This window comes from Hordeum vulgare, chromosome 5H (assembly GCF_904849725.1).
Source record: "Hordeum vulgare subsp. vulgare chromosome 5H, MorexV3_pseudomolecules_assembly, whole genome shotgun sequence".
NCBI lineage: Eukaryota > Viridiplantae > Streptophyta > Magnoliopsida > Poales > Poaceae > Hordeum > Hordeum vulgare.
In genome coordinates, this window is record NC_058522.1 from 534,198,582 (window position 1) to 534,270,670 (window position 72,089).

At 44.0% G+C, this 72,089-nt stretch overlaps 3 protein-coding genes across 3 annotated transcripts; all 3 read right to left on the reverse strand.

The window, feature by feature from the left end:
• Positions 1–23,815: 23,815 nt before the first annotated feature.
• LOC123452404 lies at positions 23,816–28,078 on the reverse strand. The gene is made up of 12 exons (XM_045129052.1): positions 27,798–28,078; positions 27,567–27,672; positions 27,389–27,461; positions 27,206–27,289; positions 26,661–26,780; positions 26,123–26,572; positions 25,494–25,900; positions 25,292–25,391; positions 25,137–25,196; positions 24,932–25,018; positions 24,674–24,811; positions 23,816–24,338 (listed from the first exon to the last, which is right to left on the reverse strand). The coding sequence occupies exons 2-12, from the start codon at positions 27,650–27,652 to the stop codon at positions 24,018–24,020; spliced, it is 1,926 nt and encodes a 641-aa protein (XP_044984987.1). The 5' UTR covers positions 27,653–27,672; positions 27,798–28,078; the 3' UTR covers positions 23,816–24,017.
• Positions 28,079–41,043: 12,965 nt separating this feature from the next.
• Positions 41,044–45,055, reverse strand: LOC123452405 (probable hexosyltransferase MUCI70). Its single transcript, XM_045129053.1, has 6 exons — positions 44,569–45,055; positions 43,562–43,764; positions 43,097–43,273; positions 42,861–43,016; positions 42,343–42,619; positions 41,044–41,686 (listed from the first exon to the last, which is right to left on the reverse strand). The coding sequence occupies exons 1-6, from the start codon at positions 44,900–44,902 to the stop codon at positions 41,448–41,450; spliced, it is 1,386 nt and encodes a 461-aa protein (XP_044984988.1). The 5' UTR covers positions 44,903–45,055; the 3' UTR covers positions 41,044–41,447.
• Positions 45,056–45,443: 388 nt separating this feature from the next.
• LOC123452406 (30S ribosomal protein S9, chloroplastic) lies at positions 45,444–47,524 on the reverse strand. Its single transcript, XM_045129054.1, has 2 exons — positions 47,051–47,524; positions 45,444–45,877 (listed from the first exon to the last, which is right to left on the reverse strand). Exons 1-2 carry the CDS (start codon positions 47,438–47,440, stop codon positions 45,590–45,592), a joined length of 678 nt encoding a protein of 225 aa, XP_044984989.1. The 5' UTR covers positions 47,441–47,524; the 3' UTR covers positions 45,444–45,589.
• Positions 47,525–72,089: the final 24,565 nt, after the last annotated feature.

Sequence of the window (72,089 nt, forward strand, 5' to 3'; positions counted from 1 at the left end):
TGTTTTTTACATTTCTTGAGCAAGAAATAAAATAGATAAAACAAAAAAAACAATGAAAAGAGGAGAAACTCAAGAAAAACAAAAATAAAAACAAAGAAATTGAAAAATCAAAGAAAACAACAGAAAATAATGGAAACGGATAAAACCAAGAGAGGAAAAAAGAACAAAAGGAAGAAAATATTAATCATGTAATTGGAACAATGTTAAACATCCATACAAAATATGTTCCTGCCATACATGAGAAATGTACAAATGTGTTTGAAAACATAGACATGTGTTAAAGAATAAAAGAGAAACCAGAAAAAAGACAGGAAAAACCGAAAGAACAGAAGAAAGAAGCATAACAAAAAAATAATGAAACGAAGAAAGAAAGATATCAATGAAAGAAAAAAAACAGTGAAAAACCGAGAAAGTAATAGAGAAATAGAAGAAAAAGGAAGAAAAGCGAAAACCCGGTGAGGAAACAAAGAAGCCAAAGGAAACAAAGCAAAGAAAATTGCAGTGAATACAACCAGCGAACGAGCATTTAAAATATGTGAATTGTTTCAGAATTATATTCGAAAAAAATTAAATGCTTGAAAACATTTAAGAAACACGTCTATTTGAAAAAATATTAGCACTTTTTAAATAATTATTTTTTAAAATGTTTGAACATTTTAAAATATATACGAGTGCCTTTATAATGACATGTATACCTTTTAGAAATAAGTAAATATTTATTTTGGAATAAAAATAAAAAGTAACATAAAAGAAACGGAAAAGGAGGGGAAAATTGTCGGGCACTTGCATAAACGTGGATGAGCACGATTAATATGCGTTGGTCAGGCAATATGAGGGTGTTAATTTGCATGGATATGTCCACGGACCCACATGTGTGTGAGTAGTTATGCGAGAGAATCCACGTGCATAGATCTATGAACGAGCGGCTCGAGGCATGCTTCTTACCAACATTATAAGAGCCTCTTTGGATTGAAGGATCTTTGTTGGGGATTTTGGAGGATTTGAATCTTAAGGAATTGTCCCTATTGAAATCATATGGATCATAGAATGGGGTCTTAATTTTATATGAAATCCGTTCCTATGCCCCTCGTCCACAGGATTCTAACATAATCTCAAACACAATTTTTTTGTTTAAAAAAGTCTAATGCATCTTTACTCTATCTTAGTACTTTGTCTTCTCAATCATCTAAACTTTCTATGCTTCTTTATTGTGCACCGTTCAAAGGCACTCATTTATAGGGTTACTATATTTTAAAAGCAGGTAGGATTTCATGATAAGATCTTACTCCTACGTTGTTACCATTCTGACATTCTCATGTTTTCATATTTTTGTAATACAAAGAAGCCTTAAATGGCCAAACCCAATTGTTGGGTTATTGGGCCATTCACACCTTATTCTCTCTCGCGCGTTGCAACCAACTAATTGGAAAATGAAAGATTTACCGTGTTCCTTTCCTTTATGTTTCGCTCCACGCATCATGTTATTTTTGATAAGTTAAGCTGTAAAATACTCTACCATAGTGCATTGTAATCGGTTGGATAGATCCGAGAATGTGTAGAAGATAAAGTTTCTGAATATAAAGTTTCTAAACTTGTATGCACTAGTCTGCAACAATGGGATGAGGAGTAGGAATATTGGGCACAGTGGGAGGTGTATACTGAAAGGTAAAAAAAGAGATGTCCTCCGTGGAAAAGGCCGTGGAGGATGGACGCAAGAAGAAGGGACGAGACTCATCAAAGGTCAAATCCCGAGAAATACGTATCCGGCTACCAGAAGGATCCCAACATCCATGGCCCTTATGATCATCCATGTATCTGAGAAAGACACACTCAATAGAATGAGTGGTCAGTTTGGTGCATTCACGAGGGGCAAGAAAAACATAGCAGACACAACCAAACAAACAAAATGCCGAATAAACTGGAGAACGACCAGTAGGACGCTCAAGAGGAATATGATAACCCGTAAGTATAGGGGATCGCAACAGTTTTCGAGGATAGAGTATTCAACCCAAATTTATTGATTCAACTCAAGGGGAGCCAAAGAATATTCTCGAGTATTAGCAGCTGAGTTGTCAATTCAACCACACCTGAAAGACTTAATATGTGCAGCAAAGTATTTAGTAGCAAAGTAGTATGGAAGTAACGGTAACGGTGGCAAACGTAACAGTAGCAGTTTTGTAGTGATTGTAACAATAGCAATGAAAAAGTAACTTAGCAAAGATCAATATGTGGAAAGCTCATAGGCAATGGATCAGTGATGGATAATTGTCGGATGGCATTCATCATGCAACAACCATAACATAGGGTAATAAGAACTAGCTCCAATTCATCAATGTAATATAGGCATGTATTCCATACATAGTCATACATGCTTATGGAAAAGAACTTGCATGGCATATTTTGTCCTACCTTCCCGTGGCAGCGGGGTCCTAATGGAAACTAAGGGATATTAAGGCCTCCTTTTAATAGAGAATCGGACCAAAACATTGGCACTAAGTGAATACATGAGCCCCTCAAACTACGGTAATCACCGGAAAGAATCCCAATTATTGTCACCCTGGGGATGCGGATCATAACTCGTAATAGGTGTCTACAACTTGCAAGATAGGATCAAGAACACATATATATTCATGAAAACATAATAGGTTCACATCTGAAATCATGGCACTCGGGCCCTATTGACAAGCATTAAGCACATCAAAGTCATAGCAACATCAATCTCACAACATAGTGGATACTAGGGATCAAACCCTAACAAGCTAACTCGATTACATGATAAATCTCATCCAACCCATCACCGTCAAGCAAGCCTACGATGGAATTACTCATGAATGGCAGAGAGCATCATGAAATTGGTGATGAAGGATGGTTGGTGATGACGACGGCGTCGATTTCCCCTCTTTGGAGCCCAAATCAGACTCCAGATCTGCCCTCCTGAGGAAGAACAAGAGGAGGCGGCGGCGACGGCTGCGTATCGTAAAACGCGATGAACTCACCTTCTTGATTGTTTTCTCCCTGAATAGGAATATATAGAAGTGGAAACAAGGTCGGAGGAGCCACAGGGGACTCATAAGACAGTGGGCGCGTCCCGGGGCCGAGCCCTGCAGGCTTGTGGCCAGGTGGTGGCCCCTCTCCAGTTGATTCTTTCGCCAATATTTTTTTAATTCAAAAAATATTCTCCGTAAATTTTCAGGTCAATCCAAGAACTTTTATTTCTACACAAAATAACACCAAGGCAATTCTGCTGAAAACAGCCTTAGGCCGAGTTAGTTTCATTCAAATTACGCAAATTATAGTCTAAAACAAGGGCAAAATAGTTTGGAAAAGTAGATACATTGGAGACGTATCAGAATACTACTCTATAGAGTAGTAGATGGCTGAATGTTGATGAGATAAGAGGAACTGGGTATTCTCGGGTATTCTCGACTTCGATTCGTGTTCTGTTCAGGATCGTTGCATGGGTGCTCTGCTTGGTGATGGCCCTCGATGCTCTGATGGTGTCTGGAAGCTTGATTGGCTTCGTTTTCCCATTGCTAACACCACCACTAGTCTACCATCACGTGTTGCTGCATCAACCAACTCTTTTCAGCAGTGCCTTCTGGGAGCAATAGTGGCCCAGGGATGGTGTCAATTGTTTCCTACAGAACAATTACAATACTAGCTAAATCAACCAAATATTCCATCCAATCACTGCAAATCCATGAAACACCTGTGAAAGGACGTGGATGTCGCCTAGAGGGGGGAGTGTATAGGCGCTTTAAAATAATTAAGGTTTAGGCTTGAACAAATGCGGAATAAAACTAACGTTTAATATGTCAAGCACAAAACCTACAAACAACTAGGCTCACCTATGTGCACCAACAACTTATGCTAAGCAAGATAAACAACTACGTGATAGCAAGATATACTACAATAAACAATATGTCTATCACAAAGTAAAGTGCATAAGTAAAGGGTTCGGGTAAGAGATAACCGAGGCACGGGGAGACGATGATGTATCCCGAAGTTCACACCCTTGCGGATGCTAATCTCCGTTGGAGCGGTGTGGAGGCACAATGCTCCCCAAGATGCCACTAAGGCCACCGTAATCTCCTCACGCCCTCGCACAATGCAAGATGCCGTGATTCCACTAAGGGACCCTTGAGAGCGGTCACCGAACCCGTACAAATGGCAAACCTTGGGGGCGGTCACCGAACCCGTACACGAGGCAACCCTTGGGGGTGGTTACAGGTACCCGTACAAATTGCTCGGGGCAATCTCCACAACCTAATTGGAGACCCCGACGCTTGCCCGGAGCTTCACACCACAATGATTGAGCTCCGAGACACCACCAAGCTTCTAGGACGCCAAAGCATGCACGAAGAACAATATCTAGGGTACTAAGTACCAAAGGTAATAAGCTTCTCAAACTTCACTTCCACGTATCACCGTGGAGAACTCAAACCGATGCAACCAATGCAATGGCAAGAACACACGAAGTGGTCAAGTCCCTCACACTCAAATCCCTCCACAACAACGAAAGCTGTGGAGAAATATGAGAGGAAGAACAAGGAGCACACAAAGAACTCCAAGATCTAGATCCAAGGGGTTCCCCTCACATAGAGGAGAAAGTGATTGGTGGAGATGTGGATCTAGATCTCCTCTCTCTTTTCCCTCAAGAACAAGCAAGAATCATTGGAGGGATTGAGAGTTAGCAAGCTCTAAGAATGTCAACAATGGAGGTAGAACAAGAGCTCAACGGATGGATAAGACCAAGGGGGAAGAAGACCCCCTTTATATAGTGGGGGAAGGAATCAGACCGTTACCCCCACTTACAGCCCGAGCCCAGCGGTACTACCGCTGACCCTCCGACGGAACTACCGCTGGCTGTAGCGGTACTACCGCTGAGCCCATGGTAGCGCAAAGATACTACCAGGCCAACCACCGCCAAGAAAGTCTTCGCAAAAATGTCCGACGCAGTACAACCGCAAAGATGACGGTACTAAAATCTTGGAGCGGTACTACCGCTGACCAGGGGCGGTACTACCGCCAGCACAGCGGTACTACCGCTAGGGCCAGCGGTACTACCGCCAGCTCTAGAGGTACTACCGTTAGGGCCAGCTGTACTACCGCTCGCCACTGAAACAACCATAACTTTCGCATACGAGCTCCGAATCGAGCAAACCCAAGCTTGTTGGATTCAGGACGACAAGGGCTCTCCAAACAGCAAATGCCAATGATCTAGAGATGTGAGACCTCTATGAATGAAGAACCGGCAAAAACTCCAACATCGAAAACATCATAGTAGTTGCATATGGACTCCGTTTTCGATGAACTCGAGCTTGTCATGAAGATGACCATAAGCTCTAAAACTCACAAAGAGAAACACCAAGTAAGAACCAAGAAGTATGATGCAAGGATGCAAATGGTTTGAGCTCTCAACGAACGATACGATCAAGCTAATCACTTGAGAGCCCCCCTTGACAGTACAACAGTCTATCCTAAACAGAAAACCTATCAAGGGCAAACCTATACCTTGCACCTCGACCTCTTGAGCTAGATGATGATGATCTTGGCTTCCTCAAGATGGACCACCTTTCTTGATCGCGTTGTCTTGATGAAGACTAGTTGATTGCTCCCCCATACTCACTATGAGTGAGCCACTCTTCAGCATACCTTCACAAGTCCATTGCCACCACAATGGACGACAAGCTTCAAGCACGATATATTCGTGTTGATCCTCTTGAACTTGCACACCGCAATATTGATGATGATCACCACTTGACGTCATCCTTCATGGGTTGTATGAGATCTTCCTTTTGACGCAAGTCCATGGAAACACACCTAACCCACACATAAAACTCTCACGAAGACCATGGGTTAGTACACAAACACGTAATGGACAATGCTTACCATACCATGGGATCACTTGATCCCTCTCGGTACATCTTGTACGCTTTGTGTGTTGATCATCTTGATTTACTCTTTGTCTGAGATCTTGATCAACCTCGTGTCTCTATGACCATTCTTTGGATAATACCTTGAATACCACCTTGGTCATCATATAAACTCCTTGAACCCAACAGATGGACTTCAAGAAGTGCCTATGGACAAATCCTATAAATATAACTTAAGGCAACCATTAGTCCATAGGAATTGTCATCAATTACCAAAACCACATATGGAGATATATGCTCTAACAACCTGGCTCAAAAATCCCCAATCCCCAAATCTAGTGATGAACCATAACCCTAAGTAATCTCGGAGGAGAGAGGACACTTACAAAGTACTCCATCAGCATCAAGCTGGCCCCCATGATATCGCCGTTGGAGCTCTCTTCCCCGTCATGACGAGCTCGAGGGAGGGGGAGAATAGAGGGAGGGAGAGAGTGGGAGGAAGTGAGGGGAGTGAGAGAGAGTGAGCCATCTCGGGGTCTTTTGACTCGGTCGGACCGCGCACGCCCTAACGGTCGTAAGCACGCATGCTGTCAGGGTCATCCGACGTGAACCTCACGGGCGGGGCGTGCTACTTCTCAAGCTTGCGTTGGTTTTTCTCTTGAAGAGGAAAGGGTGATGCATCAAAGTAGGAATAAGTATTTCCCTCAGTTTGAGAACCAAGGTATCAATCCAGTAGGAGTATCAAGATGAGGCACCAATGAACCTGCGCAAAAACAAACAAACTTGCACCCAATGCGATAAAGGGGTTGTCAATCCCTTCACGATTACTTGCAAGGTGAGATTTCAAGGTGCTAAAAGGTAAAAAAGGAATAAAAGTGCAGCAAGGTATTTTTGGTAGATCTGAATATATGATGTGTAAAATAGACCCGGGGGTCATAGTGTTCACTAGAGGCTTCTCTCATGATAGCAAGTATTACGGTGGGTGAACGAATTAGTGTCGAGCAATTGATAGAATCGCGCAAAGTCATGACGATATCTAAGGCAATGATCATACATATAGGCATCACGTCCAAGACAAGTAGACCAATATTGTCTGCATCTACTACTATTACTCCACACATCGACCGTTATCCAGCATGCATCTAGTGTATTAAGTTCATAACAAACGGAGTAACGCCTTAAGCAAGATGACATGATGTAGAGGGATAAATTCATGCAATATGACATAAACCCCATCTTTTAACCCTTGATGGCGACAACACGATGCGTGCCTTGCTACCCCTTCTGTCACTAGGTGAGGACACCGCACGGTATGAACCCAAAACCAAGCACTTCTCGCATTGCCAGAATTACAGATCAAGTTGGCCAAACGAAACCCATAACTCGAAGAGAATTACAAGGATACGAAATCATGCATATAAGAAATCAGAGGAGACTCAAATAATATTCATAGATAATCTCATCATAAATCCACAATTCATCAGATCTCGAGAAACACACTGCAAAAGAAAGTTACATTGGATAGATCTTCATGAAGATCACGGAGAACTTTGTATCGAAGATCCAAGAGAGATAAGAAGCCATCTAGCTACTAGCTATGGACCCGTAGGTCTGTGGTGAACTACTCACACATCATCGGAGAGGCAATGGTGTTGATGAAGAAGCCCTCAGTGTCCGAATACCCCTCTGGCAGGGCACTAGAACGGTCCCGAGATGGGATCTTGCAGAGACAGAAGCTTGCGGCGGCGGAAAAGTATTTTCGTGGCTCTCTCTGGTGGTTTCGGGATTTTAGGGAATTTATAGGCGAAAGAGTTAGGGCAAAGGAGCCACGGGGGGGCCCACGAGCCTGCTAGGAGCGCCCCCCTAGGGCGCGCCTAGGGGGCTCGTGACCTCCACCAAGACCTCCTGCCTTGGTTCTTAAGTCCTCTGTGTATGTTCTGTTATGGAAAAAATCATCCCGGAGGTTTTATTCCGTTTGGACTCCGTTTAATATTCTTTTTTGAAAAAGGTCAAAAACACAGAAAAAAAACAGAAACTGGCACTAGGCACTGAGTTAATAGGTTAGTCCCAAAAATGATATAAAATGGCATATGAATGCATATAAAACATCCCAAGTTGATAATATAATAGCATGGAACCATAAAAAATTATAGATACGTTGGAGACGTATCAAGCATTCCCAAGCTTAACTCCTGCTCGTCCTCGAGTAGGGAAGTGATAAAGACCGAATTTTTGATGTGGAATGCTACCTAACATATTTGTTCTTTGTAACTTCTTTATTGTGGCAAGAATGTTCAGATCCGTAAGATTCAAAACAATAGTTTAATATTGATATGAAAACAATAATACTTCAAGCATACTAGCAAAGTAATCATGAACTTTTGAAATAACAAGGCCAAAGAAAGTTATCCCTACAAAATCATATAGTCTGGCTATGCTCCATCATCCCCACACAAAGAATTTAAATCATGCACAACCCCGATATTGGCCAAGTAATTGTTTTCGCACTCTTACAAACTTTTTCAACTCTCACGCAATACATGAGCGTGAGCCATGAATATAGAACTATAGGTGGAATAGAGTGTGATGAAGGTTGTGAGGCAAAAAGGAGGAGATGGTCACATCGACTCGGCGTATCAACGGGTTATGGAGATGCCCATCAATAGATATCAATGTGAATGAGTAGGGATTGCCATGCAACAGATGCAGTAGAGCTATAAGTGTGTGAAAGCTCAAAAAGAAAACTAGTGGGTGTGCACCGAACTTGCTTGCTCACGAAGACCTAGGGAAATTTTGAGGAAGCCCATCATTGGAATATACAAGCCAAGTTATATAATGAAAATTCCCACTAGTATATGAAAGTGACAAAACAAGAGACTCTCTATCATGAAGAACATGGTGCTATTTTGAAGCACAAGTGTGGAAAAAGATAGTAGCATTGTCCCTTCTCTCTTTTTCTCTCATCATTTTTTTGTTTGGGCTCTTTGGCCTCTCTTTTTTTGGTGGGCATCTTTGGCCTCTTTTCCTTTTTTATTTCCTCACATGGAACAATGCTCTGATAATGATGATCATCACACTTTTATTTACTTACAACTCAATACTTAGAACAATAATGACTCTATATGAAATGCCTCCGACAGTGTACCTGGATGTGCAACGATCTAGCTTAGCGTATGACATTGAAAAATCTCGCTAGCTATCTTACGATCATGCAATGGCAATATGAAAGTGACGACACATGTCATGAGACGGAACGGTGGAAGTTGCATGGCAATATATCTCAGAATAGCTATGAAAATGCCATAATAGGTAGGTATGGTGGCTGTTTTGAAGAAGGTATATGGTGGGTTTGTGCACCGGCGAAAGTTGCGCGGCACTAGAGAGGCTAGAAATGGTGGAAGGTGAGAGTGCATCTATACCATGGACTCACATTAGTCATGAAGAACTCATATACTTATTGCAAAAGTTTTATTAGTAATCGAAACAAAGTGCTAAACGCATACTCCTAGGGGAAGGGTTGGTAGGTGTTAACCATCGCGCGATCCCGACCGCCACACAAAGGATCACAATCAATAAATCAATTATGCTCCGACTTCCTAACATAGCGGTTCGCCATACGTGCATGCTACGGGAATCACTAAACTCAACACAAGTATTTCTAGATTCACAACACCCTACTAACATAACTCTAATATTACCATATACATATCTCAAAACTAATTGTGAGGAATCAAACTTCTCTTACTAATCAATGCACTTGAATATGAAAGTTTTATTATATCCTCTTTGGATGCCTATAATATTTAGGACTAATTTCATAGCACACGCCAATTACCAAGTTACTGTTGGAAATATGCCCTAGAAGCAATAATAAATTAGTTATTATTATATTTCTTAGTTCATGATAATCGTTTATTATCCATGCTATAATTGTATTGATTGGAAACACAATACTTGTGTGGATACATAGACAAAACACTGTCCCTAGTAAGCCTCTAGTTGACTAGCTCGTTGATCAAAGATGGTCAAGGTTTCCTGGCCATAGGCAAGTGTTGTCACTTGATAATGGGATCACATCATTAGGAGAATCATGTGATGGACTAGACCCAAACTAATAGACGTAGCATGTTGATCGTGTCATTTTGTTGCTACTGTTTTCTGCGTGTCAAGTATTTGTTCCTATGACCATGAGATCATATAACTTACGGACACCGGAGGAATGCTTTGTGTGTATCAAACGTCGCAACGTAACTGGGTGACTATAAAGATGCTCTACACGTATCTCCGAAGGTGTTCGTTGAGTTAGTATGGATCGAGACTGGGATTTGTCACTCTGTGTGACGGAGAGGTATCTCGGGGCCCACTCGGTAATACAACATCACACACAAGCCTTGCAAGCAATGTAACTTAGTGTAAGTTGCGGGATCTTGTATTACGGAACGAGTAAAGAGACTTGCCGGTAAACGAGATTGAAATAGGTATGCGGATACTGACGATCGAATCTCGGGCAAGTAACATACCGAAGGACAAAGGGAATGACATACGGGATTATACGAATCCTTGGCACTGAGGTTCAAACGATAAGATCTTCGTAGAATATGTAGGATCCAATATGGGCATCCAGGTCCCGCTATTGGATATTGACCGAGGATTCTCTCGGGTCATGTCTACATAGTTCTCGAACCCGCAGGGTCTGCACACTTAAGGTTCGACGTTGTTTTATGCGTATTTGAGTTATATGGTTGGTTACCGAATGTTGTTCGGAGTCCCGGATGAGATCACGGACGTCACGAGGGTTTCCGGAATAGTCCGGAAACGAAGATTGATATATAGGATGACCTCATTTGATTACCGGAAGGTTTTCGGAGTTACCGGGAATGACGAATGGGTTCCGGGAGTTCACCGGGGGGGCAACCCACCCCGGGGAAGCCCATAGGCTTTGGGGGGACACACCAGCCCTTAGTGGGCTGGTGGGACAGCCCCAAGGGGGCCTATGCGCCAAGAGAAAGAAATCAAAGGAAAAGAAAAAAAAAAGAGGGAAGAAGTGGGAAGGGAGGGGGACTCCTCCCACCAAACCAAGTCCAACTCGGTTTGGGGGGGAGTAGTCCCCCCCTTGGCTCGGCCGACCCCTTGGGAGTCCCTTGGACCCCAAGGCAAGGTCCCCCTCCCTCCTCCTATATATATGGGGCTTTTAGGGCAGATTTGAGACGACTTTCTCACGGCTGCCCGACCACATACCTCCATAGTTTTTCCTCTAGATCACGTTTCTGCGGAGCTCGGGCGAAGCCCTGCTGAGACGAGATCATCACCAACCTCCGGAGCGCCGTCATGCTGCCGGAGAACTCTTCTAGCTCTCCGTCTCTCTTGCTGGATCAAGAAGGCCGAGATCATCGTCGAGCTGCACGTGTGCTGAACGCGGAGGTGCCGTCCGTTCGGTACTAGATCGTGGGACTGATCGCGGGATTGTTCGCGGGGCGGATATAGGGACGTGAGGACGTTCCACTACATCAACCGCGTTCTCTAACGCTTCTGCTGTACGATCTACAAGGGTACGTAGATCACTCATCCCCTCTCGTAGATGGACATCACCATGATAGGTCTTCGTGCGCGTAGGAAAATTTTGTTTCCCATGCGACGTTCCCCAACAGTGGCATCATGAGCTAGGTTCATGCGTAGATGTATTCTCGAGTAGAACACAAAAGGTTTTGTGGGCGGTGATGTGCGTTTTGCTGCCCTCCTTAGTCTTTTCTTGATTCCGCGGTATTGTTGGATTGAAGCGGCTTGGACCGACATTACTCGTACGCTTACGAGAGACTGGTTTCATCGTTACGAGTAACCCCCTTTGCTCAAAGATGACTGGCAAGTGACGGTTTCTCCAACTTTAGTTGAATCGGATTTGACCTAGGAGGTCCTTGGATGAGGTTAAATAGCAACTCATATATCTCCGTTGTGGTGTTTGCGTAAGTAAGATGCGATCCTACTAGATACCCTTGGTCACCACGTAAAACATGCAACAACAAAATTAGAGGACGTCTAACTTGTTTTTGCAGGGTATGATTGTGATGTGATATGGCCAACGATGTGATGTGATATATTGGATGTATGAGATGATCATGTTGTAATAGAAATATCGACTTGCACGTCGATGGTACGGCAACCGGCATGAGCCATAGGGTTGTCTTTATACTAACATATGTGCTTGCAGATGCGTTTACTATTTTGCTAGGATGTAGCTTTAGTAGTAATAGCATAAGTAGCACGACAACCCCGATGGCAACACGTTGATGGATGATCATGGTGTGGCGCCGGTGACAAGAAGATCGTGCCGGTGCTTTGGTGATGGAGATCAAGAAGCACGTGATGATGGCCATATCATGTCACTTATGAATTGCATGTGATGTTAATCCTTTTATGCACCTTATTTTGCTTAGAACGGCGGTAGCATTATGAGGTGATCTCTCACTAAAATTTCAAGACGAAATTGTGTTCTCCCCGACTGTGCACCGTTGCTATAGTTCGTCGTTTCGAGACACCACGTGATGATCGGGTGTGATAGACTCAACGTTCACATACAACGGGTGCAAAACAGTTGCGCACGCGGAACACTCGGGTTAAGCTTGACGAGCCTAGCATGTGCAGACATGGCTTCGGAACACATGAGACCGAAAGGTCGAGCATGAATCGTATAGTTGATATGATTAGCATAGAGATGCTTACCACTGAAACTATTCTCGACTCACGTGATGATCGGACTTGAGATAGCGGATTTGGATCATGTACCACTCAAATGACAAGAGAGATGTACTTTTTGAGTGGGAGTTCTTAAGTAATATGATTAATTGAACTAATTGTCATGAACATAGTCTAATGGTCTTTGCGAATTACGATGTAGCTTGCGCTATAGCTCTACTGCTTTTATATGTTCCTAGAGAAAATTTAGTTGAAAATTGATAGTAGCAACCTTTGCAGACTGAGTCTGTAAAACCAAGGATTGTCCTCATTGCTGCGCAGAAGGCTTATGTCCTTAATGCACCACTCGGTGTGCTGCACCTCAAGCGTCGTCTGTGGATGCTGTGAACGTCCGACATACACGTTTCTGATGACTACACGATAGTTCAGTGCAAAGTACTTAATGGCTTAGAAGCAAGGCACCGAAAACGTTTTAAAACGTCACGGAACATAAGTGATGTTCTAAAGAGATGAAATTGTGATTTCATGCTTGTGCCCTTGTTGAGAGGTACGAGACCTTCGACAAGATTCTTTGTCCACAAAGTAAAGGAGAAAAGCTCAATCGTTGAGCGTGTGCTCAGATTGTCTGAGTACGACAATCACTTGAATCAAGTGGGAGTTAATCTTCCAGATGAGACAGTGATAGTTCTCCAAAGTTACTGCAACCTAGCTGTGAGAGCTTCGTGATGAACTATAACATATCAAGGATAGATACAATGATCCTTGAGCGATTCGTGATGTTTGACACTGCGAAAGTAGAAATCAAGAAGGAGCATCAATAGTTGATGGTTTGTAAAACCACTAAGTTTCAAAGGGCTAGAAGGGACACTTCGTGAAATGGCAAAACAGTTGCTGCGCTAATGAAGAGACCCAAGATTAAACCCAAACCCGAGACTAAGTGCTTCTGTAATAAGGGGAACAGTCACTGAGGCGGAGCAACTCTAGATACTTGGTAGATAAGAAGGCTGGCAAAAGTCGAGAGAAGTATATTTGATATACATAATGTTGATGTGTACTTTACTAGTACTCCTAGTAGCACGAGGGTATTGGATACCGGTTCGGTTGCTAAGTGATTAGTAACGCGAAATGAAAGCTACGGCATAAACGGAGACTAGCTAAAGGCGAGGTGACGATACGTGTTGGATGTGTTTCCAAGGTTGATATGATCAAACGTCGCACGCTCCCTCTACCATCGGGATTGGTGTTGAACCTAAATAATTGTTATTTGGTGCTTGCGTTAAGCATGAACATGATTGGATCGTGTTTATCGCAATGCGATTATTCATTCAAAGAGAATAATGGTTACTCTATTTGCTTGAATAATCACCTTCAATGGTTTATTGAATCTCGATTGTAGTGTTACACATTGGTACCAAAAGATACGAGTTAATGATGATAGTACCACTTACTTGTGGCACTGCCGCTTGAGTCATGTTAGTATAAATTGCATGAAGAGGCTCCATGCTGATGGATCTTTACTCACCTGATTTCGAATCACTAGTGACATGCAAATCATACCACATGAGCAAGGCCTTGTTTTCATTGAGATGAAACAAGATAGTAACTTATTGGAAGTGATACATTATGATGTATGCAGTCCAATGGGTGCTGAGGCACGCAGTAGATATCATTATGTTCTTACTTCACTGACGACTTGAGTAGATACAGGAGTATTTACTTAATGAATCACAAGTCTGAAATATTGAAAAGTTCAATTCCGTTTGAGAGTGAAGTTCGTCGTAACAAGAGGATAAACTGTCTACGATATGATCATAGAAATGAATATCTGAGTTACGAGTTTTGGTACGCAGTTAAGACAATGTGGAAATTGTTTCGCAGTTCATGCCACCTGGAACATCATAGTGTGATGATGTGTCTGAACGTCATAGCCACGCACTATTTGGTATGGTGCATACTATGATGTCTCTTATCGAATTACCACTATCGTTTATGGGTTATGCATTAGAGACAACCGCACTCACTTTAAATAGGGCACCGCGTATTTCCGTTGAGATGACGCAGTATAGACTGAGGTTTAGAGAAATCTAAACTGTCGTTTCTTGAAAGTTTGGGGTTTCGACACTTATGTGAAAAAGTTTCAGTCTGATAAGCTCGAACCCAAAGCGGATAAATGCTTCTTCATAGGGTATCCAAGACAGTTGGGTACATCTCCTATCTCAGATCCGAAAGCAAAGTGTTTGTTTCTAGAAACGGATCCTTTCTCGAGGAAAGGTTTCTCTCGAAAGAATTGAGTGGGAGGGTAGTAGAACTTGATGAGGTTATTGAACCATCACTTCAACCAGTGTGTAGCAGGGCGCAGGAAGTTGTTCCTGTGGCGCCTACACCAATTGAAGTGGAAGCTGATGATGGTGATCATTGAGCTTCGAATCAAGTTACTACAAACCTCGTAGGTCGACAAGGTCGCGTACTGCTGCAGAGTAGTACGGTAACCCTGTCTTGGAGGTCATGTTGTTGAGCAACAGTGAACCTACGAGTTATGGAGAAAGCGATGGTGGGCCCAGATTCCGACAAATGGCTGGAAGCCATGAAATCCGAGAGAGGATCCATGTATGAAAACAAAGTGTAGACTTTGAAAAGAACTACTTGATAGTCATGAGACTATTGAGTAAAGATGGATCTTTGAAAGGAAGACAGGCCATGATGGTGATAAGTCACTATTAAGAAAAGCTCGACTTGTCGCAAAGATGTTTCCGACAAGATCAAACAGTTGACTATGATGAGACTTTCTCACTCGTAGCGATGCTAAAGGTCTGTTAGAATTATGTTAGTTGTTGATGCATTATTTATGAAATATTGCACGTAGGATGTCAAAAACATTGTTTCCTCGACGGTTTCCTTGAGCAAACATTGTATGTGATACAACCAGAAAGTTTTTGTCGATCCTAAAGATACTAGCAAGTATGCAAGCTCCAGTGATCCTTCAATGGACTGGTGCAAGCATCTCGGAGTTGGAATGTACACTTTGATGAGATGATCAAAGATTTTAGGTTTGTACAAGGTTTATGAGAAACTTGTATTTCCAAAGAAGTGAGTGGGAGCACTATAGAATTTCTGATAAGTGTATGTGGTAGACATATTGTTGATCAGAAGTAATGTAGAATTTCTGTAAAGCATATAAGGTTGTTTGAAAGGAGTTTTCAAAGGAATACCTGGATTGCGCTACTTGAACGTTGAGCATCAAAGATCTATGGAGATAGATCAAAAACGCTTAATGAAAGTTTCAATAAAATGCATGCCTTGACAAGTTTTTGAAGGAGTTCAAAGTAGATCAGCAAAGAAGGAGTTCTTGGTTGCGTTGTAAGGTGTGAATTTTGAGTAAGACTCAAAACCCGACCACGGAAGAATAAAGAGAATAGACGAAGGTCGTCTTCTATGCCTTAGCTGTAGACTCTAAAGTATGCCATGCTGAGTACCGCACCTGATGTGTGCCTTGACTCAAAGTCTGTTGAGAGGTACAAAAAGTGATCCATGATTGAATCACTGATCAGCGGTCAAAAGTTATCCTTAGTAACTAAATAGACTAAGGAATTTTTCTCGATTATGGAGGTGGTTAAAGAGTTCGTCGTAAAGGGTTACGTCGATGCAAGCTTTGACACTAATCCGAATAACTGTGAGTAGTGAAACGGATTCGTATAGTAGAGTAGATATTTGGAGTATTTCCGAATAGCACATAATAGCAGCATCTATAAGATGACATAAAGATTTGTAAAGAACGCACGGATCTGAAAGTTTCAGAACCGTTGACTAAAACCTCTCTCACGAGCAAGACGTGATCAGACCCCAGAACTATATGGGTGTTGGATTCGTTGGAATCACATGGTGATGTGAACTAGATTATTGACTCTAGTGCAAGTGGGAGACTGTTGGAAATATGCCCTAGAAGCAATAATAAATTAGTTATTATTATATTTCTTAGTTCATGATAATCGTTTATTATCCATGCTATAATTGTATTGATTGGAAACACAATACTTGTGTGGATACATAGACAAAACACTGTCCCTAGTAAGCCTCTAGTTGACTAGCTCGTTGATCAAAGATGGTCAAGGTTTCCTGGCCATAGGCAAGTGTTGTCACTTGATAACGGGATCACATCATTAGGAGAATCATGTGATGGACTAGACCCAAACTAATAGACGTAGCATGTTGATCGTGTCATTTTGTTGCTACTGTTTTCTGCGTGTCAAGTATCTGTTCCTATGACCATGAGATCATATAACTCACGGACACCGGAGGAATGCTTTTTGTGTATCAAACGTCGCAACGTAACTGGGTGACTATAAAGATGCTCTACAGGTATCTCCGAAGGTGTTCGTTGAGTTAGTATGGATCGAGACTGGGATTTGTCACTCCGTGTGACGGAGAGGTATCTCGGGGCCCACTCGGTAATACAACATCACACACAAGCCTTGCAAGCAATGTAACTTAGTGTAAGTTGCGGGATCTTGTATTACGGAACGAGTAAAGAGACTTGCCGGTAAACGAGATTGAAATAGGTATGCGGATACTGACGATCGAATCTCGGGCAAGTAACATACCGAAGGACAAAGGGAATGACATACGGGATTATACGAATCCTTGGCACTGAGGTTCAAACGATAAGATCTTCGTAGAATATGTAGGATCCAATATGGGCATCCAAGTCCCTCTATTGGATATTGACCGAGGATTCTCTCGGGTCATGTCTACATAGTTCTCGAACCCGCAGGGTCTGCACACTTAAGGTTCGACGTTGTTTTATGCGTATTTGAGTTATATGGTTGGTTACCGAATGTTGTTCGGAGTCCCGGATGAGATCACGGACGTCACGAGGGTTTCTGGAATAGTCCGGAAACGAAGATTGATATATAGGATGACCTCATTTGATTACCGGAAGGTTTTCGGAGTTACCGGGAATGTACCGGGAATGACGAATGGGTTCCGGGAGTTCACCGGGGGGGGGGGCAACCCACCCCGGGGAAGCCCATAGGCTTTGGGGGGACACACCAGCCCTTAGTGGGCTGGTGGGACAGCCCCAAGGGGGCCTATGCGCCAAGAGAAAGAAATCAAAGGAAAAGAAAAAAAAAGAGGGAAGAAGTGGGAAGGGAGGGGGACTCCTCCCACCAAACCAAGTCCAACTCGGTTTGGGGGGGGAGTCCTCCCCCCCTTGGCTCGGCCGACCCCTTGGGAGTCCCTTGGACCCCAAGGCAAGGTCCCCCTCCCTCCTCCTATATATATGGGGCTTTTAGGGCAGATTTGAGACGACTTTCTCACGGCTGCCCGACCACATACCTCCATAGTTTTTCCTCTAGATCGCGTTTCTGCGGAGCTCGGGCGAAGCCCTGCTGAGACGAGATCATCACCAACCTCCGGAGCGCCGTCACGCTGCCGGAGAACTCTTCTAGCTCTCCGTCTCTCTTGCTGGATCAAGAAGGCCGAGATCATCGTCGAGCTGCACGTGTGCTGAACGCGGAGGTGCCGTCCGTTCGGTACTAGATCGTGGGACTGATCGCGGGATTGTTCGCGGGGCGGATCGAGGGACGTGAGGACGTTCCACTACATCAACCGCGTTCTCTAACGCTTCTGCTGTACGATCTACAAGGGTACGTAGATCACTCATCCCCTCTCGTAGATGGACATCACCATGATAGGTCTTCGTGCGCGTAGGAAAATTTTGTTTCCCATGCGACGTTCCCCAACAGTTACTTAGAGAGAGCACTCTCAAAATGATATAAGTGAAGATCGAGAATTTTTATTTTTACAAAATATGACACCGCCGTGCTCTAAAAAGATTTAAGTGAAGAACTAGAGCAAAATTATCTAGCTCAAAAGATATAAGTGAAGCTCATGGGAGCTAAATTGCCTAGCTCAAAAGATATAAGTGAAACTCAAATTCACGATGAGTGTGTGTCCCTCTCAAAAAAGTGTGCAACAAGGATGATTGTGATCAAACAAAAAGCAAAGACTCCTATAATACACGACACTCCAAGCAAGACACATATCATGTGGTGAGTAAAAATATAGCTCCGAGTAACGTTACCGATGGATTGAAGACGAAAGAGGGGATGCCTTCCCGGGGCATCCCCAAGCTTAGGCTTTTTGGTGTCCTTGAATTTGTCTTGGGATGACTTGGGCATCCCCAAGCTTAAGCTCTTTCCACTCTTTGTTTCATTGTCCATAATCACATCACTCAAAACTTGAGAACTTCAAAACACAAAACTTAAACGGAAACTCGTGATATCATTAGCATAAGAAAACAAACTACCAACTTTTTAGGTACTGTAGTAAACTTGATTTCCATTTAGATTGATGTTATATTACTGTGTTCTCACTTCTCCATGGTTCGTACCCCCCGATACTAACCATAGTTTCATCAAAATAAGTAATCAACACAACAAAAACAAAATCTGTCAAAAACAGACCAGTCTATAGCAATTTGTATATTTCGTATACCTCTGCTATCTCAAAAATTCTGAACAATTTTGAAAATTAGAGCAATTTTCATATCAATCATCAGAAAAAAGAATCAACTCAAAATCTCTTTCTGTATAGGAATTAAAAATAATTTCGTGAGCACAAAGTTTCTGTCTTTTTCAGCATGATTAAACAACTATCACCAAAACTAATCATAAAGGTTCTACTTAGCACAAACACTAATTAAGACATAAAAAAATACAATCATAACAGAATTATGATGGTGTGGACTCAACAAAACAGAAAGTGAAAAAAAAATTATTCATTGGGTTGCCTCCCAACAAGCGCTATCGTTTAACGCCCTTAGCTAGGCATAAGGCAATAGAATCAAGTATCGTCATCATTAGTGCTCAAACCTCTCATAGGGTGAACACTTAACATTTTAAGATCTTCATCTCTCTTACTAGATGGTTCACCATTGTTTTTAGGAACATAAACAAACTTAGTGGCCTTATTGTGGGCAAAATTTGGAGCGTTCTGAACAACAGCAAAAGCGGAACCCAAGTTGGTTATAACATCCTCTAGTTTGCCAATTCTAGCGGAATCATGATCTAGTTTTTCGTTAACTATGGGTTCCTTCTCCTTTAAAATTTTCAAAATCATTCCCACCTTGGATCCATATTGAGTGATTTGATTGTGGATCTTTTTATCCAAATTTTCAATGAGTTCTATCGTAGCAACTTTATTTTCGATAATATCCAGCCTACGCATCACATGTTCCAAGGATAAAGTAGTTCCATTAACGATGAGTGTGGGTGAGCCTACCAAATTTATTAAAGCACCATAAGAATCAATGGTATGGCTACCCAAGAAATTTCCGCCTACGATGGTGTCAAGAACATACCTATTCGAAGGGGAAATACCCACATAAAAATTACGAAGTAGAACGGTAGTAGATTGCTTACGAGTAGATCTATTCTGAGCATTGCAAATTCTATACCAAGCATCTTTTAAGTTTTCTCCCTCATTTTGTTTAAAATTAAGAACTTTGCTCTCGGGAGTAACGATCGTAGCGATAGGGCTAGCCATAAGGATAGGTAGACTAACCCACACAAGCAAACAAAAAACAAGCGAAAGAAAGGACGAACGAAAAAGGAAAATATTTTTGTAAATTTTGTTTTTTAGAAGTGGGGAAGAGGAAAACGAGAGGCAAATGGCAAATAATGTAAATGCAAGAGATGAGTTTGCGATAGGTACTTGGTAGATATGCTTCACTTGAATACTCCCCGGCAACGGCGCCATAAATTCTTCTTGCTACTTCTCGAGCTTGCGTTGGTTTTTTCCTTGAAGAGGAAAGGGTGATGCAGCAAAGTAGGAATAAGTATTTCCCTCAGTTTGAGAACCAAGGTATCAATCCAGTAGGAGTATCAAGATGAGGCACCAATGAACCTGCGCAAAAACAAACAAACTTGCACCCAACGTGATAAAGGGGTTGTCAATCCCTTCACGATTACTTGCAAGGTGAGATCTCAAGGTGATAAAATGTAAAAAAGGAATAAAAGTGCAGCAAGGTATTTTTGGTAGATCTGAATATATGATGTGTAAAATAGACCCGGGGGTCATAGTGTTCACTAGAGGCTTCTCTCATGATAGCAAGTATTACGGTGGGTGAACGAATTAGTGTCGAGCAATTGATAGAATCACGCAAAGTCATGACGATATCTAAGGCAATGATCATACATATAGGCATCACGTCCGAGACAAGTAGACCGATACTCTCTGCATCTACTACTATTACTCCACACATCGACCGCTATCCAACATGCATCTAGTGTACTATGTTCATAACAAACGGAGTAACGCCTTAAGCAAGATGACATGATGTAGAGGGATAAATTCATGCAATATGACATAAACCCCATCTTTTAACCCTAGATGGCAACAACATGATGCGTGCCTCGCTACCCCTTCTGTCACTAGGTGAGGACACCGCACGGTATGAACCCAAAACCAAGTACTTCTCCCATTGCAAGAATTATAGATCAAGTTGTCCAAACGAAACCCATAACTCGAAGAGAATTACAAGGATACGAAATCATGCATATAACAAATCAGAGGAGACTCAAATAATATTCATAGATAATCTGATCATAAATCCACAATTCATCGGATCTCGACAAACACACCGCAAAAGAAAGTTACATCGGATAGATCTCCATGAAGATCAAGGGGAACTTTGTATTGAAGATCCAAGAGAGAGAAGAAGCCATCTAGCTACTAGCTATGGACCCGTAGGTCTGTGGTGAACTACTCACGCATCATCGGAGAGGCAATGGTGTTGATGAAGAAGCCCTCCGTGTCCGAATCCCTCTCCGACAGGGCACCAAAACGGTCCGAGATGGGATCTTGCGGAGACAGAAGCTTGCGGCGGCGGAAAAGTATTTCCGTGGCTCTCTCTGGTGGTTTCGAGATTTTAGGGAATTTGTAGGCGAAAGAGGTAGGGAAAAGGAGCCACGGGGGGCCCACGAGCATGCTAGGAGCGCCCCCTAGGGCGCGCCTAGGGGGCTCGTGACCTCCCGTGAGACCTCCTGCCTTGGTTCTCAAGTCCTGTGCGTATCTTCTGTTATGAAAAAAATCATCCCATAGATTTTATTCCGTTTGAACTCCGTTTAACATTCTTTTCTGAAAAAGGTCAAAAACACGGAAAAAACAGAAACTGACACTAGGCACTGAGTTAATAGGTTAGTCCCAAAAATGATATAAAATGGCATATGAATGCATATAAAACATCCCAGGTTGATAATATAAAGCATGGAACCATCAAAAATTAAAGATACGTTGGAGACGTATGAGGGCCTAACTTGTGAGAATCACGATTCTGAATAGGACCGAAGTTTCGTTGGTAGGATCGTGAGTCGTAGAATCATAAGTACCAGGATCGTAGAACCTTAGATTGTATGAGCAAAATTGTAGAATAGGAGGGGATAGTTTGGATCGTAATGTCTTACGATTCTAAGACTTGAGTAACGATTCTGACTAGTTTGGACGGGGCCCATTTACCATAAACACACTTAAAAGCTAACGGTTCAACCACTTGGTTTTTTTTGGAACATCCCGCCACTTTTGTGGTAGTTTTTGGAAAACTTAAGAAAACAAGTAGTTTTTTGTAGCACTAGCGTGTAAAAGCATCTAGAGCTAGGCACCCCAAACCCGCCTCATACGCTCACGAAGGCCGCCCGGTCATTGACCGATTACGAAATTTCTACCCAGACAAGCTTCTTAAACGGGCCTCAAATGCCCGGACTGACTGTCACCCCTCATATCCAGTCCAAATATGAGGCGGATATGAGGGAGCTCGGGCACGCCCGCCACGTCATACCCGACAGCCCGACCCCACCACAAAATGCCCCAAATCCACCCGACAGAACTGTCACATCCATTTGCTCGTTCCTCTTTTCTTCCTCCGCCGCGTTGTCCGTCTCAAAGCTCCACCGCCGCGCGCTCCGCCGCCGTTCCTAGCCTCTGCCATGTTAGGTCCGTCATAGCAGTATTCTATCTTGTCCTCCCCACGGAAGACGTCGACGCCTGCTGGGAAGACACCGTGGTATGTCCGACAACTCTCTCACTCCGCCTTGCACTCGATGTGTTCGACACAATGTCTGACCAAATTTTTTGTCAAATTTTTAGGGGAAATTATGGATTCCGATGCTTCGTCCAGCGAAGAGTATGGACCGACGGAGCTTGGTCAGACGATTCAAGATGATTTCTTCGATGGCATATATCCTAAGTGAGCTGCATTTGTGGAGACCATATTCGAACTACAGGGAAACAAACAAAAGCACTTCGCAACAATGCATGAAGCAGCTAGGAAGGATGTGGAGAGGGCATTCGGAGTGCCGCAAGCTCGTTGGGAATTGTTCGTGGGGCTACAATGATGTGGGAATCGGAAACTTTGTGGCAGCTGATGACATGTTGTGTTATTTTGCATAATATGATCGTCGAGGATGAGGGTGATGATGTAGCCCAAACAAATGATTTTAAAGCATGTGGAAAACAAGTTGAAATCCTGGAATATCAAGATGCAGTTCAGCTTATGAACTTTCTGCAGGTGCATTAGAATCTCCAAAATCATCACGTGCACGCGCAACTACTCAATGATCTGGTGAAGCATATCTGAGCCCAAATGGAAATCAAAGACTAGATGATTGATTGTGCACTTCAAATAAATTTATGTAAACATTATTTATGTTCGGTACCAACATTTTTTATTCACATGTGACAATGGTTTGTGTGATCGGCGTGCATGGATTTGAGAGTCTCGGAGAGGAGATATGTGGATGGGGCAACCAAAATATGAGGGGCCATCCCGGTGCTTCCGCGGACGTATACCGGGCCAGATTTGTGTTATAGTTTTTTGCTATTTACTCCTTATTCGATACACCTGTAAGTTACCGTTATGATCACGGATGACGATAGAACAACTCCAAAGTTCATCATCTGGTATTAACTTCACTGTGTTATTAACTATCAACTTGCAATGAAAGGATCTCATAGTATAAAAAACAATCTCTTTCAACATGAGTTTTCTTCCAACATCCTGCCCTCAATGTTGTTGGCATCATCGTTACCAGTTCCTTTTGGCACGGAGTTGAAGATGCCACTTAAAGCTCACTTAGCTCCTTTTGTTTTTGAGGAAGAACTTGCAATGCCGAGAAGAATAAAACAAACTCGCATCAGGACCTTAATGAGCCGGCCCATGAAACAAAAGGATGCAAGAGCGTGTGGCAAAAAAAAGGTAGTAACATGTTTGTTTCTCAAATTTCTTCCCCTATTTTTCTTTCATCTACACAAAATTTACAGCGCCAACCAACCGAAATGCACAACCCGACACTAGTACTGACGCACAAATCATCGAACAAAAGGGAACTACTCCCAAATTAGAGCTAAACCTATCATACACGCATATACTTGATCAGTTCATGAGTTCATCTGACAAGGTCAGCTGAGGTGAGGAAACGCGAGGTCCCTGGCAATCAGATACCGGAAGTTGAGGTTGTAAGGCACCCACTCGATGATCTTGCTGGACCTGCCGCCCTGCTGCTGGCACCTCTGCATCGCCATCCTCAGGCTCTCCGGGAGGTACCGCTGGACCATGTCGACAAGGCCCTGCGACGAGAGCTTGACGTCCTTGGCATACGCCTCGACGAGCTTCGGCAGCAATATCTTCTGCTCCCTCCACACGCCAACCGTTGCCCGGATGAACTCCTCCTTGGCAGCCTCCAGCTGCTGGAAAAGCCTCTTTGGGGTGTACACCCTCACCTGTAACAAAAGGGAGAGAAAGAGTGTGTAAAGGGTCTTGTTTTGGCACCACTGGTAATTATGCTTGCAGTACTTTGATGAAAGATTCCTAACATGATGAATGATTCCTATCAAGATTCCTAATCAACAAAAGGTTTTCATTTCATAATCATGTCTTGACAATGCACCAGGCTATCATTTTCTCACGACACGTGCGCCTTTTCATACCAAATCTGTGCATGCTTAAAGACTAGCCAAGAATCACATGAGTATGGATTGGAAAAAAGGCGGCATTTGCTTCGTTACAAGCAATTAAACCAACAATGACAGTGATTAGCGCACGCATAGTCGCTTACCGCGGGATCAGAATGGCTGCCCGAGCAAAGCGCAAAGCGTAAAAGAGGCTCCGATTGCGCAACGGCAAAGGCTTGCCACTCATGCCCTGCTTTGCTCGCTTTGCTTTTCATCCTTGGGTAAAGCAAAGTACGTAGCCACTGCATTAAAAGGATCAAACAGATGGAATTAGCATGCCTGCCAACGTGCCCGTAATCAGTACAGTACAAACATTTACGCCTTTAACCGGTTGGTTTTCGACACTATCATGCTTGCTATACCTGTCCAGGACAATGTGTGTTACATCCAAGAACCAAGTTCTGGATCAGGGCTACATTGATGTTGCGTCCCGCGATTTTGCAGGCGGCCTGTGGTGAACATGAACATGTTGTGTCAGGGAAAGCAGATACTTCTTCTGAACTGAATAAGTGCATCTTATTGCAGGAACATTTCATTGATTCCGCGGCAGAAACGTATCCTCTTTACCTTGACAAGTATTGATGACTTCTTCAGATTGTTCTGTGGGACGCCATACCTGAGATAAGCCTGTGAAAGTAGCACAAAGAGATCCCATCAATAAAAAGTAGACACAGTATCAAGAACTAGAAGTAAACTTCCTGGGCCAGTGAGAGAAGCACTACATGCATCAGCAGTGCGTTGTGTATGTTGACCCAAAATGCGATCTTCTCTTCGTTTGTCATCCTTCTCAGATCAACGGTTTCCAACCGGTACAAAATCAACCTGAAATATCCATTTACACTACTGAATCAGTAATAATCAAAGACAAATGAAACATTCATTCACATCCACATTCACTGGAGAATAAGGATGAGTATAGCTCACTTGTAAGTCTGGAGAAGATCCTCAACATCTCTTAGCCTCCGATTATCGCGGCAAATCGCTGGAATCTCAACCATTGTATTGTATGGTCCACTGAACTCCTTCAACCCCTCGACATGGAATGGGTTTATCAACCGGGAGTCTAGCGTAGTCTCCCGCTTGTAATTGGGACTCCACATGTCCCCCACATACTGCGGAGAAATTGCGCTGGTTGAGGAGAACGATGACGTCGGAGAAGACGAGGAGCCATGGTGAACCAACGGAGGATCTGCAAGTTTGCAGTACACGCCTGCCATGCATCTCACCATCTCCTCCGAAAGATTGTTTGGAGTCTCAGGGATATGGTCAGCTACATTTGTGCCCAGATACTCTGCTAAGCTGATCACCCCCGCTGCTGCAGCATCGCCTTCCTGCTCAACAAAATCATGAAAAGAAGCTTAGACCTTAGAATCTTACACAACAGCTCGACAGAGTAGCTACATTTCAATCATTGAATCCCTGTCAATCTTCATACCATCTCATAGCATTTTAGAATACCATATTCGAAAAGTTGTAGCAAGGTTTTTTACATTATGTAGCAGCATAAGATGGACTAAAGTTAGCATATCCATTTTCGTAGAGAAAACCATTACCTCCAAAAATGAGAAAGGCTGAGAGTGGCACGAACGCAGAGCCCTCGCAAGGCTCTCCTCCGAGGGGGATATCCTAGACGAACAGATGCCGCGGCACGACAACGCAGACTGGCAGCGGAGCGCATCATAGTCATTCGGTCTATCCAAGCACGCGGATGTCGAGCAATCCGTCAGCGGATCATTCCATTTCTTACGGGACGGCGGTGGGGGCGGGTAGCTGGACCGGAGCACGGCATCGCCTCTGCTCGAAACCCTGGCACCGGGTGCTTCCCGGAGCTGCCCGGACCACCGCGCGCTCACAGACGGCTTCAGCGCCTCCCGGCGATCAGGGGGAGACAATGCAGGCGCCTGCTGCTCGAACGCCTGCCGGTACAGGGTGAGCAGGTACTGCTCCATGTTCTTGACCTCCAGCTCCAGCGTGGCGATCTCCCGGATCAGCTCGTTGGCGGCCTGCGGAATCAAGGTGAAGTGATGACTTAATGAGCATTGCAGAAAAGAGAGGAATTAACAGCAGTTCTTGGGTGAATGTGTCTCCTACCTTTGGCATTGGATTCTCGTGCAAGAGGTTGTTGACCGGAGCGGCGTCTGGCCCCAGAGCTTTCTCCAGGGCGCCACGCACGCCCTGCTGATCCTTGAGGTGCTTTTCTAGTTGAAGAATCTGCATCAGGCAATCACGTGAGTCTGCTATACTAAAGGCAAAATTCAGCAGCAAAGGCAGCAACTAGCAAGCCTGGCGAGAGATTGGATAATAGAGACATTTCTTCAGCCAAGGAAACATTTGTCAACCAAGTTCAGAGAAACAGAGAGAGAGAGTATGTTCAGCGACTTTTTGCTCAACAAAAAATAGCATGCCATTTCATATTCTGGCAAAGAGATACTGCTATAAATCATCAAGCCTACCTACTGTCCTGCTAAAACTGAAAGAAAAAAGCGCCTAGCAAGCACGCGGATAAGAAGGAAATGCAGCTTATTATCTGCATTAAAGTACGGGGTTCCATACTAAGAAATAAAATACTACCTCAAAGGCGAGATGTCAACAGAAAATCAACGGAAAGTAGTACGTAGAATTTTACGGCGATCTACCTCTTTTCTCAGGGAGCTTTGTGCTCCTCTCGCAGGCTGCGCCTCCTTGCTCAAATCGCTCTTCACCTTAGCCTGCACGCCTTCCTGGTGAGCAGAATCAGAGCAGGGTTGCTCAGAATCAAAGAACGAAACCGCAGCAAACACATTGTTGAAGCTGCACATGAGTAGGAGGAGAAATCTCACCACTTGTTTAGGCTGGACAAATGTTTTGTCTGAAGCGTAGAGCGCATCTTTGCCGCACATCTTGTCAAGATCGCTGCCGTTCACAAGCCACAGAGAGAAGGATCTCGGCATGAAAATTCTTGAGAACAAAGCCAAAGAAAGAAGCTGGCAGAGGCGAAATCTTTCTGCGCGAACGAACCTGTTGGAACGCCTGTGCGAGCCGAGGGACTTGATTGCCTTGGCGAAGGCCCGGTGGCCCTTCTTCTCGTGCGCCTCCACCTCCATTTCTCGGCACCTCCCAAGAACTGCAACAAACACAGGGACCAGACCACCGTGAGCGGCAGCAAGACTACAGGCAAGAAGCGGCAGGGGGCACGGGAGACAAGGAGGAAGAAGAAGAGGAGAGACAGGAACAAAACATAAAACTCACTCGGCGTCGGCGGTCAGAGCTCCGAGGCAGGGAGGGAGGAGAAGGAACCAACCCAGCAGCGGCAAACGAGGAGCTCCAAGCCTCCAAGTGCAGTGTGGCTTCTTGCGGGGCGACAGTAAGCTCCAAATGATCTGTATCCACCACCTCCTCTCTCTCTCGCTGTCCTCAGGTCAACAACTAAACAGCAGCCATTTTGGAGAGGGAGTGGGAGAGGCGAGCAAGCGATTAGGCAGGCAGGCAAGGCCTCCGTTTCTCTCTCTCTCTCCACAGCTGCTCTGGAAGAAGAACCCACCCACTGCCTTCACGTTTATATACTGGCAGCACCACCCACCACCAATGGCTCACACACACCAGCTGCTGCTGTTCCAGCAAAAAGGCCTCCCGTTGACTGTGACCCCTCGTGAAAATGTCACGCACAACTTTTCCCCTGGTTCCTTGTTGCCATGGATAAATACCTCAGCTCAGCTCACAGTCCGCAGCACCTTTTCGCCCAGGCCTGGAAAATTATATCATATCATTATCATATCCCTCTCTCTCTCTCTCGTGGGCTCTTCGTTCTTGCTGCTTGCAAAACTGGGGAAAGGGAAAAACTTTTATAAACCAGCCAGCTCGGTTATTCGTGTCTTAGGCTTTCTTCTGCTAATCCACAACCGTGATCCGGTGACAGTGCTGCTGGGTTCTGAGACACGACACATGTGGGCGAAAAGCTTTACGCATTAGATTAGTCACTGATAATGGCTGGCTGGCTGCTGCCTAGTAGAGCCAACGCTTCTTGCTAATCTGACAAGAAACCACCGGGTTTGGTTTGATTAATCGTTAGTATTATAGTAGTACGATGCGTAACCGAACTTGAGGGAGGGATTTCAGCATCGCAACAGTTGATGACGGGTGATGACTGACGAGGACGCCCTAACGATAAGGGATATGCCAAAACGCCACAGTGCGTAGTGTCTAGTCTCTAGTGTGTACTGGGTTGTGGTCTTGTGGTGGTGTATGCGATGGAGCTTTGGAGGGTGGTGGTGGTGGTGGTGGACGGTGCGTGTACCTTGGGAGTTGTTAATGGAGGAGCAGGTGGGTTTTGTAGGTGCGCTGCTGACATTGGTCTTCAAAATCTGGGTACGACGGATGGTCTTGATTCCCCCTGCAAATGGGTTTGGGTGACGGTGACGGGGCAGCAAATGATATGAGAATATGAGGTCTGCAGTTTGACTGCGCGGCAAATGGCATGATTGCACGAGAGTTTTGCAGCTTGCTGCTGCTGTGTCAATGGTGGAAAACAGGCGGTTATTGGTCTATTCGAGAGAATGGTAACGAAGTAGCTTAACAACCTTCATCGATCAGTAGAAAACGTGCCATTTTCCACGACAGATCCATCCATCGAGTTTGACAACAAAAATAAAAAAAGCAGTACTGGCACTAGAATGTCAACATTTCTGCCGTCTGGCATCTAAAATAACCTCCAACAAATAAAGCACCACTAACAAAGGTAAAGGGGTGAAAAAGCCAAGTTGACGTCTTCCATTAGGCATCCGAAGTAACCTCCATCTAGAATGGATACACAAACATGCCCTACTGGATATACTACTAGCTACTCCACTACACAAATGATTCCAGACTGGAGGAAATGGCAGTCCATACATCAAACAAAACCAAGACAAACATGCATCAAAGACAAGGCGGCATTTGTCCAAAAGAATGTTTAGGGCTTCTTTAGGGGCGCAAGCCCGAAAAGAATGGAAGCAAAGCGTGGGTCGTCTCAAAAGGGACGAAAGCTGGCCAAGGGGCGAGCGGCGAGCCCCTCTCCCGTTGGCGCTTCCCCTTGCCTTGTTCGGTCGACCGTAGTCGTAGGCCTACCGGACCGGAACGGCTAGACCTAAACCACCACTGACCGCACCCATGCACGCACGTCCGGCGTCGCCGTCTTTACATCTCAAAAGGCGGCGGCGGCGGCCGGGGAGCGCTTGTCCTGTGCTCCGGGGAGCGGCGCGGCCTGCCGCGGGAATAAGGCCCGGTCTGCGTGGCGGCGAGCGGTTTGCTGGTGCGGCTTGGACGGGGCGGGGCGGGGCGGCGCATGGGGTTTGGGGGGCGTGGGTAGGACAGGCGGGTGAGGCCGTGCACGGGAAAGTGGCCGGGGAAAAGGTGAAAGTCTGGGGCTTTTGCTGGTTTTCCTCTCCGTAGACGGTGTGCGTGTGGAGCGTCGGCGTTGGTCGCGTTGTTGTACGCACACATGAACCCGTCCGTACCTGTGGTTTGGGGCAGGCGTGGGGCAGAAAAAGAGCGGAAATGTGCCTTTGCAACTTTGCTACGAGAGACGTTTTTTTAAGAACGAAAAAAATAGGTAAAACACTTGTTAGAACAATTTCAAGATTGTGAAATGTTATGAAGCACCTCCAACGTAATAAAGATTACATCAAATTTACAAAAACACCGAACAACCACTACCGCCTTCACAACTGCCTTCGGAACAGATTCGACGTGTCGCCGACGTCGCCGCTCCCTTACTCAAGTCGATGACAGTCAAAAAGTCTTCATGCGCGTATCACTGATTCTAGAGCCGATGTCATCGCTCCCTTACTAAAGCTTGACATTGTCGATGACAGCCGAAAAGTCTTCATGCGTGTATCCCTAAGCCTAGAGCCGCAGTCGTCGCCGTTGGAATAGATTTGAAACACCAAACATCAAATTCCATCACTCGACGAGAAACTCTAACTTCACCGTCCCAAAGAGACGACATAAATTTATGGCACAGCTCCGTCGAATATGTCGAGATGGACGAACTCAAGAAGGATCAAAGCCATGAAGATTAACTCAAGAATAATTGTCGCCATCCGCCTCAGCGCCACACTTGACACGACTAAAAAAACTAACCCATGAACACATGGACCATCCAAGTGAATATTATAGTACATTTTTCATGGTTTGAGTGTGGAATGAGAACTCGAGGGGGCTTACACTACGACTAACACCAAGACCAAAATGTGTTAGGCATCTCCAATGTCGACCCTCAAACCGCCCGCATATGGTTGGATCGTGTGGTTCAGACAACTGAACCATCCAACACGGGTCTACATCGGTTTGTCGATCGGTCCGGACGTGATTTTTCCCGCTAACCGAAGACAAAGTGAGGGGGGCAGGGGCTGCGGCCGTGTGAACCGCTGCAAGCACTATAAAAACCACTTATGTGATGATACACGTCTGTCATTGTATGTCACACAAGTACATCTGTGATGATGTTACGACAGAATTAAGATAGTCATACATGTGTTGTTGCGCAAGTATTCCATGACGATACTACATTTATCATCACGGAAGTGTCCACTTTCTCATGGTAAGTGGTATGTCATGGGAGTGTTTTAGTTAAGGTTAACCGACAAGTGACAGCCATCATAAAGGGTCGTCATTAAGCTATCAGATGTCGGTTTTGGATTCGATACTCGTTAACAACCCTGGCCAATGATGATTTCCATGTAAATTCTCGTTTGCCGAAGGAATCACGTGTCAGCTATACGTTGCGACACATGTCGTCCATCCAATAGCCGATACGGGCCTATGAAAAGTCGACATGTGGTAGGGTTCAAAAATACCATTTAGGTGAAAAATAACGACTAACGAATTCGAAGAATTTCAAAATCCTCTCTCTTATTTATGATAAACTCATAGAGAGGGTGTTCTAAAGAAAATAGGATATCTCCCTAAAAGATGTGCAATATATAAAGTTTGTATTTGAATACAAAATGCAGAAGATGGAATCATCACTTTCTCTATATCTATAGAAGCACTAAACATGTTTAAAAAGATCCACAAGAGGCAAGGAATACAAAATATAAACGAAATCCAATGTAAAGATGATTAGCAATTTCTACCACATGAAGGGAATACCAATTGTCAAAGGACAAGAAGTATCTCGAAATAATTCTCATTGGTAGATTGCAAATTTATCTAACATCATCTTTACACCAAAAACACAAGAAAATGACACTTGTAGAGCTAACATGCCACCTAGGAACAAGATAATTTATCATATCAACACTAAGTGACAATATCTCAAATATACACATTTTATAGGCTTGTAATATGCACATAGCATATTACTTCCCCATAATGTGATAACCCAACATTTAATAACAAGTGGCAAATGAAAACCAACAAAAGATTATTAATGGACCATTTAGAATTTAAATTTCTCATGAGTAAGACATACCACATAAAGATTAGATAATCTTGAAGTATCAATACTAAGTGGTACTCCTCATGTATACACATTTATAGGATTGTGAGGTGCGCAAAGCACATCACTCCCCCACAATGGAATAATCCATTAATCTCTCAAAAGAGCCAACTAAGATATAAGCAATGCAAAAAGGCTCAACACAAGACTCACATGTACATGATGTGCAAACCAATATACACATTTGATTACTCAAGATACGCAAGTTGGAAGCACAACATATACAAGCACATGCAAGGTGCAAAACCACAACATGCAAAGGGGCAAGTAACTAACAATGTAACCAATTTAAGCACAAGTTACCGTAAGGAGGCACATTGTATATAAGATAGAAACTCGATATCTAAATGACTTGGCTTCAGATAATATGAATGATGAAGATCTCTTAATTCTTCATAATTTAGCAAAGTCTTCAATGCCCTCCAACATCACATATTGATCAAGTTTGAGCTTGTGGGCCCCCAACCAAGTTGGGTCCTAAGAGGTTAGTCACAAGAGGCTTGGCTACCCAAATGGTTCTTTTCTTGACACCACTTTGAGTACCAACAAGCTTGGCAAACAAATTATCAACCTTATCCTTCCCAAAAGAATAGATATCATCAACAATTATTGGGTTGAATAAGTTACCTCTCGTGCAAGAAGAAGCGAAGTCACTCTTCTCACGACATAAGTAGCAACATCTACCCTTTAACTTTTTCTCAATTGATTTTTCAACTGGAGGGAGTGTTGGCTTGGGTGTTCTTGGGAAGAGTCATTTCTTCAACTTGTAGTTGTGTATGCGATTGAACTTGTGGTCGCTTTCCTTGTTGCTTGTGACTTTGGGGCTTCTTCTTTAATGGGCAAGATCTAACATGGTGCCCTTCAATTTTGCACTTGAAGCAAACAATCTTGGCCAAATTCTTGACTTGTTCTTGACCCTTCTTCTTGAAGCTTTTGGACTTATTCTTCTTATTGGAGTTGAATCCAAGTACATCTTTGTCATTTGGGAATTTTTTCCAACACAATATATTGTTGAGTGTGGACAACCCGTCATGACTCGTTTCCTAGTCTTCCTTCAAAAAAGTGACTTGGGCCTTGAGCTATTTGATTTCCTCTACATGGTTAGTATCAACACAAGTACTAGAGGAAGTATACGCTTCATTGTTAGAGCAACAAGGCAATGAAAGTAATTCATCAGAAGATGTAGCAACATTATGAGTAGATGAATTACGAGGACTGGCACATGGTAATATAGCATTTTGACTAGAAGTGGTTCTAATGTCCACATGAGGCTCACTTGATGTTACCTTGGTAGTAATAGCCTCATGAGCTCCTTTAGCACATTATGGGATACTAGAAAATCATCATGAGAGCTTGTGAGCATTACATGACTTTCTTCCAATATCCCATAATTGCTAGATAGCAACTCAAGTTGAGCCCTTAGCTCAACATTCTCCTTTAAAATAGATGCTTCACAAGAAATAGAGTTAGTAGCACAAGCATCATCATTAACAACAAGAGGAGAAGGCAACTTGGCACGCTCTTTTGCGTGAGAAGCTTCAAGTTGAGCATGAGACTCGATGAGTACGATGAGCGACCTCTTAATAGCCCTTGAGCCATTTTCGAGGTGCTCATAATCCTCAAGGAGTTTAGCATGTACAACTTCAAGCTTATCATTTTAGTTCTAAAATCATTAGCCACCTCGGGATCTCTATCATGGGATTCCTTTAATCTGGATAATTCTAGAGCAAAGGTCTCCTCAAGAGATTCCTTGGTGGTTTGTTCATTTTCAAGAGCTTGAGATAGCTCCGCGATCTCATCGGCGTAATCACGCCCATGACCTTCCATTGTCTTAATGGTGACCTCATGCTCCTCGAAATGAGCTTCCAACTACTCAATGTATTTCTTGCCCTCGATGGCAATAGACATGATTTCCATGAAGTTGGAACAAGCAAGTTTATTCTTATAAAGATATTTAAAAATCATTTCACCCTTAATTTTAAATGATGCAATATTATCACTCTCTTCACCATTATCCTCATCCTCAGTATCATCAACATCATCATCATGAGATATATTGGGATTCAAAGTAGGGGATACCTTTGAAGCATTAGCCATAAGGCAGAAGTGAGAAACAATAGATGATGATGTAGGATCCCTTGAAACATCATTCAAGGCCACATCATGTTCCATGGAGTGGTGGATTTCCTCTACATTGTTAGCACAACAATTTGGGGAAATATATACATTTTTATCATGGCAACAAGATATAGAAAGCATATCATCATGAGATCTAGTCAAACTATTTTCTACATGATATGCAAGGACTATCAACACAAGCATGTAAAACATTTAGAGTGCTCAAAGTGTTAACACCCAAAGATGAAGCATTACAATAAGATAGTGATGAAGGATCATCAACAATAAGCCCACTATCATCATTGCAATAATCACCACTAGTCACCATATCATTACCTTGTGGCAATCCACATTTAGGTGAAGTAGATGAAGTTGAGAAGACAATGCGACTGGAGGTGGAGGGAGAACAATCATCCCTACAAATATTGGACACACCATATTTATCTTGAAGTTTTGTCCACAACTCATGAGCATCCCGGAATGGCATGAGTTGAAATATAACTACATTTCTCAAAGAATCAAAAGACACATTAGAAGCTTGAGCATGGAGATAAGAGTTTTTCTCATCCTTTAAAGATATGTTTTGAGAATCCTTTGGAGGATAAAATCCCATATCTACAATTCGCTCTAAATTTGGGTCCATGACCCTAAAGAGATTAAGCATGTGAATTACCCAAACATCAAAATTTATGCCATTGAAACTACGAGTGTCAGAGAATCCTAATCCCCTACTCGACATCCTTACTCTCTAGGTGGTAAAACCTAATAATGAGAGACCTAGCTCTGATACCAATTAAAAGGACGTGCATGTCGCGTAGAAGGGGGTTGAATAGACGCTTTAAAATAATTACAATTTAGGCTTTGAACAAATGCGGAATAAAACTAACGTTTAATTTGTCAAGCACAAAACCTAGAACAACTAGGCTCACCTATGTGCACCAACAACTTATGCTAAGCAAGATAAACAACTAAGTGATAGAAAGATATATAACCAGAAACAATATCGCTATCACAAAGTAAAGTGCATAAGTAAAGAGCTCGGGTAAGAGATAACCGAGGCACGCGGAGACGATGATGTATCTCGAAGTTCAATTAAGATACTCTCAAATTGTCGGTTCACTCATGTACCTAGCTAGTGCTACAAGACCAGACATCTCTTTTGCTATGAGAAAACTGAGTAGGTTCATGTCCAACCCGGGTAATGATCATTGGCATGCACTAGAAAGGGTCTTGCACTATCCGAGAGGTACTATGAGTTATGAAATTCACTATTCAGGGCACCCCGCTGTGCTAGAAGGATATAATGATTCAAATTGGATCTCTGATGTTGATGTACTCTACGCTATAAGTGGGTATGTATTTACTCATGGAGGTGGTGCAGTGTCATGGAGGTCTTGCAAGCAAACCATATTGACAAGGTCAACTATGGAAGCAGAACTAACTGCTTTAGACACAGCCACTGTAGAGGCAGAATGGCTGCATGAACTCTTGATGGATTTGCTTGTGGTCGAAAAACCTGTACCGGCTATTCTTATGAATTGTGACAACCAAACGGTTATCGCTAAAGTAAATCATTCTAAGGATAATGCAAAGTCATCAAGACACGTGAAGAGACATTTGAAATCTATCAGGAGTTTGAGAAACTCCAGAGTAATAACTGTTACGTATATTTAAACAGAAAAAAAACTGTCAGATCCTTTTACAAAGGGACTATCATGAAATGTGATAGATATTGCATCGAGGGAGATGGGTATGAGGCCCATAGACGTTACACCATAGTAGTAACCCAACCGTTGTGATCAGAGATCCCGTGAATTAGGACCTGGGAAGAACAAGTTATTGGTTAATAGAGGAGAGTAATAAATGACCGTCTCTAAGTGAAGATGCAAAACTCTCAGAGCTGTAAGGCTTAAGTACTGTAAGGCAGGTTGGCAACATGCCTTAATGTGATTCTATTGGCTATTATAGCAAAGATGTTGTCCTACAGAACAATCTTGAAAGAACACACCTATATGAGCTCCGATTGTAAAACGTCGTAATTTAGGAGATTTGGGTAATATCTAGTAAGCTCACGAATAGATCAGGGAGTACGACATATATGCTCCAAACCGCGGGGTAGCCTACTAGCAGCCAGGTACTGGTTAAGACTTTCAGTGAAACCTATTCACACAAAACTAGCAATTCAAGGCATAGTCCATTGTCAAGTTGCGGATGTATGTAGCTTAAAATTCTAAGCAGAAGTTTAACTTAACAGTCTCTGCTGAAACACTCGTATATTAAATAAGTGGAGAGACAAGGCAAATCTCTAAATGGGTATTTGAGATATGGTGGGGGATTGTTAGAATTAATGGGCTTGGCCCATCTATAAAATTATGAAATCTCAAATTGAGCCCATGAATAAAATGGCAAGTGGTGGTGTGGTAGTGCTAACGATTAGTCTCATACCGCTAGTGGAGGAAGTGTTGGACCTCTTTATATAGTGAGTTCTCCCCACCACTCTAAGTGTGTGTTAAGAAGAGAAAGGAGAGAACCACACGCTCGCGCTCGCTCGCCTTGCCGGGCCAGGCGTACGCGCGTGAGACATGCGCGTGAATGGTCCGCCAAATTCCGGTCCGATGCCTTGTGGGGGCGCGGCTTCCTTTTCCGTTTTATTTTTTATGACTTGGCAGACAAGTTGAGAATTTCTTGTCCAGTAAGTATACGACTTGGAAACCAAGTCGGTTTGAGACGTGGTCGCGACACGGAACCGACCTTGGCCGTCCTATCTATACTGCTTATCGTGGTCGGCCAAATACACACCAAAAAACATCTAGGGTTTTGCCTCGTCTCATAACTTGCGCCGCCATCGTAGTCTACCTCATCCCGAGCGCCGGCGTCCAACAGCGAACGGGAGAGCAGGTCTCCGGAACCAGTCGCATTTGTGATCCTTTACGGGAGAGGGCGAATTAGGTTTTTGGGAAGCGCTCTGCGCGACTGCTCGCTGCTTCCACAACGGGTCCTGTACCTAGCAAGTCGGGCGGTGCTGCGTACCGCCGCCTCAAGCGTCGTCTACTTCGTCCCGTCATCGCCAACGTCATCATCAACAACGTAGTTGCACTGAACACATCTGCTTCATCTGCAGACGTTCGGTACGTGCGTCGTGTTTCTGTTGGCCTGATGAACATGTTAGATGCGTCCATGTTTTGCTATACGGTGTTGCTGCTATTCATATTGTCTACCGCATCTAATATGTTAGAGTTTCACATGTTAGTAGCTAGTATCGTCATGCTTTATATTCTGGAATTAATCATGGAAATTGTGCCTAATTACTCAACAATTGTCATCAATTACCAAAACCACATATGAAGAAATATGCCCTAACATTTGATGTATAGGCTAATCAGATCTTGGGTTCGGGCTAGGCATGTGAGACTGCCAACGAAAACCGTACTTCGATTGCGGCCGGAGTCGTCGATGGCGGCGTCTTCGGGCATCGCTCCCTTGTTGGAGGCATGGATGTAGTTGTGTTCTTGCCTTGCCATTCCCGACGTGCTTCGGGGGAAACCCTTGATCTAGTTTAGATCGGACGATGACGTCGCTATCTGGCGTCGTGTTCTCTCTTGAGAGCATCGTCATGGAGGTGGATCCGATTAAAGGGACCCGTGACTCGCAAGGATGTGTGTTGTTTGCCGAAAGTCATCGTATGTATGAGTTTTGGGTCCGGTTTTCCTCATAAACTGGACCAAACTTCTTCTATGTGTTCAATGAATTTAGTAGTTAAACTGCCAACATTTCAAAAAACTTGACCGAGAACATACCGGGACAACACTGGGCAGCATTCTCTTATTTCTGATAAGGAATTGACAGACATCCTACGGGGCCAAAATTGGCTGTTCTTGGCAACTGCAATTAATCGTGGAAGGCGTCGAACTTCTGGACGGTCAGCCTCGCAGCGAGAGCGCCCCGTCGGCTCACCCTCCTTTTTGCTGATTACTGGTGCCTTTGTCATCTTTTCACAAGCTACCACATGGCATGTCCAAGTCAATCCATGATTGATCCTGCCGCGCATGATTAACAATCACACACACACACAAACACAAACACAATGCCCCAAAGCCGTGAGCTGAATCCTTCATGCTACTATTCCTACCACCACTAGCTACTGATCACAAGCCAGTGATTAATCCACTAATTGATAGTACTACCACCACCGTCATCTCACGTCCTTCGCAGAAAATAATTGAGGGAGGGCAGAGAAGACCCCAAGGACGCTAGATAGGTCGGCACTCGGCAGACAGACATGCGAATGGAGCTTGGAATCTTGCTTCCCAGTGTCAAGCGTCACATGGATTAGACAACATGCTTAGCAGCGGCAGCACCAGTAGCAGTAGTACTACTGTATGCTTTGCCTTTTTGCACTGCCGCACATGGATGGATGATGGATTCGCCTCGCTGTGTTTAGCGTTGCTATGGTTGCATGGATCTTGCTCAGATCCGAAAGGATGCATGTGTGTTCTCTGCATGGAAAGATGAGATGAGATGAGATGAGATGGATGCATCAGTGTAGTGTCTGGTTCTTTCTTTCAATCATATCCATCAATTTCTATCGGTCTCGCCAGCCCCAAGGTCGCCTGCGCTGCTCCGCTGTTGGTTCTTCCTAGGCCGTCGCGCCATGCCGCTCGCGCGTTCTTTATTGCGAGGTCAAAAGACAGGCGAATCCGATGTCCTTTTGCGCGCCACAAGGTCCACGATGCATGCCCATTTTAATACGCTGGTCGCGCCTAATCACCACGTTAATCTGCTCCTCAACTCGCACCGGTTGCTACTTTCACACCCTCCACCAGCGTTATTAAGAGAGTAGCTGTTTACACAGTACTCCCATGGCGAGAAGTCAGAACTGCGCTCGGAGCAACTACACCCAACCTGCAGCTACTGGTACCGGAAATATTTTACGAGGAGGAGGAGGGGGAAAACATGTCGGAAGGGAGGATCTTGACTTGGAAAACCATATACGTACTGGGGTCCTTTGGGAAAAGGAAAACAGAAGATACTATCACAATTACCAACACACAAGCATGTCTGATACTCCTACTGTCTGCATTGCTTTAAAGCAGTCAAGCCAAATCACCAAAGCTAGGTAAACGCTGCCATGCATTAACGCAGCAAGAGAGCGAGCGATCACTAGAAACGGCGACACGGAACAACACCTCGCACGCAGCGGCCGGGAATCGTGCGTGGGTTGGCGCGTCCCCCGTGCCAGTCAGTGCTACGTGCGCCTGGCCCCGGCCCTGGCCCGGAACAATCTTTTCTACGCCGTGGAGAGTGAAGAGCGAAGAGCCAAGGCGCAAGAGATCAAAAGAGAAAGTCTAGGGGAGAAAAGGCCAAGCGAGAGGAAGAAGCGAAAGAAAGAAAAGTGTCTGGAAAAGCTCAAAAACACAAAAGCGGAAAGGGTACAAAATACCAAAGATACTGTATATGCTACGCACGGCCGAACCTGATAAAGAAATTTTGGCAAAGGAAAAAAAGGAGCAAAAAGGAAGGAAAGGGACGAGAACCCCGAGCTTCCAGCCGTCTTTTGGCCGGAAAGACGGCCGGGTTTCGGGATGAATTTAACGAGATTCGTCAGGATTCAGGGTCGCTGCGCCTACGTTGTGTGTGCGTAGAGTGCGTACGTGGGCGCTCGGGCTTTGGGTTCGGGCGCTTTTTAAGCAACTACGTAGTGGAGCTTGATAGATACTACTCCTACTACTGTACTACTACTACGGTTGACGCTTTCTCAAAGAAAGAGAAGATACTACTACTACGTTGACACAGTGCGATGAGTAAGGTGGCGGCACACGCACACGGTCTCTCTCTCTCTCCCTCCAAAGTGGCATTGGATTCGACGGCAGCGACGAGAATGGGAGGGGGGGCCGCCTGTTTTCCTCTCCTGTGCTTCCCCTACCCCAGCCAGCGGCGTTTCAGCCGGAAAAGAGAGGAGAAGCCCACGAAAAATTGTCTCGGGAAAACGTCGCACGTACTATCATCAGGTGCAACCGTGCCTCCCCGTGGCACAGTACAGCCTCACCGTCCACTGTCCACGCCACTGGTGAACCGTACTAGACCATCTACAGTCAGTCACAGTGGAAATAAACCACTCCCAATCCACGACGTAATAACGGGTTAATAATTTCCACCTTAACAACAGCAACGCATTCTTTCTTTCCATTCTCCAGCAGCAGCAGCAGCAGCAGCAGCGAGCTGTGGCCGTACGGCCGAAAAAGCTCCTGTGAACGTTGGGCGCTGGTGCTGGCCGGGCCAGCCGAGGCAGGCGGTGGACGTCCGGCTCCAGTTGAGGCTCAGAGGCATTCATTTGCCCTACGGTCGCCTCACCAACCAACCTCGCTACGGACTCCGGGCCGGGAGGCACAGGGGTTTTAATGCGGCGCCAGATGGTAAATGCGTCCACCTCTAGTCTAGGACCAAACAAGAGAGAGAAGCACTGGGGACGCGCGCACAGCGACTCGACTGGCAGGCAGCCGCACTTTCGCGGCGTATGTTGGGCAGGGAGATTCAGAGCTGCGTTGCCTCAGTTGGTAGGTACGCAAAATAATTGCACCCCACCCCCACGGATGGTAGTACTCCATGGGGTTTGGCCGTTTATGAGAAAATTTCACTCCAGTTCATGAGAGCAATTTAGTTTCCAGTACTACGAGTTCAAAAAGAAGATGATGCACCCGCCGGATTGAATGACCATGACTTGAAACGACGGTTCTTCAACTGCAAGCTAGCTTTCCTTGAACAAGATTGCTCCAAGACGTTCTCTTCTCTGTGGACCGCTGATGACTCCCGTTTCTACGTCAGTCGCCAGCACCATGTACGGGGCAAATCGAGAAGAAGAACACAACTATATATAAAGACTACAGTGCCGGCAGACCAGAGTAAAAAGCTGCATAAGAATTTCATGAGAAGGATCAAGAATGTCCATGGTAAGGATCAAGAAGAAAAAAGACAGTGCTAGAAAGGACACAAACGCAAAAAAAGAAGGCATTGACTTGGGGTGGTCGAAATTCTTTGATTTCGTTTCTACCAACAAGGAATGGCGAACTGGCAATCTACATTTGCCTCCAACAACATCAGGCAAAACCATTCCCCCCTGCAGCCTGCACTGCATTGCTACCAGTTAACAACTTTGCATGACTGCTCCCCTCACTACGTCAGCTTCATCTACACCACAAATCAGTAGAATAACAACCATGGTGCTCGTGCTGGTTGAGCAGATTGCGGTTATGCATTTGCCAAAACACCAGTCAAGGCAGCATCCAGAGCACCAGATTCAGAGCAGCTCATCTTCCTTCCTTGGCAAGGGGCTTCACCTTGCGCCGATGGCCGAAGCTGTTAACCAGATCCTTGCGAGCGCACACCGGGAACAGGTGGACGCCGGGGAGCCTGAGGCGCCGCAGCACGTAGGGGAAGCTCAGCTGATCCCGGGACGTGAATCTCACCACCTCGTTGAACCAGAGGCACATGAAGACGTTCGTCAAGGGGGCGTGATCCCTCACAATAACTGAAGCTTCCGCGAGGGCTGTGAACAAAAAGGCAAATGATGAAACGAATGAGCCACACTTATTATCGGGGTTCAGGGTACCGGACCACTTGGCAGCAAAGGTGTCAAGAACGACGAACATGTAGTATGATTTGGGGGGACGAAACATTGTGTTTACTAAGTACTGCTTGGAGCGTGCTTCTGGTTCTTCTACACAGCCCACATGTGGGCTAAAAATGGCGTGTCCTGTATCACTTGGTTGAGGTGCAGAAAGCCAGAAAGGAGCCATAGCTTTTATGCTCAACGCATGCAACTGGCCCAACTTTATAGCTCATGCCTTTTGCACAATCGCAGCTGTGCAGTAGTAGTAATAACACCAAGCATGGTTATCTAGAGTACATGATGTATTTTTATTTCTTTCACTACGTGTCTGGCCCAGCACCCTAAGGCCCATGCCCTGCTCTGTAAATACGACATTGATGTCTGTCTGCTCTCGTTTGAGCTCATCCTGCTGACTTTTCCTATGAGGTGAATGAATGGCCAGGGCCAGCCATCTATGTTGCACACTATGCAGGGCATAACACGAGCCTGGTAGTAGTGATACTGATGTGCAATCTAGAGTAACAAAACTATGCAAGGCATGCTATGAGCCGTGAAAGCCAACAATGGCAAGCAAGTCAGGATTACAAGCTAACCTTTTTTCCCGTTGAATCGTTTGTCATCTGGAATGCCGTCTTGTCGGTACTGATCCAACTGTATTTTAACCTCTTCTGGAGTTGCTTTGTGTTTCTTAACAATCGCTTTGCCCTCGTCATACAAGCTGCTCCTAGCACCGTGTTCTGATAATGCCAAGGAAGAGTTTGAGCGCCAGAGAAGAGCTTCGATGACTCCTAGTGGATCCCTCCGGAACTGGGATTTCGAGTCCACCCAGATCGAGTATCTTGCCATAGGAAAAAGGCGATGGCTTATCAGCTGAAGAGAATAGAACAGCAAAATGGAAGTCAGCTTATAACAAAAAGGATTCATCCTACACAGACATCAAATGCACTGATCATAGAATGTATGTAATAGCTGTTCTTGAAAAAGTAGAATGTAATATCTGTAAGATAATCTCCTCCTAGCTCTGTTGTCCATAGAGTAGCACAAGAGGAATATTAGAAACAGAATTGTTTTGTCACTAAGACAATCACGGCATAGGGTCTTCAGATGATACCTTGGGAATTTTCCCATTCAGCCGTTGATCTGTGAAAGGAAGATCTCTCACAAGAATGATCCTCCAAAGTCCAATCTTGAGATCTTCACCAATCTTGTTACCTTCCTCCTGTTGAGCTGAGCGCGTGACTTCATCCCAGAATGCAACATAGCATACCTAGTAAAACAACAAGTATCAGTGGATAAGCAGGAAAGAAGCTTAAGACATAAACACCCACTGCAAGAGAAATACTAAACCTTTTTGACAGACGCTTCTGTCATGCCTATAGGCTGGTGAAGGTCATCCCCTCCACCAAACGCACAAGTGGCCACAACAACTCTGCAAGATCTCATGTAATCTTTATCAACATCAGAAACACTGAACCCGCCATTTTCACTGTAGAAGCCACAGTGAACCGATGTAGTTTCCTTCGGCTGCAGCATTAGTAGCAGGAAAGAATGAGGATGGCAGCTAACACATAATTTCTCACAATTCAGTATTTTACTTTTCGACAATGTTTATCATGTACACCCTCTGTTCCTAAATATATTAAACTGCCAAAACGTCTTATATTTAAGAACACAGGTAGTAGTATCTACTATCTGCACATATGGTGTTGTAATCCACATAGTACTAAACAAGAACACACATATTTCATAGAGCAACTCCAATATCTTACATAATTTTCAAAAACTTCATGAAATATAGAGCCTGAACAAGACCTTGAAACTTTCTTCTCTTTCAGTAAGGGTCTGATATCCCGTGAATGAATTAAATCGTGAATTCGTCATATGGGATGAAATGTTATCTTCAGGATGAGGCAGACTGGACCTGTACACAACTTTCTTGACTGGCAGATTTTGTTCACGGGGTTCACGAAATTCCAGATTTTGAAGCATCTCAGTATCGAGCATCTTCAGGCATGCTGTCAACATAACACTGAATTCATGAGGAAGCACATGTCATAATGATTTACACTGATATTCGATCTAAGAAATGATCACACTGTTATTCTAGAAGTCGAAAAGATAGTTAAGGAAATAAAATAGCATAGTATAACAGAAGAAATCAAAAGAATCAAAAAAACATGGGCTAGAACCTTAGATGTGTTATAAACAAAAGAGAGTTAGTAGCTAACATTTGGCATCTTCCAGTACAGGAATAACTTTGACCAGCGTAATTTAGTGCATCATAATAAGCTACACAATACGCTGTACAGTATTATTAACTAATTAAATATTAAGGCTGAAGGATAAATCGGCACCTCACTTTGACTAACCTTATCATTCAGACACACTTTGACTAACCTTACCAATCAGACAAACGCTTAAGGGCAACTTGGCATAATTTACCCCCAGTGGCTTCCTTTAAGAGAAATCCTCTAATCACTATTGCAAGTAGGCAGCAAACACCACAGGGGGAAACTAGGATCAATATATCAGATTTGCATCATTCAGAAAAGAAAAAGATCGCTCGACAATAGGGATATAAAACTACATCACAGCTAAGCAGGTCACTGGGACTGGGTCAGCTCATTATACTGTGCTATCACCCCCATCACCATGGCTACATCACCAGTTCAACACAATACAGACTAACTGAACAGGAATGACATTATAATATAGCCACACCTACAGATCATCCAATTAAAATACCAAATAAAGGCATTAAACTAAGACGCAGTTCTATCCACGCAAATTTAGGGTTTAGCTGTCGGGCGCGAGCTTACACTTCCGGGCGCCATCGGCGGCGCGGGCAGCGCGGTCGACGCGGCTGAGGTTGCCGGCGGCCTGCGTCCGAGGCGGCGGCGGCCGCGTAGCGGACGAGGAGGGCGAGCGGAACGGGTAGAGGCGGTAGTATTCATAGGCGAAGAGGGAGACGGCGAGGGCGGCGAGGAGGAGCGGGCCGCCCAGCCGCGCGGCGCGGCGGAGGAAGCGGCGGCGGGCGGAGACCGGGTGGCGGTTGCGCTTGCGGCGGACGCGCACGCGCACCTTCCCGGAGGCCTCGTCGTCGTCGGAGACCAAGATGGAGATGCCTTGGATCAGCGACGAAGAGGTCGACATGGGTGGACGGACGGAGCTGGGGACGGCGACGAGGTGGAGAGAGGGTTCGGCTTCCGTGGTGGGCTCGGGTAGGCCGCGCGTGGTGGAAGTCGTGATGGGCCTCGTTCGGCTCGGTCGGCGTGTCGACTGGTCGCTTTGCTACCTCTGCACTGCTCTGTTTCTCTCTGCAGTCTATCCTGCTCCAGCAGAATTGCCTCACCAGTTAAACATCTAGAGTAGAAGATTCTAAAAAAAAAGGTCAACATCTGGGACTATTTTAATTTTTTAGATGAAAACCAGAATTCAATTAAATGGGGGAATTTATCATAACATTTATATTTTTGCAGTTCAATCAGATACCGAGAAGGACATATTTGTTCGCCTTTCGAATCTCCATCAGAAAAACAGAGCATCACTCTACAAATTGCCACGGGGACATGTACAGTTCTGTCGATGGCTTTTCAAATGACTTCTTGCATGCTCACTCAATGAGAAAGCCATGCTTCCAGCTTGAGCAACCGCGTCAGACCCAGTGGAGCGATTTCAAGAAAACTGTCTTCTGTAACCTCAAGAAAATTGCTTTCATTCAGAAAAAAACGAATATTACAAATCTGTGGCGTCCAGCACAGAACAAAGACAGGAGATGGCCTTTTTTCAAGTGGGGAAAGATGGCGCAGAAACGACTCTAACAACAAAGAAGCATCCCGATTAACGCTTGGAGAACTGGGGGCGCTTGCGCGCCTTCTTGAGACCCGCCTTCTTCCTCTCGACGACACGAGTGTCTCTTGTCAGCAAGCCTTCTGACCTCAGGGCGACTCTGTTGGCGGGGCTGATCTTCAGCAGCGCACGCGCCACGCCGAGGCAGATCGCCTGGGCCTGGCCTGAAAGGCCGCCTCCCTGAACTTTCACGAAGACGTCGTAGTTGTTCTCAAACCCTAGAGTCGCCAGGGGGATCTTGCAATACTCCACCCACATTGGATTCCCTTGCAAATACTCCTGCACATTTCGAGTATAGAAGTTCAGACAGACGACTAAATATTTATCAAATGTTTATGATTTGCATGTATCCCATCAGGTACAGAAGAAGAAAAGCTGCACCAAAATTTACTCATTTAGTGTATATGCAGCTGAAACCATCTATTTCTACAGATCAACCTTAATGAAGTTAGCATCGTAATTTGGATCATTCGTCCAAATAGCTGCACCTAATGTACGCCGAAGAGAAAACTATTTTTTCCCTGTGAAATTTGGTGACTGAACTTGTGTACGTATCATGATAATATATTGGTCCTTGCGCAAATGAGGAAAGGCGTTACATCATTCAACTATGCTCAATATCTAGAATCTAAATCTTAAGCATTTGGAAACCACAGTCAACATTAGTTACCAAACTACTCCCTCCGTCCGGAATTGAGCATTTTAGTTTTAGAGACATCCATTTCTGCGACATGTAATTCGGGCCAGAGGGAGTACATTCTTGGTGATGGCAACCATGTGAAGCAAATAGAGCCAATGAAGTGAGTATCCAGCACTAAACAGGATAGAAGTAACAAGCTATCCTAACAGTGTGAAATGCAGATTCCTCCTTTCACTAGCTAAGCACACAGACATTCGCCACATCTTCTCAATCTTGCAATCCTCACTTCTGCTAATATATTCAACTAGTCACATCTTCCGCTTGAAATGACATCTGAAATAAGTTCCCCCTTTGAGTTGCTTTACAACTGAACTAATTTCGGCCAAAGAGTATATTTTATGGTCATGCATTACCGGAAACCAAAAGCACAAGGAGGTGCTGATTAACCTAACAGATTAAAAGCCGCGACAAGTCTTCACTGTTGTTTATCTAAACGAATCTACTTGAAATGCAGACATTTGTAGACCAATTGGCACCTGACAAACTAGAATCTCGAAGCCTGAAACACCCAGTAGCACCAATCTTCCAGTACTGAAATATTTGTAAACGCGACTAGTATCGATTACTACTACATTATCAATGAGCGGGTATGCTAACAACCAAGCACAGGGGACAAGCATTTTCAAATCGCTTCCAGCAGCATTGGACGGGTAGCTAATTCTAGAGCCATGCCACATTCAGAGTCACAGAAGGTCGCGACAGTTTCTGAAACTAAGAGGTGCATTCGTCGAAACGAGGAAGGAGACAACCACCTTGGCTTCGCGGAAGTTGATGAAAACCTTCCCGGTACCCTCCTGGAGCACGACGCGGGCGGACGCCATCTTCCGGCGGCCGGTGGCGGTGATCCGCTGCGCGGCGAATCCCCCGGGCAGGCGCTGCTTCACGTACTTGCGCAGCGCAAGCCCGGACAGCGCGTCCTCCTCCGCCTCGACCGCGAGCACCTCTTCGGGCCCGTCGTCGGCGGCAGGCGCCTCCGGCTCGACCGGCTCGGCGGCGTCGGCCCCGGAGGCCAAGAGGACGAGGCGAGCGGCGCGGCGGGTCGACGGGAGGAGGCGGAGGAGAGGGGGCGGTTGGGCAGCGGAGGTGGAGGGGAGGGAGAGGTGGGAGAAGGCGGAGGCGAGCGAGGAGACGGAGAGCGCCATGGTTCGCCTGCTTCGGTGGCGGATGGGCGTGCGTGCGGGGTGGATAGGCCGCGGCCGGAGGGGGATAAGCTTTCGCTCTGCGAGTTTTGAGTGCGAGGGTCGTCGGTTTGAGTTCATCCGGCCTCGCTCCGACGGCACGCCTCCGGCGGTAGATCGGGAATCGACGGTCGAGATTAAGCCGAGCTGTCGTTTAAGCTGAGCTATCTCAAGTCAGTAAGTCACCCTTTGCATCAAGAAATATTTTGGGGCTCTAACCACAAAATTTCTTGGTAATTTGGTTTGAAATGGTGAAATCCTTGAATCCTATTGATTGCCTCTGTATACTTAGGTTGCATATTATTTCAATTTTTAAACAGAGTTCCATATTATTTCTAACAATGCATAGATTCACACAAATAACGTGCATGCGTAGATATTTTCCTCACAATACGTATATGAGTGTCTATGGATGGGTATGGAGACTACCGGATAAACATATGGATAAACATAAGTTTTTTTATCCAAGTCCAGGCTCTCTTGTTAAGGGATAACACATTACTACTGATGTGATTTTCCAATATGTATATTGGAATTACAAAGAAAGCAATTAAGCTCGTGAGAGGGAATTGAAGATGGAGTTGAAGATGTCATCCCTCAATCCGGTGCCCCTGCCAGTGTTATTAGAGTGTGCCATGCAGGAGAGCTACGACAACTCGTATAATTGACATATGTAACGTCACATTTAATGGTCTGTCGTTTCTATGCATTACGTTGTGAATGGTTATGCTTAATGTGTCATGGGGTGGTACGAGTAACGGTTGCAGTAATAGTGTAGTGGAGCTCTAGGTAACAATTGTACTAAAGACTTGTCTTTTGAACTAGACGATCACTCATAATATTATTGGCCCATTGTTGAGAACTATGAATGCTCACTCATAATTTGAATTGTTAATCACACTGAGTAGAATGTTCGATTACTCGAAATACGATTGTCTGGTCACTCAGAATATGACTATCTGATCACTCGGAATATGACTGTCCGATCACTCTAACCGGCTCATCACTCATAATATGATTAGTTGATCACTCATAATATGATTGGTTGATCACACAAATACGACCGAGTGCCCCACAACGACATGCCCGTGATTAGAGGCATTGCTGCACCGAGTTAGTGTCTTTGGGCATGGACTCTTGGTTGGGTCTTATGTCGTTGTAGGCCTACCCGGCGTGGGATTCCCTCGCCATTAACCCCTAAGTCCGTCTCGGTCTTGTTGCTATGACCGGATGTGCCCTACTAGAAAACGATTCCGACTGTCAACATGACTAGAAGCATTGTTTAGGTACTTGTAAAAGAGCCCATGACCAACATAACAAAGCATGGCTCGAAAGGCAGATGTGAGGAAGAAGTGGGAAGACACGGTGATATCCAACAATCTCGACGGAAGAGTTTGGTTAACAAAAGTGCAAAGACCTTGTCTCTCACAATGTGACACTGTCAAAAGATGTGCTGCAACGTACTACCTTCTTCTATGCATCTTGCAATTCGAGACATAATCCCACAACGGAGTTAACAAAATTCAACCAAGAAGTAAGAGCAATAGAGAAGAACTCTATAATGCCTAAAATAATGGAGATCTACCACTAAGGAAAGAATAATGGAAACTATGGTAATTACACATAAGTTATCGGGGTATGTTTGTTGAGGGGATGACCCAAGGTAGGCTCAAAGACACTTGTCCCTTTTTCAAAACATTGGGACCACTTGCGCCCCTTGGTCCGACTGGCCCTGGCTAGCTCCCACGACGCGGTCCGGCTCGTCATAAAGCCACCCCATGGACCGGCTCCGGGGCGACCCAACAACCGACGGATCAGCGCTCGTCCCATCGCTTTGTGCGACAAGACCTCATCACGACGGTGAGGCATGGCAGCAGTGGCCCCGGTACTGCTGACCGGGGCACACGTGGCTATTGTGAAGGTGGTTGTACCGCTGATCAGAGCTGACGGGACCGAGCGATGTGGCACTGTGGCCACAGTGCCAACCACTCCATGATGTCGTTGACACATGGCTATAGTGATGGCCAGCCGATGAGACCCTCCAGCGACGGGCCCTAACTTCGACAAGACTTGGCACACGATAGGGCCCACGGTCGGCTAGAGAGACTACCAGCCCGGGCCCGCCCCTTTTCCCTCACATATTGTAAGTTGGGGGGTTGAACTATAGAACCCCCAGCAGCCCTCCTTGTTGAGGGGTTTGATCTTGGCTTCCTCTCGGATCATCACACACTACACATAGGAGAGGCGAAGAGAGCAAGCTAGCTCCTTCTTCCTCCTCCGGCGAACATCTCAAAGAGCACCATTGTATTACTAATTCACCATATAGTTCAATCTCGCATGACTAGGGGTGTTACCTCCCACTAAAGGGCCCGAACCTGGGTACATGGTGTGTTTCACACCGCTTGTCCCCAATGTCGCTTCTCTAACACACCGATGTCCTTTGGCCCCAACCACACTAGTTAAGCCACCACATGGCATTTGTCGTGAGAACATCACGAAAATGTTTCAACTACTCCCCCCCCCGGTCGAAGTTACCATGCTAAGGGTATGATAGTTATGAGGTCAGCGTGACGAAATTACCATGATAATTACACGGAAGTTACCATTGCATGTTTCAACAAACTCCCCTCCCATCAAAGTTACCAGTGTTGGAAATATGCCCTAGAGGCAATAATAAAATAGTTATTATTATATTTTCCTTGTTTGTGATAATCGTCTATTATCCATGCTTAGAATTGTATTGATTGGAAACTAAATACATGTGTAGATACATAGACAACACACTGTCCCTAGTGAGCCTCTAAAGGACTAGCTCGTTGATCAAATATGGTCAAGGTTTCCTGACAATAGACATGAGTTGTCATTCGATTCCAGATCACATCATTAGGAGAATGATGTGATGGACAAGACCTAAATTATGAACGTAGCATATGATCGTGTCACTTTATTGCTATTGTTTTCTACATGTCAAGTATCTGTTCCTATGTTCATTAGATCATGCAACTCCCGGACACCGGAGAAATACCTTGTGTGTATCAAACGTCACAACGTAACTGGGTGACTATGAAGGTGCTCTACATGTATCTCCGAGGCTGTGTGTTAGGTTGGCGTGGATAGAGACTGGGATTTGTCACTCCGTATGATGGAGACGTATCTCTAAGGCCCATGATACGTCTCCGTCGTATCTATAATTTTTGATTATTTCATACCAATATTCTACAACTTTCATATACTTTTGGCAACTTTTTATACTATTTTTGGGACTAACATATTGACCCGGTGCCCAGTGCCAGTTCCTGTTTGTTGCATGTTTTTTGTTTCACAGAAAATCCATATCAAACGAAGTCCAAACCGGATAAAAACTTACGAAGATTTTTTGGAATTTATGTGAATTTTGGGAAGTGAAATCAAGAGAAGGTGGGGCCCGAGGGTCCCACAAGCCACAGGGCCGCGACGTGGGGGTTAGGGCGCGCCAGGCTGGCTTGTGGCCACCCCGTAAGGAGGTTGGTGCCCTTCTTTCTTCCCAAGAAAGCTAATATCCGGTTAAAAATCGTGTTAAAATTTCAGCCCAATCGGAGTTACGGATCTCCCGGAATATAAGAAATGGTGAAATGCTAGAATGTGGAGGCAGAAAAATGCAAAAACGGAAGGAAACAAAGAGAGAGAGAGATCCAATCTCGGAGGGGCTCTCACCCCTCCGTCGCCATGGAGGCCAAGGACCAGAGGGGAAACCCTCCTTCCATCTAAGGGGAGGCCAAGGAAGAAGAAGGAGGAGGGGGTCTCTCTCCCCCTCTCACCCGGTGGCACCGGAACGCCGTCGGGGCCATCATCGTGACGGCGATCTATACCAACAATTTCGCCACCGTCATCACCAAATCTCTCCCCCTCTATGTAGCGGTGGAATTTATGCAAAATTTATGATTTTACTTGTTGTTCTGAAGACCCTAAAAAACACCTTCCCTATCAATGTGAGTTTAAGGATAATGGAATCGTATCTTCTTATGCCAAGGGTGTTTATAATTACTTTTAAGGGTGCCTATTAAATTGCTTCTTTGATTGAAAAGTATGATGCTACTCTTGACAAATCTGAAAGTTTTGCCATACTTAAATATTGGTATGAAAACTATGCTTCTAATGCTTATGTTAAGCCATATATTGAGGACTCCTCCGCTGTCCAAGAGGAGAGTAATATTTTGTAGGAATCTACGGAAGAAGAAATTGATGACACTATGAGCACATTGGATGAAAAAGATGGGGAGGAGAGCAAAGAACAAAAGGATGAAGAGCGGCTTAGCTACCCGTGCCCACCTTCTAATGAGAGTAACTCTTCAACTCATACGTGGTTTAATTTCCCTTCGTGCTTACTGAAGGATGAATGCTATGATAATTGATATGATCCCGTGGATTCATTTGAAATATCCCTTTTTGATGAACTTGATGCTTGCTATGCTTGTGGCCATGATGCCAATATGAATGCTGATTATGGATATGAACTTGCTATAGTTCCTTATGTTAAGAATGAAATTGTTGCTATTGCACCCACACATGATAGTCCTATTATCTTTTTGAATTCTCCCAACTACACTATATTGGAGAAGTTTGCACTTATTAAGGATTATATAGATGGGTTTCCTTTTACCATTGCACATGATGATTTTGATATATATAATATGCATGTGCTTGCTTCTCCTACTTGCAATTATTATGAGAGAGGAACTACATCTCCGCCTCTCTATGTTTCCAATACGATAAAAATGCAAGAAATTGTTTATACTATGTATTGGCCTTTACTTTGTGTGCATGAATTGTTCTTTTATGACATGTCGATGCATAGGAAGAGAGTTAGACTTCGTTGTTGTGCAATATATGTTACTTTGTGCTCACTACTAAATTATAAATCATTGTTAATTAAAATTGGCTTTGATATACCTTGGGACCCGGGTGGATCAATTACTTGAGCACTTTATGCCTAGCTTAATGGCATTAAAGAAAGCGCTGCCAGGGAGACAACCCGGAAGTTTTAGAGAGTCAATTTATTCTATTGTGTGCTTTTATTTAATTTAAAAATTAAAAAAATTAAAGAGGGAAACCTAAAACTTTTTCAAAAAGAAAAGTGAAAGTGAGAGAGACGAGCATTGTTAAATTGGGAGCATGCCTTGAACTTTGTTCATGCCCATGGAAACCTTGTGAATCTTAATTACAGAAACTTTTCAATAAAAATAATTATACCCTTGTGTAAATCCATTGTATTATAAAAATAATGTGCCAAGATTTGCCTTTAGGATGATTAGATTGCTTGTTTGGTGTGTGCAGTGCAAAAACAGAAACTTTGGTTGTAGTTCGTGAATTTACATTTTTTTTACTGGAATGTCAAAAGTTTTTGAAATTTTTACACAGTATTGCTATGCAAATTTTTTATTTCGTCCCGAGTTTTCAGATTTTTTTAGAGTTACAAAAGTATGGTGAATGTACAGATTACTACAGACTGTCCTGTTTTTGATAGATTCTGTTTTTGATGCATTGTTTTGCTCGTTTTGATGAAACTATCGATTGTATTGGTGGTATAAGCCATGGAAAAGTTATATTACATTAGATAAAATGCAAAAACAAAATATGAATTGGTTGGAAACAGTACTTAAAGTTGTAATTTTCTTTATTATTAATAACGGATCTCACGAGGGTTTTGTTAAGTTTTGTGTGATTGAAGTTTTCAAGTTTTTGGCGAGATCATGATGGATGAAGGAATAAGGAGTAGAAAGAGACTAAACTTGGGGATGCATGTGGCACCCCAAGGTAATATTCAAGGACTCCCAAGCAACTAAGCTTGGGGGTGCCCCGGAAGGCATGCCCTCTTTCTTCTAACAACCATCGGTAATTTCACTTGGAGCTATATTTTTATTCGTCGCATGATATGCTTAAATCTTGGAGCATCGTGTGCTTTTTATTTTTATTTTAATAAAGCACCATGCTGGTATGAGAAAGTCCTTGGTTGATTTATAGAAGGCTCTTTGCACCTCACTTATATCTTTTGAGTATGGCTTTATAGAATGCTTCATGTGCTTCACTTATATCATTTGAAGTTTGGATTGCGTGTTTCTCTACAAATAGAAAACCGCCATTTGTAGAATGCTCTTTTGCTTCACTTATATTTGTTAGAGCATGGGCATAACTTTTGTAGAAAGAATTAAACTCTCATGCTTCACTTAGATCTATTTAAAGAGTTAACATGAGTTGGTCATTCACATGGTTAGTCATAAAATCCTACATAAAACTTGTAGCTCACTCAATATGATATGTTTGATTCCTTGCAATATGTTTGCGATATAAAGATGGTGTTATTAGAGTCATGCTAGTGAGTAATTGTGGATTGGTAGAAATATTAGTGTTAAAGTTTGTGATTCCTATAGCATGCACGTATGGTGAACCGTTATGTGAAGAAGTGGGAGCATGATTTATTTATTGATTGTCATCCTTTGTGTGGAGGTCGGGGTCTGAGAACCCACAAGTATAGGGGATCAATTGTAACCTTTCTCGATAAGTAAGAGTGTCAAACCCAACGAGGAGCTAAAGGTAGGACAAATATTCCCTCAAGTTTTATCGACCTCCGATACAACTCTACGCACACTTTACGTTCGCTTTACCTAGAACAAGTATGAAACTAGAAGTACTTTGTAGGAGTGATAGGATAGCTCTACAACAAAAGAAAGAACACGTAAATAATACTAGGGGAGGTTAGATAAAGAAACAATTACGTTAGTTTGACGAGTGTGGAAAAGTGGTGGTAGGAGTTGCGCAATTGTCCCTAAGCAATTGACTACGTTACTAGACCGATAGCAAGTTTTATGTGGGAGAGACCACTACTAGCATGTCATCCCTTACTTGGAATTCTATGCACTTATGATTGGAACTATTAGCAAGCATCCGCAACTACTAACGTTCATTAAGGTAAAACCCAACCATAGCAATAAGATATATTGGTCCCCCTTCAATCCCGTATGCATCAATTTCTCTGCTAGGCTGAAGCTTCTGTCACCCTTGCCCTCCAATACATAGTCCTATCAACATACTACTAACCCTATGGTGTGATCCACGCGCGCGCTCATATGATGGGCACCAAAAGGAAAACAACATAACCACAAGCAAATTAAACCAATCATAGCAATTCATCAATCACCGATAGGACAACGAAAATCTACTCAAACATCATAGGATGGCAATACATCATTGGATAATAATATGAAGCATAAAGCACCATGTTCAAGTAGAGGGTACAGCGGGTTGCAGGAGAGTGGACCGCTGAATATAGATGGGGGAAGGTGATGGAGGTGTTGGTGAAGATGACGGAGGTGTTGGTGTAGATCGCCGTCACACGATGATGTCCCGGGCGGCGTTCTGGCGCCGCCGGGAGAGAGGGGGAGAGAGCCCCCCTTATTCTTATTCTTATTCTACCTTGACCTCCTCCCTAGATGGGAGAAGGGTTTCCCCTCTGGTCCATGGTCTCCATGGCAGCGGAGCGTCGAGAGCCCCTCCGAGATTGGATCTCTCTCTCCGTGTGTCCTTCTGTTTCTGCGCTCCCAAATTTTGCCTTTCACCGTTTCTTAAATTTCCGGAGATCCGTAACTCCGATTGGGATGAAATTTTAACACGATTTTCTTCTGGATATTAGCTTTCTTTCGGCCTAAGAAGGGCCCCAACCGCCTTAGGGATTGGTCACAAGCCTGCCAGTCGCGCCCTAGGGGGGGTCGCGCCTCCTGGGCTTGTGACCCCCTCGGGCATCGTTTCACGTTGATTCTTCTTCCCAAAAATCATAAATATTCCATAAAAAATCACCGTAGGTTTCTTATTGCATTTGGACTTCGTTTGGTATGGATATTCTGCGAAACAAAAAACATGCAACAAACATGAACTGGCACTGGGCACTGGATCAATATGTTAGTCCCAAAAATAGTATAAAAAGTTGCCAAAAGTATATGAAAGTTGTAGAATATTGGCATGAAACAATCAAAAATTATAGATATGATGGAGAAGTATCAGGGTCGCGCGATGGTTAATTCCTACCAACCCTTCCCCTAGGAGCATGTGTGTAGTACCTTGTTTCTATGACTAATAATTTTTTGCAATAAGTGTGTGAATTCTTTATGACTAATGTTGAGTCCATGGTTTATATGCACTCTCACCCTTCCACATTTGTTAGCCTCTCTAGTACCGCTCAACTTTCGCCGGTACATTAAACCCACCTTCCTCAAAACAGCCACCATATACCTTCCTCAAAAACAGCCACCATACCTACCTATTATGGCATTTCCAAAGCCATTCCGAGATATATTGCCACGCAACTTCCACCGTTCCGTTTATTATAATATGCACCATCCTTGTCATATTGCTTTGCATGATTGTAACATAGCTAGCATGATGTTTTCATGGCTTGTCCATTTTTTGATATCATTGCTACGCTAGATCATTGCACATCCCGGTACACTTTCGAAGGCATTCATATAGAGTCATAATTTGTTCTAGTATCGAGTTGTAATTCTTGAGTTTAAAGTAAATAAAAGTGTGATGATCATCATTATTAGAGCATTGTCCCATGTGCGGAAAGGATGATGGGAGCTATGATTCCCTCACAAGTTGGGATGGGTCTCCGAACTTTATGAAAAATAAAAGAGGCCAAAGAAGCCCAAGTAAAAAAAGGAGGCAAAAGAAGCCCACCAAAAAAGGATAAAATAAAAAAATGAGAGAAAAGAGAGAAGGGGCAATGCTACTATTCCTTTTTCTACACTTGTGCTTCAAAGTAGCACCATGATCTTCATGATATATAGTCTCCTATATTGTCACTTTCATATACTAGTGGGATTTTTTTATTATAGAACTTGGCTTGTATATTCCAATGATGGGCTTCCTCAAATTGCTCTAGGTCTTTGTGAGCAAGCAAGTTGGATGCACACCCACTTAGTTTCTTTTTGAGCTTTCATACACTTATAACTCTAGTGCATATGTTGCATGGCAATCCCTACTCACTCACATTGATATCTATTGATGGGCATCTACATAGCCCGTTGATACGCCTAGTTGATGTGAGACTATTTCCTTCTTTTTGTCTTCTCCACAACCTCCACCATATTCTGTTCCACATATAGTGTTATACCCATGGCTCATGCTCATGTATTGCGTGAAAGTTGAAAAAGTTTGAGAATACTAAAGTATGAAACAATTGCTTGGCTAAAACCGGGGTTGTGCATGCTTTAATACTTTGTGTGATGAAGATGGAGCATAGCGAGACTATACGATTTTGTAGGGATAACTTTCTTTTAGCCATGATATTTTGAGAAGGCATGATTGCTTTATTAGTATGCTTGAAGTATTATTGTCTTTATGTCAAATGATAGAATATTGCTTTGAATCACTCGTGTCTTAATATTCATGCCATGATTAGATTATACGATGAAGATTATGCTAGGTAGTATTCCACATCAAAAATTATCTTTTTTATCATTTACCTACTCGAGGACGAACAAGAATTAACCTTGGGATGCTGATACGTCTCCGTCGTATCTATAATTTTTGATTGTTCATGCCAATATTCTAGAACTTTCATATACTTTTTTCAATTTTTATACTATTTTTGGGACTAGCATATGGATCGAGTTCCCAGTGCTAGTTCCTGTTTGTTGCATGTTTTTTGTTTCACAGAAAATCCATATCAAACAAAGTCCAAACGGGATAAAAACTTACGGAGATTTTTTGGAATATATGTGAATTTTGGGAAGTGGAATCAACACAAGGCGGTGCCTGAGGGGACCACAAGCCAGAGGGGCGCAGCCTGGGGGGTAGGGCGCGCAAAGCTAGCTTGTGGCCACCCCATAAGGCGGTTGGTGCCCTTCTTTCGCCAAAATAAAGTTAATATATAGATAAAAATCTTGTTAAAATTTCAGCCCAATCGGAGTTACGAATCTCTCGGAATATAAGGAACGGAGAAACGCCAGAATCTGGAGGGAGAAAAACGCAGAAATGGAAGGAAACACACAGAGAGATCCAATCTAGGAGGGGCTCTCGCCCCTCCGCCGCCATGGAGGCCAAGGACCAGAGGGGAAAGCCTCCTTCCATCTAGGGGGAGGCCAAGGAAGAAGAAGAAGGTGTGGGGCTTGATGACGAGTTGAATATACTTCTCGCTCCCCGTTGATTACCCCAAGTAGAAGGTGGAGATGAAGTGAGCACCAAGTTTTCCCTTTCACGGAGACTATAAGGTTATCGAACCAGGAGGACTCCAAGGATCAACAAGTAGGTGTCCCCTGCCCTGGCGTAAGAAGAAGACGTGGACCTGCACACACACAGATAACTTTGCTCCCAACGAGTACATAGAGGTTGTCAATCTCTCCGGCCTTGTAGTTTGCAAAGGATCAAAACACAAGCGGGAATAGTGATAGTGATTGCAACGGAAAAGTAAATGAAAGCAGTAAATGATGGAGGTGTAAGCAATGGTGGTGATATGGACCGGAGTCACATGATGTTCACTAGTGATGTTCACGATAAACAACTATGCTTGGGTAAACAAATTGCAGCTGGGCAATTGACAGAATTATAAATGCACCACAATGCTAATGATGCTACTTGAAAGTTAGAGGCTCAATAGTAATGGGTAGTACGTCAAGACAAGTAGATCGTTTATTCATCAGCATCTACTAACTAATCATCCACCTTGAGATATCTATCCAAAACATCTCGCTGGTATTAAGTTGTGAGCCCCACCCAAAGTGTAAACTCAAAGCAACGGACAACTGCATTAACGAACTATGCATAAGGTAAACAATCCTTGCAACCGTGGTCACAAGCACTATTGTTTTCTCCTTGGTGGCAACAACACATCCCCTAGGCTCATCTTTCTGTCACTCAAGCTAGACATCTGGGGGCATGAACCCACAATCATGCATAACGCTCCCTTTTGGAGTTACAACCTACTACTCGACCAAAGCAATACAAAGCAACGGAGAACATGCATGAATCATTAAAGAACATAATATAAATGGATAATCAAATATATAACTCATAACAATCCGAACATAATCTCATAATCCATCGGATCCCAACAAACCGAGCATAGCAATAGCAGGAAAATTACAAAGATGCCTTGATCATGTAGGGCAGCTCACAAAGGCTAATCATGGAAGCACAAGATTGGAGAGAAGACATCACATAGCTACTGGTCATGGACTCATGGTCCAAGGAGGACTACTCATGACACGTTTGGGAAGTGTCCATTGCGGTGGAGAAGCTCCCGGAGGTCAATCCTCCCTCCGATAGGGTGCCGGGAAGACATCTCCCGACGCTCCTGATATCGGAAGCGCTGCAGCGGCGAAACGATGGAGAAATTCGCGATTCTGGATGTGATGGAAGGGTTTCCTCTCGTAGGAGTAAATATAGGCCAAAGGAGGGCGTCGGAAGAGGTGGGGCCTACCCAGACGGCCTATGGGCGCGGCTAGGGGCCACGCCGCGCCACGAGGTCGCCTGGGCAGCCCCTGGCTCCCCTCTAGCCCATCTCTCGGTGATCCGGAAGCTTCCGTTACGCTGATTTTTATATATATTCTCGGGATTTTTGGGGCTCCGAAAAATTGTGTAAAAGCCCCTGCAAAAAAGACATCAGCACACAGAAACTGACACTTGGTGCACTGAGTTAGTAGGTTAGTCCTAATATGTGTAAAAATATATAAAAATGTAGCAAAACATATAACACTGTCACCCAAAAGATCATGGAACAAGAAGAAGTTATAGATACGTTTGGGACATATCAGGGCTCTCTCTCCCCCTCTCACCCGGTGGCACCGGAATGCCGCCGGGGCCATCATCGTGACGACGATCTACACCAACAAATTCGCCGTCATCATCACCAACTCTCTCCCCTCTATGCAGCGGTGTAACACCCCTTCTTCCCGATGTAATCTCTACTTAAACATGGTGCTCAACGCTATATATTATTTCCCAATGATGTATGGTTATCCTATGATGTTTGAGTAGATCCGTTTTGTCCTATGGGTTTATTGATGATCATGATTGGTTTGAGTTGCATGTTTTATTATTGGTATTGTCCTATGGTGATCTCCGCGTCGCGCAAGCATGAGGGATCCCCGCTGTAGGATGTTGCAATGTGTTCATGATTTGCCTATGTTGGGTTGCTTGAGGGACATGAGCATAAACCCGAGTAGGTTGGTTGTTGCATATGGGAGTAAATAGGACTTGATACCTTATAATGCTATGGTTCGGTTTTACCTTAGTGATCTTTAGTAATTGTCGATGCTTGCTAGAGTTCCAATCATAAGTTCATATGATCCAAGTAGAGAAAGTATGTTAGCTTATGCCTCTCCCTCATACAAAATTGCAATAATTATTACCGGTCTAGTTATCGATTGCCTAGGGACAAATAGACCTTCTTGTGACAAAAAGATCTCTACCAAGACCAGCTTAGTTGTTTCTTTACCTTAGCAGCCCCTAGTTTCTCTTTACGTGTTATTTAGTTTCTTGCAAACCTACCCTATCACGCCTACAAAGTATTTCTAGTTTCATACTTGTTCTAGGTAAAGAGAACGTTAAGCGTGCGTAGAGTTGTATCGGTGGTCGACAGAATTTGAGGGAATATTTGTTCTACCTTTAGCTCCTCGTTGGGTTCGACACTCTTACTTATCGAGAAAGGCTAAAATTGATTCCCTATACTTGTGGGTTATCAGCCCACTCGGTAATAAAACATCACAACAAGCTTGCAAGCAATGTGACTAAAGAGTTAGTCATAGGATGTTGTATTACGGAACGAGTAAAGAGATTTGCCGATAACAAGATTGAACTAGGTATATAGATACCGACGATCGAATATTGAGCAAGTAACATAACGATGGACAAAGGGAACATCATACGAGATTAATTGGATCCTCGACATCGTGGTTTGACCGATAAAGATCTTCATACAATATGTAGGAATCAATATGGGCATCCAGGCCCCGCGATTGATTATTGACCGAAGAGTGCCTCGGTCATGTCTGCATAGTCCTCGAACCCGCGGGGTCTGCACACTTAAGGTTCAGTGATGTTTCGGTATAGTTGAGCTTTGTATGTTGGTGACTGAAGGTTTTTCAGTGTCCCAGATGAGATCCTGGACATCACGAGGAGTTCCGGAATGGTCCAAAGATGAAGATTGATATATAGGAAAGAGGTATATGGGTTCCGAAAGAGTTTCGGGCATTACTGGTAAGGTACCGGAGTGACGAATGGGTTCCGGGGGTTCACCGAGGGAGGCAACCCACCCTGGGAGGACACATAGGCCTAAGAGGTGGCGCACCAGCCCCTGGTTGGCTGGGCGGCTAGCCCCTATGGGTTTGTGCGTCAAGGGTGGAAGTGGTGTAGTGCGAATTGGAGGAGGACTCCTCCTTGCGCCCCATCTCCCCAACTCGAGGAGGACTCCTCCTCTTGGGGGCCGTCGGCCGACCCTAGACGAAACCCTAGGGCGCCACCCCTTCCCCTCCCTCCTATATATATTGGAGAGGAGAGAGGGCAGCCGCACCCCTAAGACACGGCGCAGCTCTCTCTCTCCCTCCCTCTAGTTTGTTTCGCCTCTAGATCAATTCGGTAATGCACGACAAAGCCCTACCGGATTAGCTCCACCACCACCTCCACCATGCCGTCGTGCTGTCGGAGAATTCGTCTACCTCTCCGCCCCCTCTTGCTGGATCAAGAAGGTGAAGATCGTCATCGAGTTGTACGTGTGCGGAACGCGGAGGTGCCGTCTCTTTGGCACAAGATCGTGATTGGATCGCGAGACGGATTGCGATTTGGATTGCAAAGACGTTCGACTACATCAACCATGTTTCTTAACGCTTCCCGCTTAGCGATCTACAAGGGTGTGTGGATCCGATCTCTCCTCTCATAGATGGTCATCACCATGGATAGATCTTGTATGTGCGTAGGAAATTCTTTGTTTCCCATGCAACATTCCCCAACAGTGGCACCAGAGCTGGGTGTGTGCGTAGATGACATCTTGAGTAGAACACAAAAGGAGTTTGTGGGTGTTGATATTCAGATTGCTTCCCTCCTTAGTTTTTTCTTGATTCGACAGTATTAACGGATGAAGCGGCCCAGACTAACCTTACTCGTCCACATACGAGAGACTGGTTCCATCGACTACATGCAACTTGTTGCATAAATATGGCTGGTTGGTGTCTATCTCTCCTCATTTAGTTGAATCGGATTCGATAGAGGCGGTCCTTGTAGAAGGTTAAATAGCAACTTGCATATCACCGTTGTGGTTTTGCGTAGGTAAGAAGCGTTCTTGCTAGATACCCATAGAAGCCACGTAAAACATGCAACAACAAATTAGAGGACGTCTAACTTGTTTTTTCAGGGTATGTTGTGATATGATATGGGCAAAGACATGATTATATATATATTTGATGTATGAGATGATCATGTTGTAATAGTTAATATCGACTTGCATGTCAATGCTACGACAACCGGAAGGAGCCATAGGGTTGTCTTTAATTATTGTATGACATGCATGTCAATCATTAAGCGCTATGGTTGGCGCCAACCTTGATGGCAACATAATGATGGAGATCATTGATACGTCCCAAAAGTATCTATAATTTATGCTTGTTCCATGATCTTTTGGGTGACACTGTTATATGTTTTGCTACACTTTTATATCTTTTTACACATATTTGGACTTACCTACTAACTCAGTGCACCCAGTGCCAGTTTCTGTGTGTTGATGTCTTTTCTTGCAGGGGCTTTTACCCAATTTTCCGGAGCCCCAAAAATCCCGAGAAAAATATATAAAAATCATCATAACGGAAGCTTCCGGATCACCGATGATGGGCCAGAGGGGAGCCAAGGGCTGCCTAGGCGACCTCCTGGCGCGGCCTAGCCCCTGGCCGCGCCCACAAGCCGCCTTGGTGGACCTCACCTCTTCTGATGCCCTCCTTTGGCCTATATTTACTCCTCCGAGAGGAAACCCTTCCATCACATCAGAATCGCGAATTCCTCCATCGTTCCGCCGCTAAAACTCCCTTCATACGAAATTCGTCATCAAGCAAATTTTATGCTTGCTTTTCCTTTGCAAAAACCTTTTGGCAATCATGAGAAACAGTAGATTTTCATGAAAATCATTATTTCCAGTAGGTAATGAATTATTTTATCATGGGTACTAACCACTCTAATCAGTTTATGATGAGTTTCGTATGAAGGGAGTTTTCAAGTATGTGATGGAAGATGATGAAAGAATATCCAGGAGTGTCAAGCGCTCAAGCTTGGGGATGCCCCCATGCACCCCCAATAAATATTCAAGGAGACTCAAGCATCTAAGCTTGGGGATGCCCCCGTGCATCCCCTTCTCTATCAACAATCATCAGTTCGTCCATCTCCATGCTATATTTTTATCACTTCATATGTTATGTGCTATGCTTCGAGCGTCGTGCTCTTTAATTTTTACTTTGTTTTAGTTTTGCTTGCTGTTCATAATAAGTCGTAACCTAGCCTACCTTGTCTTGGATAGAAACACGATCCATTCCACTCTAGAACACAACATAGGTTTTCTTGCTTATCCTTTTTGTGTGTGTTTTATCTTTATATAGCTACTGTCATGCCTAGCTCTTATTTTTCATGCTATATCTTTTTAAGAGCTTTTATTTAGGTTTATTTTGGAACTCTCTTGAGTTATCATGCTTATCTTGTTTAGAGAGTTGTGTTGTTGCACTGAGTTGTGTGTCTTGCATGCGTAGGTAACTGAGGTTGCTATTTAAGTATAGTAGTAACTTGCAATAGTCTTGAGGTATTGATTTGATTAATATTTGGACTACTGGTGCCAAGAGTTTGAGCCTATTAGTGATAGGTGTCATATTTTGGGAAATCCGTGTGTGTTTCAAAAACTAAAAATTAGCTGAGAACTCTAGCTACTAAATTGACCGCTAACCTCTGGAGGGGTTGGAATATATAGAGTACCCTCACGTTACCATGGGTCGAGGATGCGCAAGGATAACCAAACCCCCAAACACTCCTCCTCGGGGTACTTGTCTCTTTGTGAATCTCCTAACTAGATAGAGAGTTACCGATAGAGTATTTGATTGTTGGCACTTCCACCATCCATATTTTGCTAGCCTCTTCGGTACCGTGCATTGCCCTTTCTCATCTTGAGAGTTGGTGCAAACTTCGCCGGTGCATCCAAACCCTTGGCATGATACGCTCTGTCATCATAAGCCTCATTATATCTTTCCTCAAAACAACCACCATACCTACTATTAAGGCATTTCCATAGCCTTTCCGAGATACATTGCCATGTAACATCCATCACCTCATGACTTGATTTTCATGTCATACATGCTTTTGCTTGATCGAGGAGCCGCTTGCTAGTTGGTCCTTGCCCTTATTATTTGCTACATGACGTGCTAGTATCGTCGCATATCCTGCTACACTGGCAGAGGTATACATTTGCATACATCATGATAATTTTCACTTGTATTTATGTTGAGTACTTCTTATAAAGTGTGATGATCTTCTTTTCATTCTTGTAAAACATAGAGTGTTGCCCTTAAGTAAGGAAAAGATCCCAAAGAGGATAAATTAAAAGATTCCAAAGAGTACAAATGAGAGATAAATAGAAAGACCCAAAGAGGCCACAAAAAATAAAAATAAATAAAAAGGAAAAAGAGAAATAAAAAGAGAGAAGGGGGCAAAACTACTATTCCTTTTGAAAGATCCACACTCGTACTCCCTATTTGTACTAAATAGAGATTATCATTCATGCATAACTATGTGGGGACCCTTACACTATAAAACTTGGCTTGCATATTCCAATGATGAGCCTCCTCAAATGAGCTCTAGGTCTTCTTGAGCAAGCAAGTTGGATGCACCCCCACTAGTTCCATTGGGGAGTTTACCTTAGCTCATATGTGCATCCGTTGCATGGCAATCCCTACTCCTCACATCATATCTATCGTTTGGCTTTCTCTCGCCTATGGTTGTCCTCATTGATGTGAGCCTTTCACACTTTTTTGTCTTCCTTCCCCATCATTATTCTATTTTGCCATCCTAAGTGCCAACATATCTTGCTTATGCTCATCCATTGCATGAGTGCTCAAAGTCGAAAGGGAGAGGATCATTTTGACTTGTGCCTGACTAGTGGTCTCAGGATGAGTCAAAATAAGATTCCAAAGGAGACCAAGTGTGAGGTTTAGTAGACTAAGTTCTCAATTAAAAATATATTTTATTCTCTAAACCCATCTCCCACTTCTTGCATGCAAACACCATTTGGAGACATTCGAGTCATGGAGAGTGAGAGCTCTTGCACCTTTGTGTTCTTACTTTGCTAAACTCAATACTAAATATAGACTCTTGCTTGTTATTGTCTTGACTTCAATTGCATATCTTACTTGCTTTACTTTGAAGTTCTTACATGTGTGTTAGCATGTCACCACAGAAATTACTGTGTTATCATTTACCTCCTCAAGGCCGAGCAGGAATTAAGCTTGGGGATGTTGATACGTCCCAAACGTATCTATAATTTCTGCTTGTTCCATGATCTTTTGGGTGACATTGTTATATGTTTTGCTACACTTTTATATCTTTTTACATATATTTGGACTAACCTACTAACTCAGTGCACCCAGTGCGAGTTTCTGTCTGCTGATGTCTTTTTTTTAGGGGCTTTTACCCAATTTTCTGGAGCCCCAAAAATCCCGAGAAAATATATAAAAATCAGCATAACGGAAGCTTCCGGATCATTGAAGATGGGCGAGAGGGGAGCCAGGGGTTGCCTAGGTGACCTCCTCGCGCGGCCTGGCCCCTATCCGCACCCACAGGCCGCCTAGGTGGACCCCACCTCTTGTGACGCCCTCCTTTGGCCTATATTTACTCCTCTGAGAGGAAACCCTTCCATCACATCAGAATTCCATCGTTCCGCCGCCGGAGTGCTTCCGAGATCGGGAGTGTCACGAGACCTCTTCCCCGCACCCTGCCGGAGGGAGTATTGACCTCCGGGAGCTTCTCCACTGCCATGGACGTTTCCCGGACGTGCCGTGAGTAGTCCTCTGATACGTCTCCATCGTATCTACTTTTGCAAACTCTTTTGCCCTTGTTTTGGACTCTAATTTGCATGATTTGAATGGAACTAACCTCGACTGATGATGCTTTCAGCAGAATTGCCTTGGTGTTATTTTTGTGCAGAAATCAAAGTTCTCCAAACGTCCTGAAAATTTACGAGGACCATTTTTGGAAAATATGAAAAATATCTGCGCCAAGTTCCACCTGAGGGGGTGGGCCACAAGCCCTGGCTCCGCCACCCCCCTGGTGGCGGTGGGCAGGCTTGTGGGGCCCACACAGCTCTGCCGCCCCCAAATCCAGCTCTATAAGTCCCCTTTCCTCCCAGAAAAAATAAAAAGAGAGGTTTTCGTCACGTTTGCGATACGGAGGCGCCGCCACCACCTGTTCTTCATCTGGAGGGCAGATCTGGAGTCCGTCTTGGGCTCCGGAGAGGGGAAATCGTCGCCATCGTCATCATCAACCTTCTTCCCTCTCCAATTCCATGAAGCTATTCGTTGTTCGTGAGTAATCTATTCGTAGGCTCGCTGGGCGGTGATGAGTAGGATGAGATCTATCATGTAATCGAGTTAGTTTTGATGGGGATTGATCCCTAGTATCCACTATGTTCTGAGATTGATGTTGCTACTACTTTGCCATGCTTAATGCTTGTCACTAGGGCCCGAGTGCCATGATTTCAGATCTGAAATTATTATGTTGTCACCAATATATGTGTGTTTTAGATCCAATCTTGCAAGCTGTAGTTACCTACTATGTGTTATGATCCGGAAACCCCGGAGTGACAATAACCGGAACCACTCCCGGTGATGACCATAGTTTGAGGAGTTCATGTGCTCACCAAGTGCTAATGCGTTGGTCCGGTACTTTATTAAAAGGAGAACCTTAATATCCCGTAGTTTCCTTTTGGACCCCGCTGCCACGGGAGGGATGGACAATAGATGTCATGCAAGTTCTTTTCCCTAAACACGTATGACGACACACGGAATGCATGCCTACATCACATTGACGAACGGGAGCTAGCCACATATCTCTCCGTGTTATAACTGTTGCATGATGAATATCATCCAAACAAATCACCGACCCAATGCCTACGAGTTTGTCCCACTGCTGCTGTTACTTGTCTTGCTCTGCTGTTGTTACTATTGTTGCTGCTGCTGTTACTTGTCTTGCTTTGCTGCTAGTGTTGCTACTTGCTACTGCTGTCACTACTGCTGTTCCTTGCCACTGCCGTTACTCGCTACTTTGCTTGCAGATACTAATATTTCAGGTGTGGTTGAACTTTACATATTCAGCTGCTAATACTTGAGAGTATTCTCTCACCTCCCGTCGTGCGAACCAACAAATTTGGGTTGAATACTCTACCCTCGAAAACTGCTACGGTCCCACACGCTGGTGGGCCGTCAACAACATTCTTCTAGTTTTGATTGCCAAAGAGTGCTAGCAGCATTCTTCTGGTGCCGTTGCAAGGGGAAACACAGCTGACATCAAGCATTTTTCTGGCGCCGTTGCTGGGGAGGTATTGCTATATTCTCTGAGTCACTTGAGATTTATATCTACTGATCACTATGAAGAATCTGAAGGATCCGAAGACCAAAGTCTTGCCCTCAACTACAAGGGGAGGTATGGAATTGCCATCTAGATCTGCACTTGATTCACCTTCAGTTATGAGTAAGTTTGCGACATCACCTCCTGCTAGAAATCTTGATATGTCGCCTGTGCTTGATGATGCTTATGATGCTACTGCTAGAGATGCTATGCTTGATACTATGCCTGATACTGCCTTGCTTGATACTGCTAGAGATGCTATGCTTGATACTATGCCTGATTATGCTAAGCTTGATACTGCTAGAGATGATATGCATGATGATGCTATGCTTGATACTGCTAGATATGCTACTTTGCCTGATGTTCCACTAGGGGTATTCCTTGATGCTCATATTGCTAGAGTTACTGCCAATGCTCGTGATGCTTCTGAAACTACCGATACTATTGAGATAGAACCTGCTTTTGCTCCTGCAAGATCTAGCTCTCCTAGATATGAATTGCCTGATAAACCTGCTAGCCTATGCTTTGATGAATTTGACAACTTTGTTGCCAAACAACAGAGTTTCAACGATTATGTTAGCAGACATTTGGAACAAAGTACTCGTATGCTTAGCCATTTAAGTGCTTGTGTAGACAGAAATGTCAATGATCTGAAGCTTCTGAGTAAACATGCCTGTATGATTACTACTCAGGTAGAACAAGTACTTAAAGCTCAGAATGACTTGCTCAATGAATTAAATGACAACTCTGTAAGAGTCATTAATAGAGGAGGCAAAATGACTCAGGAACCTTTGTATCCTGAAGGTCATCCTAAGAGAATTGATCAAGATTCTCAAGGAATCGATGCTGATACACCTAGTCATCCTAAGGAGAAGAAGAAGGATGATAGAAGCCTGCATGCCAGTTCACCAAATACTGTCACGCCGGAAGAACCTAATGATATTTTTGCGTCTGATGCAGAAACACAATCTGGTGATGAACATGAACCTGGTGACAATATGGTCAGTGATGTTCATAATAATGCTCAACCTAGCAATGATGGAGATGTGGAGATTGAACCTACGGTTAATCCTGATAACCCACAACCTAAGAGATACGATGAGAATGACTTCACTGCTAGGAAGCATGGTAAAGAAAGGGAGCCATGGGTTCAGAGATCTATGCCCTTTCCTCCTAAGCCATCCAAGAAAAAGGATGATGAGGATTTTGAGCGCTTCGTTGAGATGGTAAGACCCATCTTTCTGCAGATGCGGTTAACTGATATGCTCAAAATGTCTCCATATGCCAAGTACATGAAAGATATCGTGACTAATAAACGGAAGACACCAAATCTTGAGATCTCCACCATGCTTGCCAATTACACTTTCAAAGGTGGAACTCCTAAGAAACTAGGTGATCCTGGAGTGCCCACTATACCTTGTTCCATTAAAGGAAACTACGTAAGAACTGCCTTATGTGACCTTGGAGCCGGTGTTAGTGTTATGCCGCTCTCTCTTTATTGTAGACTTGAGTTGGATAAGTTGACACCCACTAAAATTTCTCTGCAAATGGCCGACAAATCAACTACTTTCCCTATCGGCATTTGCGAGGATGTGCCTGTTGTGGTTGCTAACACCACTATCTTAACAAACTTTGTTATCTTGGATATTCCCGAGGACGATGCCATGGCTGTCTTCCTTGGAAGACCCTTTTTAAACACTGCAGGGGCTGTTATAGATTGCAACAAAGGCAATGTCACTTTTCATGTCAACGGTAATGAGCACACGGTGCACTTTCCAAAGAAACGATATCAAGTACATTGCATCAATGCTATCGAAAAGACTTCATCGATTCTTATTGGGAGCTTTGAATGCCCTATTCCTCGTGTCAAGATGAAGTATGATTTGCTTGTTGGGGATATACATATCCCCATTGAGGTGACTTAGTGGCTATTCGAAAATTCTCCGTTCTCTCTTGCGATTCGAGAAGGTTTTGTTATAAGGACTTGATCAATCCCATTGACGGATTTCTTTCAATGACCATGAAACAGATGAATCAAAGAGTCACATACCTCTGTTTTAAAGCTTTCATTTTCTTTTGCTTAGAAGAAAAATGATAGAATTAGTTTAGCTTTTCCTGTTTTCCGTTTTAGCGTCTCGGAGAAAAATACCTCAAAAATAAAAGTTCTCCGATGGTCCTGAAAATTTAGTATGATTTTTTCTAGAATTTTTGAAAATTACTGGGCCTGAGAGCTGGCCTGGGGGCCAGACCAGTGGGCCACAAGCCCTGCCACCGCCACCCACCCCCCTGGTGGCGGAGTGCAAGCTTGTGGGGCCCACAGGGACCCCCTCCACTCATTCCAGCTCCCAGCCTCTTCTTCCACTTCCAGAAAAAATTGTTTCGCAGCTCAAACCCATGTTCTTGCTCATTTGGCTGTGATTTTCGATCTCCTTGCTCAAAGCACCATTCTACAAACCGTTTTAGGGAAATTACTCCTTGGTAAGTGACTCCTCCATTGGTCCAATTATTTTTTGCTCTGGTGCTTTGTCCTTCGCGTATTCTTGCTACCTTGGTGACCTTGTTCTTGAGCTAGAAATGTTGATTTTAGCTGGTCCCAAGTAGTTTTAGCGCGTGATACGGTCTCTGGGCACTAGTAGGAGTAGTTGCTACAAGTTGGGTTAATCTTTATTCACTTTTCTTTCGAAGCCTCTAAAAATTTCAGAATTTTTCAGAGCTAGAAAAATGAAAAGATGAGGAGGTTCTTGAGAGGCTCTTCAAGCCGTAACCCCAAGGAGGATGAGAAGAACCACCCCAAGTACGTAGTCCCTCGAGTCACAGAAGTTCGAGCGTGCGAGTGGCCAAGTGATGAATTTTTGCGCGCCGCCGGACTTTATGAAGACTTTTATTACTAGGTGGAGAACGCAGGTCTTACTGCGTTCGTTGAAGATGAGTGCTCACAATACCTCCTCCTCACCAATATTTTCGTTCAAAGCTTCAACTTTTATCTGAGGAAGAATCCTCCCATGGTTGAGTTCATGATATACGATGTCCCCCAATGCATGACGCTACAGGATTTTTGCAATGTATGCAAATTACCTTATGTTGGGGATATCCGTGACCCTCGTCCACGGGACTTGGAGGATTTCATTGGTTCTATTGCTGTTGGAGAGGAGAGAGGAGTGTCTCGCGCTAGAATTGCTAGCATACATTTTCCTGTGCTTCGGTACTTCTCACTACTTGTGGGAAAATGTTTGATTGGCCGTGGGGAGGCTGGGTCACTTAGTTCTCCAGACCTTGCGATTTTGCGCGAGGGCCTTTATAACGATAAGACTTACAGTCTAGGTGCTATAGTGGCCCAGCGGTTGAACATCAACCGTTCCAACGGTGTCGTCTATGGAGGTATCTATGCTACTTGTCTTGCCAGACACTTTGAGATACCCATTAGACTGGGAGAGGAAGGAGAGATGCTTCTCCCTGAGAAATATCTGGATTATGACAGCATGGTTCGCCATGATTTTCTGGATAGAGATGCTAGTAGACGGATGATTTATAACCTGGTATTTAGTCAGGGTACTCGAGAGACTATTACTTTGCCTGCTCCTTTTTTGTTCGATTTTCATGCAGGCAGGTACACTATTATGCCCGCGGACATCTACGCATATTGGGGCTTGGCCCAACCACAAGCGCTTGTGCCCGAGCCACCAGTCGAGTACCAGACGCCAGTTTATTAGTGCGAGCCAGAGGAGCTCACACAGTAGTGGCATCCACAGTCTGCTCCGGAGTATCCCAGAGCTGGTTATTTCCCACCTTGGGAGTAGGCCAAGCTAGGCCAAAAGCCTAAGCTTGGGGGAGTACGTGTTCTCACCGACTTTACATTCATGTTTATGCTTTCACTTTGTTAGCCGGTGTTTACACTTTGCGACTGTATTATCCATGCTAGTTTATTTTCGTTTTCTTGTTTTCTTGTTTTGTGTCCTGTTGAGAAAACCCCAAAAGATTTTCCTTTCTTCTTTTGCTTGTTGGGAGCTTTCCCGTGTAAATAGTTTTCTTTTTCTTTGGGTCAAGGTAGAAGATATTGGTTACAATGTTTAGTGGTTCTTGCATGCATATCTGTTTAGCTTTCAAAGAGCCATATTACTTTGTCTTCTCCTTTGTGTTTGCCTGCAAATTCAGCTTAGTCCATTGCACGAGCACTCTTATTATTGTTCACATCGTTCGATCGTGCAAGTGAAAGGCAATAATGATGATATATGATGAAGTGACTGAGACTGAAAAGCTGGTATGAACTCTATCTATTTTGTTTTTGTAAATATGACTAGCTTGTCGACCGAGATTTAGCTTTGTTGTGAGAGAACCATGTTTGCAATGACAACTTAGAGATCATAGTTTCTGATGCCATGCTTATTTAGCTGAGAGCTTATAATGGTTTGTCTTGAATGCCAACATAGATTTTGAGATGACTATGATGTAGTATAATAGGATGGTATTCTCCTTTGAATGTTTCAAGTGGCTTGACTTGGCGCATGTTCATGCATGTAGTTGAAACAAAATCAACATAGCCTCTATGATGTTCGTATTCATGGTGATTTATATCTTGTTCATGCTTGCATTTAATGTTAGTCAAACTCATTGCATCTTGATGACTGTTGTTGCTCTCTAGTTTGTCGCTTCCCAGTCTTTTGCTAGCCTTCACTTGTACTAAGCGGAATACTGCTTGTGCATCCACTTCCTTAAACCCAAAAGTTTTTCTATGAGAGTCCACCATACCTACCTATTTGCGGTATCTACCCGCCGTTCCAAGTAAATTTGCATGTGACACTCTCTAAACCTTCAACAAATAATCTGTTTTGCATGCCCGAACCGCTCATGTGGTGACAAGGGGCTATTGGTATCTTCCATGCTAGGAGTGTTATCCTCGACATGTGTTTATTCACTCTCATTCAAGAGAAAGGGGTCGGTAATTGGAATGCCCAGTTCCACGCTTAACTCGAAAGCATAACTGTAAAACAAGACTCCCCCC

Coding starts and splice junctions, on each gene's coding strand:
- LOC123452405 (XM_045129053.1), bottom strand. CDS start 44,902: ATGTCGACCTCTTCGTCGCTGATCCAAGGCATCTCCATCTTGGTCTCC. Junction 43,274..43,561: donor AAAGAGAAGAAAGTTTCAAG/GTCTTGTTCAGG, acceptor CTAATGCTGCAG/CCGAAGGAAACTACATCGGT. Junction 42,620..42,860: donor TGAATGGGAAAATTCCCAAG/GTATCATCTGAA, acceptor TATTCTCTTCAG/CTGATAAGCCATCGCCTTTT.
- LOC123452406 (XM_045129054.1), bottom strand. CDS start 47,440: ATGGCGCTCTCCGTCTCCTCGCTCGCCTCCGCCTTCTCCCACCTCTCC. Junction 45,878..47,050: donor TCAACTTCCGCGAAGCCAAG/GTGGTTGTCTCC, acceptor CGAAATGTGCAG/GAGTATTTGCAAGGGAATCC.
- LOC123452404 (XM_045129052.1), bottom strand. CDS start 27,652: ATGGAGGTGGAGGCGCACGAGAAGAAGGGCCACCGGGCCTTCGCCAAG. Junction 26,781..27,205: donor AAAGCTCCCTGAGAAAAGAG/GTAGATCGCCGT, acceptor TGCCTGATGCAG/ATTCTTCAACTAGAAAAGCA. Junction 26,573..26,660: donor ACGAGAATCCAATGCCAAAG/GTAGGAGACACA, acceptor TTGATTCCGCAG/GCCGCCAACGAGCTGATCCG.